The 72,089-nt window shown below is 40.6% G+C and overlaps 5 protein-coding genes and 1 long non-coding RNA gene across 6 annotated transcripts in view; 3 read left to right on the plus strand and 3 right to left on the minus strand.

Moving 5' to 3' along the window:
• Window positions 1-8,527: 8,527 nt before the first annotated feature.
• Window positions 8,528-11,627, minus strand: LOC129453788 (serine/threonine-protein phosphatase PP1-beta catalytic subunit; the record flags this gene model as incomplete). Its single annotated transcript, XM_055218188.2, has 6 exons — window positions 8,528-9,052; window positions 9,201-9,335; window positions 9,528-9,679; window positions 10,833-10,904; window positions 11,199-11,303; window positions 11,393-11,627. Coding segments are annotated over 6 exons (804 nt in total), but the record flags the coding sequence as incomplete, so codon positions are not given.
• A 15-nt stretch (window positions 11,628-11,642) lies between these two features.
• LOC141353360 (serine/threonine-protein phosphatase PP1-beta catalytic subunit-like) lies at window positions 11,643-32,206 on the minus strand. Its single transcript, XM_073859943.1, has 2 exons — window positions 32,047-32,206; window positions 11,643-11,884 (listed from the first exon to the last, which is right to left on the minus strand). The coding sequence occupies exons 1-2, from the start codon at window positions 32,096-32,098 to the stop codon at window positions 11,652-11,654; spliced, it is 285 nt and encodes a 94-aa protein (XP_073716044.1). The 5' UTR covers window positions 32,099-32,206; the 3' UTR covers window positions 11,643-11,651.
• LOC129425707 (uncharacterized) lies at window positions 17,534-22,927 on the plus strand. Its single transcript, XR_012360279.1, has 5 exons — window positions 17,534-17,711; window positions 18,121-18,172; window positions 18,731-18,892; window positions 19,021-19,113; window positions 21,613-22,927. It is a non-coding gene; the product is annotated as an uncharacterized lncRNA (long non-coding RNA).
• An 857-nt stretch (window positions 32,207-33,063) lies between the features above and the next one.
• LOC129453859 (caspase activity and apoptosis inhibitor 1) lies at window positions 33,064-35,351 on the plus strand. The gene is made up of 6 exons (XM_055218258.2): window positions 33,064-33,402; window positions 33,915-34,106; window positions 34,216-34,300; window positions 34,382-34,439; window positions 34,570-34,634; window positions 34,705-35,351. The coding sequence occupies exons 1-6, from the start codon at window positions 33,295-33,297 to the stop codon at window positions 35,094-35,096; spliced, it is 900 nt and encodes a 299-aa protein (XP_055074233.2). The 5' UTR covers window positions 33,064-33,294; the 3' UTR covers window positions 35,097-35,351.
• Window positions 35,352-39,747: 4,396 nt separating this feature from the next.
• LOC129453919 (uncharacterized) lies at window positions 39,748-57,086 on the minus strand. The gene is made up of 15 exons (XM_055218355.2): window positions 56,677-57,086; window positions 55,705-55,798; window positions 45,777-45,966; window positions 45,620-45,662; window positions 45,300-45,401; window positions 45,141-45,221; window positions 44,562-44,620; window positions 43,607-43,674; window positions 43,308-43,522; window positions 42,986-43,230; window positions 42,773-42,904; window positions 42,460-42,586; window positions 42,020-42,049; window positions 41,912-41,938; window positions 39,748-40,104 (listed from the first exon to the last, which is right to left on the minus strand). Exons 1-15 carry the CDS (start codon window positions 56,690-56,692, stop codon window positions 39,827-39,829), a joined length of 1,707 nt encoding a protein of 568 aa, XP_055074330.2. The 5' UTR covers window positions 56,693-57,086; the 3' UTR covers window positions 39,748-39,826.
• An 11,437-nt stretch (window positions 57,087-68,523) lies between these two features.
• The window catches only part of LOC129454514 (uncharacterized), a 15,067-nt gene continuing 11,501 nt past the window's right edge, over window positions 68,524-72,089 (plus strand). Inside the window, exons 1-4 of the mRNA XM_073859729.1 lie at window positions 68,524-68,743; window positions 68,953-69,129; window positions 71,813-71,863; window positions 72,031-72,066. Coding sequence (XP_073715830.1) covers window positions 68,524-68,743; window positions 68,953-69,129; window positions 71,813-71,863; window positions 72,031-72,066 — 484 coding nt within the window. The remainder of the gene's footprint in view (window positions 68,744-68,952; window positions 69,130-71,812; window positions 71,864-72,030; window positions 72,067-72,089) is intronic.

A 72,089-nucleotide genomic window follows, 5' to 3' on the forward strand; every position in this document is an offset into this window, starting at 1 on the left:
AGCAGTTAGATGCACTCTATGAGTAAATAAATTATTATTCGCATGTTCATCATCTTTACTTGCAGAGCATTTCATTTACAAACACAAAAGGTTGTGGCTTCAATTCTCAGGGAATCGAGATTAGGCTAAAAACATAAAGAATGATGCTTTAGATAAAAGTGCCTGCCAAATTTCCTTGTGTAACCTTTCCAAACTTTTATAAATTAAGATCTGTGAAGTTCATCATGAGGGTTTGAGATCTTCTGGATACTTCTGTGAAAAAGTTCTTACAGGTTACAAACGTTATCAGTTGTGATCACAAACACACACACGTACTGAAACTTGTTAAAATCATTATCTGTATGTTGTACTGAAACTTGTCTGATGTTGGTTTTGAAGTCTTATCTGTGAAAGAAAGCAAAGAGAAGATGTGAGATATCTTACAATCTGATAACACACGTGTGTGTCATTGTTATGATCCTGTTTAACATGTTTAAACAAAGAAACTCACCACTGCATGGCGACACATGGGACGTGTGTGTGTGTGTGTGTGTGTGTGTGTGTGTGTGTGTGTGTGTGTGTGTGTGTGTGTGTGTGTGTGTGTGTGTGTGTGTGTGTGTGTGTGTGTGTGTGTGTGTGTGTGTGTGTGTGTGTGTGTGTGTGTGTGTGTGTGTGTAGTTGCAGCAGCACCTGTGTCATCAGTTGATCACAGGAGGAGCACAAAGGTTTTATTGTTTGTGTAAGTGAGGTTCTTCTGAGGGCTGCTGTGTCTCCTGTGAGCAGCACACGTGTTCAGTCGTATCAAACAGATCTATAAAACTGACGCTCTTCAGCTGTCCCCAACATCAACACTGCTGTCTGATCTGTGTGCTCGTGCTTTATAACTATAACGTTAGATTTTACAGCTGGCACTAAAGTTCAACTTCTCTTTTATTCTCCCCATAGCCATCAATAAACTCTGTGACTAAAAGAAATGAACACTGAAGTTTACTTTACACAAGATTATTAAAGATAACAAGTCTATTAAGATAGACACACCCCTTCTGTCCAAAGCCCCGCCCCACAGTGACCTCCATGCATAGAGAGATGTCCAGAGAAACTTCATCTCAATTCACTTCTGATGATGAGAAATATACACAAAACACCCATAAACACCGATGATATCTCACTTACTGAAACCCTACATGAATAATTCAACACACATTACACACATCAGAGATATTAACATGCAGATTTCTCAAGACAGTAACATGTTTAAACAGGATCTGATGATGTAAGGATGAGATACTGGACACTGATCTCTACAGTCACACATCAATAATGTTACACCCAACCCTTACCAAAACCCTTTTTATACAACAATGTATTAATGTATTGTTAATGTTTCTATGTGTAGGAAAAGTTTTGTAACAATATAGCATTTAAAAGATGCCGCTAATACAGTCCTACCCAAAAGAGTATTTAAATTATGTACTGTTAAATATATAAAGCATAACAGACAGAGAAGTGTAATCACAATCATTTATTTATCGTGAAAGTTCAACAGCAGTACTAAGTGTAGTTAAAATGATGATGTGCTGCTCCTCTCTGGAGTTTATGAACAGACAAATATGAAAGTTATTAATCCACCAGAAAGTTAATCCAGCTTCTCTCTGTCAAGGCGCGCATTTCAAAAGTACATCGACTGAAAGACGACAATGTCACAAATCTGTGATGTAACACACAAGAGCCAATGAGCGTTTGATATCACTGCCGTAAAGTAATGTGTTGTAAAGGTTCATGTGATGCAATATTTACATTTTATATCAATATTTGTGTTCCTCACAATTTTATGAATTTTAAAGATGTCTATTAAAGCGAATTAATAAAATGAACTTTTGTGAATTTATGTTGTGTTTTGGTGTAATTGTTGCATAGGAGAAAACACATTTTGTGTGTCATGCAACTAAATATTACAAATATTACAGACATTTTATTTATTTAAAAGTTTTAAAGTGTATTCTTGTTTAATATTAAAGTCATGAACATTTCATTAGATAAATGAGTAACTTTAATAAATAAATACGACTGAAAACATCTCATTAATATGAGACAGAAATACCAAATAGCCAATTTTAATATTTATGAATAGGAATATGTACAAATCTGAACGTCTGTAAAGCTGTTAATACATAAATAATTAATGTATTAGTCCTGTTAACACGTCAATATTATACGGTTCAGTGTGTTTTAAACATAAGTAAATGTATGTGTGGTACAACTACACTTTAAATCAAAATACACACGAATTCTCATGAGATCATGTTGGATATTCAGTTTTACCTTTAGTTAATTAAAGATTCAGCAAGAAGAAGAAGAAGAAGTATTGAGAAGTATTCTCATCTGTCATATTTAATCATGTTTGTGTTATTATAAGCTCTTGAGTTCACATAAATCAGATAAAATGAGTTCTGTCCAAACTGTGTATCAATTTTCACATATCAAATATCATATAAGTGTAGTGTGTCATTTATCCTGTGGGTGTAAATGAAGGAATGATTTAAAGAGACAGACAGTCATTAAGTATGTAATATAGTAATGTGGTTAAACTGGTCTCAATATGACTTCATCTCTGTGTTTGTTGTAAGTGTTGAACACAAACTGATGTGTAACATGCAGTCATCTGAAATGAAAATCATAAGATAAAACTTCATAAACATTAATCCATGACATGACACTGAACAAAACAAGAAAACCACATGAAACACGTATGAGATATAATGTACATTAAACATTAAAAAATGACTTGATTTGCTCACTTTTGACCAATAGAGACCTTCTGTAAGAAGGAAAACCCGTTTACTTTCAGTTTTATGATTAGACGGTCAAATGTCATGAACACACAATCTGGTTTAATCATTTATAAATATAGTCAACATTTGAAGTGATAAAACTTGCCTTAATACCAATACTACCCATTCTTGTCTTAGGACAACTTTGATGAACTTTTTTGATCCACTTCAAATGTAGACTAGTTTATTATGATGAATATATTATTAAAAGACAGATTTTTGTGTAATAATAAACTGTACCTGTCAAAATGATTGGCAGCATCCAGGTAACCGTGTGTTATTAGTTTTGAGTGGTTGTTATCTGGGAATAACAAACCTGCAATGTCACGACTGGCCAATCAGAATCAAGCATTCCAACTAGCTGTGTAATAAAGAACAATATAACCAACAAAAGACAAACACAAGGCTATATATACACACACACTTATCACTGATAACAAGACACACCTGGACACAAATATCAGGTAAGATGGAAAGGCATGCCTGTTATTTATCATCTTACTGGAATTGACTACATGTTTGATATTACTGTATATTTAATCATTCTTCAGTTTTTTGGTTTTGTTTTTCTGTCTTTCTTGTAAAGCTGCTTTGAAGCAATGAAACATTGTATAAAACGTTATAGAAATAAATATCAATTGACTTAACAGTTAGGGCAGAGAAACACAAAATACTACAATGACCAATAAAACAGGAATACATGACATCCATTAACAAAATAAATCACAAAACTAAACCCAACACAGAAGCTTTTATATACATCATCATGTAGATTTACAGCAGATGTAAAGGAAATCAATTCAGACAGATTTCTTACAAAAACACATCCACATTTATTACTGTAGCAGATTAAAGTAATAATAATAAATCATAATGCATTACATTATTACACTTTAAACATTTGGTAATATTCATAATTCATTTTTAAATATAATGATATCTTGAGCTTATATGTTTCATGTCATAGTAATAAATTATTACATATTTATAAACATATTTATGACTTTTTATGATTCAGTGAATAGTCCAATAGGGAGACACTGTGTTAAATCAATGAAACTGAATGAGCGTCAGGGACAGAAAGAGAATCAGGTCAGAAGTTTATATTGACATGAATGACTGTGTTTATTTAGTTATCATCAATGAGCGTTGAAACGGAAGAATGTGATCATCAAACTCACCCATGAGATAACTACTGAGATCACAATCAGATTAAACAGCTAGTTATATCTGACCTTTGACCTGTGAAGATGTGATCTGATGCCCTCTGCAGGCTGATGTCTGAAACACACGCGGTGTGTCTGTAAGCATTACATCATTCAGGTGTGGACAGAAACAAACTGTACTAAAGATTGTGTCACATAAATCCTGGTCTGTTTGAATGACATCTTTAGTTACCAGCGTGTTTATGTTTAACTTTCTGAAGTCTTTCACGGTTCACTTAAAGTCCAATGCTGCCCTCCAGCATGATGTCATTCATCTGAAACGTCAATGAGTAACTTAACTTAAATTACACTCGCTGTGTTTTATTGTCTTCAAACGTGAACTAAAACCTGGAACAAAACACTATCAAAATGCATACTAACAAAAACGTTAAAAAAAAACCCTCAAAATCACTGCTTGAAGAATGAAGTAAATGAAATAAAACGCCAGCTCAAAGTGATGAAGATGTGTTGAATGTTTAACTCAGCGGTTACCTGATCATTAAACATCTAAACCTGCCTCACCGTTTGACAGCTGTACTGTTTAGATGTTGCTTCATTTCTTTAGTTTCTATTTAATTTTGCAAAGACATAAAATGTTGCATGAGGAGAATTGAGACCTGAAGTGAACCATCATGACTGTGTGTATACTGTAGATAGACTATTATTATAAAACACAAAACTGTATTTAACTTCGTTGTGGTCTTGACATCACAGACCTCAGCACATCTTTCATTATATATGTTTGTGTGAATTATACATCTGACTGAAACAAAGACAAACATTCATCATCTTTCCGTCTCAGATCTTTTTCGAATGACCTCTGAACAGATCTGTGCGACAAGTCCAAAATAACCCATACGCCAAAAATATATATATTTTTAAATATATTTCAAAATATACAAAAAAAGACCAAAAAATCCATTTACTAAATATATTTTGGAATATATTTACAATTTTTTAATGTATATTGTAAACATCAATCAACATCAACATTTATTTACAACCCTCAAGGTGAACCAAAGTGCTTTAAAACAAAACAACAAAGACAAAAGAGCCTATAAGAAGAAATATATAAAATACACAAAATGTCCTAACAAATGCTAGATATTAAAAGCCCGTCTAAATCAATAAGTTTTAAGCTTAACTTTAAAAACATTGATAGTATACATATCAGTGGGAAGCTTATTTCATAGTCTGTGCCCAGCTACAGAAAAGGCCCGATCACCCCAGTGTTTGTACCGTGATCTTGGGACTTCAAGCTAAAGTTGATTGGTTGACCTAAGAAGCCTGTTTGTCTGACGCAGAGTCAGCATCTTAGTTATATAAGGTGGGGCAAGATCATTGAGAGCTTTAAAAACAAACAATAGAATCTTAAAATCAACTCTAAAAGAAACTGGAAGCCAATGAAGCGAATAAAGTTTTGGGATTTTGTGCTCATGTTTGTGTGTGTTTGTTAGAAGTTGGGCTGCAGCTTTCTGCACCAACTAAAGGTGTCTGATGGACCACTGTGAGACACCAACATAAAGTGCATTGCAATAATCTAATCTTGAGCTGATAAAAGCATGAATCACTTTCTCAAGGTCAGAGCAATTTAAAAAGGCTAATATCAAAATGTTGCTTTGAAGTCAGTGCATCAAAGTCACAAGTTGCAGATTCTCCAAATAAAATATATTCAGTCTTTTCTTCATTTAAATGAAAAAAAAATTAGCTCTTACTATGCAATCAATTAGTGACCCAACTGCATAAGTGTTTTTTTGGACTCATATTGAAGTAAATGTGCAGATCATCATAGCAGAAAAGAGCTTTATTATGCCTTGCTATGATGGAGATGATAGGCAGCAATGACTGATTTACATGATTAAATCAGAAAGATTCAGTTAAAGAACTTTAAAAGTGCTTAAAAACATTTATTAAGAAGATGTTACATATTTTTACAGTGTAATTTTACATTATGTGTCAAATTTACTTGAACAATATTAATGCAAAATAAAAAATTAAGTAAATTCTACTTGTTTTTTTTCTAGTATACAAATTGTTAATTTAAGTGTAATGGTCTTGTGACCAATGGCAATATATAGTTTTTGACACTTAAATAAAACAATCAGATTCAAATCGAATCACCACTGCATTTATCTGATCAGTGTTTCAGTAGCGCCACCTGCTGTACAGATGATTACAACTTTAGTGAATCATTGCTGCACCCTAGCGGCACTAAACACCATTACAAATAATCCATCAACACATTATCTGTGCTATATAAACAACAGCAGCTTTCATCTTTCTTACTCTGAAACCTAACCTATCGATTATATACCAATCCTAAACTATTATACCAAAATTATTATATACCATAATCCTAAACTAATATATACCATAATCATTTGTGTGAGCTCAGCTGATGGAAATACAAATCTCTGAACTGAAAGAAGTTCATAAAAACTAGATTTTTCTAATCATATGTACATTGCTATCATCATCACTTATCTCTAGGCTGGACTGCAGTGCTGGTCTTCACGTACGGTCTATTATTAAACCATTTCAACCGGTTCAGGATGCAGCAGCTCGGCTCATCTTATAACCCAAAAGGCCTCATATACAGTTATGCATGTAGCAGATGCTTTTATTCAAAGCGACTTACAAGGTATACAGTTTTATATCAACATGTGTTATCAGGGTTTGAACTCATGAGTTTTTGTGCTGCTAATGCAATCCTCTACCAGTGACCTAAACAAGAGCATGCAACACCACTGCCCACATGGAAAGAACCTATATGTGGATATATGTGCATATATGAAACCTATATGCAGCTAATATGCTGCACATATATGCTGCACATATACAGCATATATGCCCATATATGATAATATATATGTTGCATATATGCAAAATTGAGGTGCATATATGTGCCTATACAGGCCATATAGGTCTCCTGTATTGCTTCTTTATATCCACATATGAGCCCTATACATACAAGTCTCACTTTCACTGGGACTGTACCGGCACTTCTCCCTCATGGTTCCCACACTTTAGTTATCTTCAAATTCAAGGAACTTTCAAGGACTTTCCAGGTGCAAACCCCCCTCAAACTCAAGGACTAAATGTGGGGACACATTTCAAGTGAGAGTAAGGTTACATTTTGTTACCTTTTAAGATACATTGTTACAGTTCCCTTTCGAGGTAACTCGCCCTGCGTCACTGCGGTGACACTTTGGGGACGCCTCCAGGGGTAAGTGCGTCTGAATGTGTATATCAAATTCAACCAACAGTGAGGCTTAACAACAAAGACAGGGTGACGCGGGAGCCAGGAAGTATATCACTATCTGAAATATTGCCAAAGACAGTGTTACAGGGACGCAGGAAGTATGACAAGGGAGACGCAGCGTCTCGTTCCCTTCTCAGTGAACAACAGTTACATACATAACCAGAGATGTTTTCATGTGTCAAACACAACTATGCAAAAAAGCATTTTGATATGAATCAACATTCACATACAGAAGATATAAACATTTAAAGTGAGCAGTTTAGCACGTGTGATTAAAAATGTTTATAATCCTATACTACACAGGGAATATGGATTTTTTTCCGGAAAACTTCTTGCATAAAATCAATTCAAGCACTTTCAATGACCTGTATCTATGTATGTATATTTTCACAAACTTCTCAGGGCCTTAAATATTTTTCCCCAGATTCACAAACTTTCAAGGACCCGTGGGAACACTGCTCCTGGAATGATCTTCCTATTGCAATCCAGTCTGCCACATCTCTTGCAACATTTATAAAACAATTAAAAACAATCTTTTTCAAAAATGCTTGACAGATATTGACCGCATTTCTCTCTTTTATTACAAAATAAAACTAACTCTCTTTCTCTCTCAACAGGTTTTGTGTCAGAATAGTAAAAACTTAACTTTGAATTGCCTTCCCTGTGAGAAATCACTTTATTGTTTCCTTCGCTTTGGATAAAAGCCTCGGCTGAATGCCTAAATGTAAATGTTATCCACAAGTTTGCATATCACTTTTCATATTTTACCAATGTCATCATATTAAATGTATAAATTTAACAACGTAGTATTCCTGGCTTTAAAAACATGACCTTGTCACCAACACATGCAGGGTTCCCACTCAAAACTTCTCTGACTTTCACCGACTAAAAAGTTGAATTTCCAGGACCTGTCTGTGAAGTCGCTTAAATGTGTGAAGTGAATAAACAGTGCCAATAAACAGCTGTTTAAATTATAGTCAGTGGAGGCTTGTACCTAGAAATGGTATTTCTTACATCACAAATTAACACACAGTTTACATTTTCATAAATGCAAAGTAAAATTTAAAGCAACAAACAAAAAAAATCCATGACTTGGTAAAAAATCCCAGACTTTCAATGTCCGGAAAAGACCTTTTAAAATTCCACGATATTCCAGAAATTTCATGAGGCGTGGGAACCCTGCACACTGCTACTGAAAGACTCCATCAAGTATAATCATAAAAATGTCATAAAAACACAGACAGAGCAGAAAGAGTTTGTTATAGTTTATTTACTGAAAATCCAGATGTTATTAACTTGTTTACTTCTCCTGTTTCATTCAAACAGTGCTGAAGAATGAAATGATTAACTAGAAAAGAACTAGTTAATGTACATCTTCATGTTTGTTATAAGCAGAGTGAGACCAAAACAAAACAACACAAAACATGAAACGCTCTGATATGTGACCTGATGTGTGTGTGTGTGTGTTTTCTCAAATACATGACATTACAGACACAGAGAGCAACACTTAAAGAGAGTGAAGTTAAATCAAAAGGAAAATACTTCTTTAACTACATAACTTCTTGTATTATTTTGTCAAAGGTAACTGCAGCGAGTCTTCATGCCCGATTCAACTCCTTTGTGTTTCCTCCGCCACCGCCCTTCATCATCATCATCATCCGGTTACTCATTCACCGCTTTTTAGGAGGTGTGGCCGTTCGCGGTGGAGTCACGGGACGGCCCGAGTTCATTCCTCCATATTGATACTTGGCTTTCTTCTCTGACGGCTTGAGAATCTGAGAAGTGTGATTAAATGACTTTAATGAATGTGAGTCCCGCATAAAAGATAAGATGACAGCATTTAAATCTAAAATGATTTCTGATCAGTGTCTGTATTTCACAGACACAAGAAATAAAAGTGTATAATGTGAAAGTTTGTGTGACCTGGAAGGAGCACATCAGGGTCTCATCCACGCTCATCATTCCTCCGGCGTTATCAAACTCGCCGCAGTAGTTTGGTGCTGAGAACAGAGTAACCAGCTGTCTCTTGGCAAAAAACTCATAACCGTCCTCAACCACCTGTCAAACACAACACCACACACACACACACGCTGTGACGTCACACCACTAACTGATGACAGATATGAGCAGATGTGCAGAGAGTTATGGGATTATAACAGCACTGAGAGATTTATTATTAATAACTAAACATACATGAACACAACAGATCTCATGTTATCACAATAATATTTAGTCTGATTGTGGTGTTACCTGGTGCGCCCGGCAGATGAGATCCAGGTCATGGCGGTTCAGAAACTTGCTCACCACATCAGCACCAAAAGTAAAGGAGACACCGCGATCGTTCTCACCCCATCCCTGAACGTCTTTGTCCGGATCTGACCACAGCAGATCGCATAAAAGACCTGAAAACATCAAAAACATGATGAATCCAACATCTGTCTCAACCCAGAAACACATAACATCATAATCACACCATAGGTTAGGACATTATTTAACTGTAAAATAACATTTTCATGTATAAGATAACAGCTAGAGGGCATGTATGGTATAGTACAGTACAGTATAGTTATTAATGCATGCCGTTTCACACACTATTACAGTATATGGGTGAATCTCACAAAACCATTGAAACACCACGGCACTAATGATTTTAGCTTTAAAATGTGTAATATAGTAACATTAAAAAGCATCAGAATTAACACAATACTGTGTTCTACCTTGCACAATGTGTGATTTCAACATAAGAATTTATAATTGTAAATTTTATCTCATTTTCTGCTGAAATTCTCATTACCGCAATGTGTCCGGCTGTGTTTGAACATGCGTTATGTTGTAATTTAATCAAATTAACACAAAAATATTAAGAAAAAATAAATGGATGTTTTGCTAGACTACTTTAGATGACAGAAAAAATATTTACTGAATATTCATGTATAATAATAATGAAGAAAAATTAGGAAAATGATGTGTCCATGCCTGATGTTCTCATCCTCCGCAACACTTTTTAAGAACAGTTTAAGCACACATACAGAATTTTAATAAAGTTTGATTTTGAGTGACCAAGCACATGGACCAGTTACTTCAAGATGGCTACCAGGTAAGATCATTTTTTTACAGGTAATTTGAAATATTGTCTTGTCAGAATGTTTACACGACATTTTGATTATCATTACCGCAACAGATGCTTATTAAATGTTAATTTAATTAATAGAAGCATAATACTTTGATTTTAAATGCATGTGCAGAATCTCCAAATTATGTTCTTTCAGGTTTATCATGTCATTTTGAAAATATGTCAGTGTTGATGTTTTCTGCCTGTTGCGGTAATGAGATTTTTTAAATTATGTTACAAAAAGTGTTAAATGATAAGTACAAGTTTTTAAATGAATGTTCCCATTTACTCCAGACTTTGTTTTTCAATGTCTGGTGGGGAAAAAAAGTAAATTTAAGCAATTTTTACATTTTCATGCTTGACATTTTTAAAACCAAGTTTTCGTGAGAATCACCAATATAGTGTACATAGCAAACTATTTAGTTGATTAAAAGCCAGCCCACCTGTGTCTGGGACATCTGTAGGTCTCATGATGCGTCTGATCTGCTCCATAGACTGAAGATCCGGTGAGAGACCTTTTACAAGAGAAACAGCACAAGGGAATAAAAATCATCTTTTCAATCTGAAGAGTTCACCAAAATATCAAACTTCTCTCATCATTTATTCACTATAATGGCAACATGTTGATCATTTTAATATTATTATCTTGCATGACTTGTGACTAAAACATCATTCACACAGCACTTTGGCCACAGCAAATTTTTGTGAAATTGTTAGTCAGGCTTCTGTGTGAACACAAACACGTCCCGTATATGATCTGGGATTGCTCCTGTTTAAGGACTCGGTGTAGTGATGCTGTCTAAACCTGCCTCCATGGCAACAGAAGATCTTCTCATCCACGATAGCAGCGATAGGCAGGCAGTTAAAACAGTCGGTGAAGGTCTTCCACAGTTTGATGTTGAATCTGCGTTTGCCTGATAAAGAGAAAAAACAACAGTAAAATTGACACGCTAGTTGAGAAACACGTGTGAATCTAATAAAGCTTGTGTGTTTGTTTGCTCACATTCATCGTAGAAGCCGTAGATTCGGTTGATGGAGGCACACTCGTGGTTTCCACGCAAGAGGAAGAAGTTTTCTGGGTATTTGATCTTGTAGGCCAACAGGAGGCAGATGGTCTCCAGCGACTGTTTACCTCGATCCACGTAGTCGCCCAGAAACAGATAATTCGCCTCTGGAGGAAAACCTCCGTACTCAAAGAGCCTCAGGAGATCTGTGTACTGACCGTGGATGTCACCACACACACATGAGACACAGGTAAACGCTCAGAAACTGACCTGATAAGAGTTAACAACGAGTGTTTCAGTCTGTGTGACACACAGTAAATGATGGAGTTTTTCATGAAAAGTTGAAGGTGAAAGGTCACCACAGATTTTGAGAGGAGCCTCCAGCTCCAGCAGGATGGGTTGACTGAGGAAGATCTCACGAGATTTGATGCAGAGACCCCGAACCTCCGCTTCCGTCATCTGAACGATCTTTCCTGGACGGCATCCTCGCACTGACAGACACACAAACACACAACCAGACAAACATTAGCATGTTAATAACAGATATTCATAATCTATCTGATAAAACTATTATACTCTCAATTTAAACTGCCTCATTTATTCTTTCCAAAGAGAAGGCAGTGAGTTCTATCTTTTTAGGAACTTTTTTCTTAATGCCAATGTTTGACAATTGTACCTGCTGAATAATAGCTGCGTATGAAACATGTCTGCGCAGACTGCATCTATTTAAGTGCAGATGCTGCGTTGTGTCCACGCAGTGAGTGCTCGTCTGAATGAAATGCTAACAATACAGTAAATAGCCTTTACAACAAGTTTGATATGTCATCATTGGCAAGGTGAACAGCATGATCGGAAATGTATTATTAATGAAAAATCTAAACAAATTTTAAACAAATTAAAGGAGAATGTTAAGAATAATTAAAAGAAAAATAATAGTTCAATTGTTTTGTGCCTAATTTCTGCATAAATATTTTTAAAAAGTGAATTAATTTATATTTATACCATGTTGATAACCCTCCTTTAGTGCACTTGGGATTACAACTTCAGTTTCTTTAACCAAATGTTTTTGCATCTCATAAAAATAATGTTATTGGAAAAAGAGGTTACTGCATTTAGGGCTGCACGATTCTGCACGGGTTTTTTCACCATGGGAGATCGTGATTCTCTCAAACGATTCTTATTTATTCATTAAAAAAAATTGATTGCACTGAAGTAAAAGATGTGCTACACAGGACATTCAGTTATTAAAAAAGTGGCTTAAAAGTCTCTTTACCTTATTTTAGACACCTTAAGAGGAGTCATTTAAAATGTGTTAGTTGTTAAAACATAAACTTTAAAAACAAGAAACATTCAAAACACTAAACGATAATACAGAGCCCATTTCTCAATCTGAAGGCTGCAGCTTCCAATTTCTAAGCACCATACATCATCAATACTGTGTGTGTGTGTTGACTTATTATTTCCATTTCATGACAAAGTAGCTGTTTGTAGCTTAAAAATATCATGTCTATGTCCAACCCCTCACTTATTTTAAGGTTAAAATACACATTTTGCCAGTAATTTAACTAAGGTTTACTACAATGTGATTCCAAAAAAAATTATCAAACAGCAATATACTGTAATACCGATATACCGTCTGGAGAGTGGAAAATACCTTGATATGAACTTTAGCTCATACCGCCCACCCCTACTTCTAAATGGATCAAGAAAAACACAAGTACCACATCGGTATCAACCGATACTCAGAATTCAGACCAAAATCGGATCGGTAATGGAAAAAGCGATATCGACCCAGCCCAAGTCCTTTAGCCATTAATTTTGGATTTTTTACTAAAAACATAACTCCCATAATTATTTGTTATTTACATTATATGGTTTAGTTTTGGATATTTAGAATTCACCATGCGGTTGCTTCACATAGTTATAAAACATTACAAACTTAAATGTAAAGTCTATTAAATTGTAGGGCTGTGCAAAAATATCGATAGAGCTAACTGTTGTGATAGTTAGCTGTATCGATAGTGTATCGATATTTCGATTTCTACTATTGATATTTAAAAAAAACCCATCAAATCCCTCTGTGTGCATCAAACGACCTCCTCTGCTGTAGTTGTCACTGTCCAGTTGTCTGACATATACGGCCATTCAGCCAATGTCTCAGAAGTTAGAGGGAGTGAGAAAATGGTAGAAAATTTAAAAACACCTGCAGCTTTCAAAGAGCTTTTTAAATTTTTGTATTTCAATGTATTGCAACATGCAACGCATTGCATTGTATCGTGATACGTATCATATCGGAAGACCCTTGACAATACCCAGCCCTATTAAATTGCTGAGAATAATTGCAATTACAATATAAAGGCAAATAATCGATTTTTGTCTTAACCGTGCAGCCCTTATTTAAACTGTCATTAATCCATCTGCATAACAACTAAGTAAACAAATCAGTGTAAATATGAGTTTGTGTGAGTCTACATACACACAGAAACACACACAGGCAGTGATATGTGATGTGATCAGAATCAAATGTCAGCAAAAACAGCCAAATATAGAAAGACAGATATACGGACGGTGACGGAGAAAGTCAGAGGGAAACAGAGGAAGAGATGAAGAAAAGAAAGACAGAGAAAGAGAGAAAGAAACAGAAATTGTATTCACTGTATTTTGATGAAATGGTAAATTAAACATTAAAACTGCCAAAGATCCAAAATAAAAAATATGTACCCCAACAAAATGGTAACAGGGCTTTAAACGCTTTATATTTATTAATAAGAGAAAAAATAAGCTTGAATAAAACATTTACTTTTAAAATCACCCTCCAAACTGAAGATGAGACTCTTTTCACTGAATGACCCCTAAATAGCTAGCAATCTGAGGAGCTGCTGAACTTGGCAGGAACATCAGTAAAATGCCATGAGGGGGGCACCAAATGTCAAACTTTAACAACCCCTTGATGAATATATATGTTATTTCCTCTGTTAAATGCCTAACAATTAAAGCAAGAATACATTCTATGTCAACAGCTTTATGAGACAAATATGGTTTCTTAATATGGACAACAGCATTACTGAGATTAACCCACAAACACACTGGGGTCATAAATGGAAAGTTCTGTCTGTGTGCTTATTGGAAGCACAACCAAATATGGCCCAAGAAAGCAGATAAGATATGAGACAGAGCCTAAGCAACGAACGGGGAGCCTGAGAGACTTACGGGGAGACGGAAGAGACGGACGTTGAAACGGAAGAGATGGACAGGGAGATGGAAGAGACGGACGGGGATACAGAAGGGGAGCCTGAGAGACGGAAGAGACAAACGGGGAGCCGGAAGAGACAAACAGGGAGCCGGAAGGGGAGCCTGAGAGACGAACGGGGAGCCTGAGAGACGGAAGAGACGGACGGGGAGTCTGAGAGACGGACAGGGAGCCTGAGAGACGGACGGGGAGCCTGAGAGGCGGACGGGGAGCCTGAGAGGCGGGCGGGGAGCCTGAGATGCGGGCGGGGAGCCTGAGATGCGGGCGGGGAGCCTGAGATGCGGGCGGGGAGCCTGAGATGCGGGCGGGGAGCCTGAGATGCGGGCAGGGAGCCTGAGATGCGGGCGGGGAGCCTGAGATGCGGGCAGGGAGCCTGAGATGCGGAAGAGACAAACGGGGAGATGGAAGAGACAAACAGGGAGGCGGGCGGGGAGCCTGAGAAGCGGACAGGGAGCCTGAGATGCGGAAGAGACAAACGGGGAGACTAAAGAGACCAACGGGGAGCCTGAGAGACGGAGGAGACGGACGGGGAGCCTGAGAGAGGGAAGAGACGGAAGGGGAGCCTGAGAGACGGAAGAGACAGACAGGGAGCTTGACAGACAGATAGGGAGCCTGAGAGACAGAAGAGACGGACGGGAAGCGTGAGAGAGGGAAGAAACTGATGGGAAGCCTGAGAGACAGAAGAGACAAATGGGGAGCCTAAGAGATGGATGGGGAGCCTGAGAGGCGGACTGAGAGGCAGACAGGGAGCCTGAGAGAGGACGGGGAGCCTGAGAGACGGAAGTGGAGCCTGAGAGACGGAACAGGGAGTCTGAGAGACGGACGGCGAGCCAGGGAGACGGACGGCGAGCCAGGGAGACAGACGGCGAGCCAGAGAGACGGAAGGCGAGCCAGAGAGAGGGACGGTGGTTGCTTCACATAAAGTTATAATTGTGACGGACGGCGAGCCAGAGAGACGGACGGCGGGTCAGAGAGACGGGACGGCGGGTCAGAGAGACGGACGGCGGGTCAGAGAGACGGGACGGCGGGCCAGAGAGACGGGACGGCGGGCCAGAGAGACGGGACGGCGGGCCAGAGAGACGGGACGGCGGGCCAGAGAGACGGGACGGCGGGCCAGAGAGACGGGACGGCGGGCCAGAGAGACGGGACGGCGGGCCAGAGAGACGGACGGCGGGATGGCGGGCCTAAGTCTGACAAAAAAGCTCTTGAGGCTGTAGAGAAGGCAAAGTTAACTAATCTCTGATAATCTAATTATAAGAGGATAGTGACACATCTGGTTTGTATGATGTTGTTAACTGGTTACCTGTGTGTCACAATGTTGTTTGACAGTGACAATAAGCAGTTAATCACATTACTCCGGAGAAGCAGGTCAGACCAGAGTCGCACAAATACTCAGAACCAGTTTAGGAACAACCCTGTATGTGTTTATACAGCTCACTGACGGTTCATAGACTCAAGACCTTATATGGGCACAATATAACCTCTGTAAGACACACACACACACGCAATCTAATGATGACATCACTCACTGACCCTAGAACAGATCTCACGGTCATTATAAAACACCCCTAACAATCATCTGAGTTCAGCACATGAAGCTTAATACAGTAAACAAACTATGAATGCCCACGACTATACAAATATAAACAATGACAAAACAAAGTTATCTTAAGATCTTCACTGTAGTAACCATTTTAATTATACCATTTAAATGTTCTCTTAATCAACACGCTGAATATTTAATACTGAATGAGAGGATATGGGTGAGTAAGAGAGACAGCTGTGCTCCTCATGACATTTAACTGGAGACAGAGACAGTAAAACACACAGAAAATAAGGCGATCTGATGACCTCATGTACTCGACTCAAGTGAGATCATTCACAAACCGTAAAGATCTAAACTGGTACACTGTTACTGTTGTTACACAGAATAAAGTGCATCATGTAGGTCAGTACTAGTGACACAAGAATAAGAAAATAATGTCAACTTTACTGAATAAGCAAATCCTTTACCAGACATCACCGCATTCACAAGGCCTGTAGTGTATTAAACAGATTCTAGAAGAAATGCCTTCCATCGTTCTCACTGATGTTATGTAAGGGCATAAAGTTTCAGCCATGCAGTGTCTTTTGTTTTAAGGCGGCAGTGTGTGAAGGATTTGATGAAAAGCAGTCCTGGCTATTTTCAGGCACTCAGTTTTTCGTAGGGGACACAACCAAATAAGGTCTCGGTTGGAATTTTCAGCAGTGCTCTCCAGAGGATTCCACAACACAAACATCAACTAAACACAAACACACAAAACACATGTAACGACATAAAAAACTACTGTTCTCACAGAGCTATGATGCATCATAACGCTGAATCAACTACAAGTGATGTCACTGACGTCCGGTCCAACAACGTGACGCATGCAAAACCGCACAGGTGAAGATTACCAGGCAACAGCAACCTTAAATTTACATGGATTTACATTCATACAAAAATATGACCAACTTTAAAACCCTTTTTATTTGTTCCAAATAGTTAACGATTAACATAAACTGCTAGCATTAGCCTAAAGTTACTATTTTGTTACTGTACTCAACTTCTACATAGTTGCCTGAAAACAACAGATACAACAAAACACTTCTGCATCTTACAGATTTGTAACAGATTAACTCATGTGAGATACAGCATAAAATAATGTCACAAAATACTAAATAAATGACAAAATAATGTTAAAACACATCTTGCATACACTGTAAAATGTAATAGCTAACTTTACTTAAAAATAAATAGTTAGCATAACTAGTTGCTCCATAATTTGTTGACTCTACTAGCTTACAATAAGTTGACACAGCATTTTGGTGAGGAGAGTAATTAAACTGATCATATTCAGTAACATTTACTTGAGAAGTATGAGTGTCTCCACACCCTCCCAACAGTTGGTGGCGGTAATGCACCATGCTGGATGCCAACCGCCAATACAAATCAACGAAGAAGAGATTGCACATGCGCAGTTCCTCCTGAGACGTTGGATTTGAACCATCACGCGGCAAAAGAACGTTTGTCTGGATTTGGTTTGAAGGTAAGAGCATGCAAAATGTTAATTTGGAAAGGCCATGCATGTAATACTTCAGTCTGTTTGTAGGTTAAATGTATTTCTACAATTTAGTAAAGTCAGGACTATGTTCTGTTAATGTTCTGAGCTGAGTTTTGTTTGTGAGGTAAGGTTTAAGCTAAAGCTAGCTAACCACCTTGTCATAGTCCCACCTTGTAAATCTCAAATTTCTTAAACTGTAAATATGAATTCATATCGCCAAACGCAATGTGCTTGTTAACTGTTGCGTGCATCGGCTATAACTGGCGATGGCACAGTAAAACTTTAACTTATCTGCTAGCTCAGCTGTTAAGCAGGAGGTCTGGATCAGAATATTCATATATTCATTCGATTTTTAATTTTGAGATTAAAATTTTTTTTCTGTTTTTAACATTAGCGTTAATGCAGAGACTGCCAAGCAGGAAGTGCACTTCACGCTCCCGCTCAAGGTTTGTAACTTACTGTTAATGTGCTCCAATATTAAAGGTGGGATATATTTTTCTATTGAAAGGGCATTTGGTATTTTTGTGATTTTAAAATAATTAAGGTTATTTATTTAACATTTTGGCCCAAGCAGAAAATTAAGGGCACCTCAACTCAGCCTGCAATTATTTAAAATTTTCCCAAAATAACTGCATTACTGAAAAATACTAGATACTAAACCTAAATTAATGAAACTTTCAGAATAGAAAGTTATGATATGAACCAAATAATTATAAAACCCCCTTGACGAATTCTAAGCATAAAATACATAACTTACATATACAATTTGTTATATTCAGATAGCCTGTTGTAATGGAATGAGTAGCAGGGTAATATACATACATGTATCCTTTATGCCTTACAAGCAAGCGTTAATTAGAGCTGATTGGATGCAGAAGTTGCAGTAATATATTCATTTTCGAGGCTTGTGTAATACTAGTTTTCTGGCCAGTGTGACCTAGTGATTTGTTATTAAAACGCATCCAAAATGACTTCATTAAATGCTCATTTGTCTGTTTCTTTAGGTTCTGTCAGAGTTCTTTCGCTTAACCAGCAAAAACCTCAAAATCGAGTTTTTCAAAGAACTGGACAAATACACTCCTCGCTGTCTTGACATTTTCAAGTCCAGGGGTGGATGTACCGGCCAGATACTTAAGGCGTATTTGCATCATCAAATCGCACTGGGGGTACGTTTCTCATGCACATTAATGATTTAATGGTGTCAGCAAAATAGTGCAACCACATTGTATTTTCAGAGCTGTTAATTGATGGTCCTTGACCATTTATGGGTGATATGTATGAAATTATCTTTCAGAATACAGATGTTACTGCTTAGTGAACAGCAGTCCTCCGTGGCCTTCCCATCCTCCTTGGAGATGAGAACAAAGACTTCTTCAAGACATACTTTGTAAGTAGTTTCAGGTGCTAATTTACAGTGGCCGAGTAGGCTTGTCACGATAGTCGGTGTAACGGTGATTACCAGTGTGTCAGCCTCTTACCGGTTAGATCACTTGCCCACCGCGACACCGTCTTTCATTGTCGTTTTGATATTTTTTTGTAATTAAATCATTTAGTTTCGTTAGAGAGAGCAAACATGAATGTGTCTTCTGCCTGAATTCAGCAGAGCTGAACGCGCATCATCACAGAGCAGCCGGTGTCAGATTTAATTTATTCCTTTCAGAGTGTGTGAGGCGAGCGACTGACCAGACGATGGCAGAAGCCGTATGCTTACTCATTTTTGTTATAATATAGATATATGTTGTTTAAAGGAATAGTCTACTCATTTTCAATATTAAAATATGTTATTACCTTAACTAAGAATTGTTGATACATCCCTCTATCATCTGTGTGCGTGCACGTAAGCACTGGAGCGCGCTGCGACGCTTCGATAGCATTTAGCTTAGCCCCATTCATTCAATGGTACCATTTAGAGATAAAGTTAGAAGTGACCAAACACATCAACGTTTTTCCTATTTATGACGAGTAGTTATACGAGCAAGTTTGGTGGTACAAAATAAAACGTAGCGCTTTTCTAAGCGGATTTAAAAGAGGAACTATATTTTATGGTGTAATAGCACTTTTGTGAGTACTTCGACTCGCCTGAAAAGTCCGCTCCCCTTCTCACTCTCATAATGGGAGAGGGAGGGTGTTACTGCGCCGAGTCGAGGTACTCCCAAAAGTGCTATTACGCCATGGGGTATAGTTCCTCTTTTGGATCCGCTTGGAGGGGCGCTAGGTTTTGTTTTGTACCACCAAGCTTGCTCGTATAACTACTCGTCTTAAATAGTTAAAATGTTGATGTGTTTGGTCACTTCTGGCTTTGTCTCTGGGTGGTGCCGTTGAGTGAATGGGGCTGGGCTGGGTGCTGTCGGGGCGTCGCGGCGCGCTCCAGCGCTTGCGTGCGCGCGCACGGATGGTGGAGGGATGTGTCAACGGTTCTTGGTTGAGGTGGTGACATATTTTGATGTTGAAAATGAGTAGACTATTCCTTTAAGACAGCGTACGCAAGCACTGCATTTAAACAGTTGCATCTAATTTAAATTGAAAGTAAGCCCCTCCCACCCTGTGAAACCGGTATCATCGGGGTTGTCACGCACCGATTAACCGGTGGGAAAATTCTGTCACCGCAGCAACCCTATGGCCGAGAGGGGTCACAACACATGCATTGCAAATGCCACAGCACCTCCAGATTTGGAAACAACAGTGTCATAAAAGTGGCCTATTATTTTCATATATGCCATATGCAATTTCGACATGCAATGCAAACTGCACAGTAGAGCTGGGCCATAAATTGACTGCAATTCTCATGCGTATCTCATCAGTAAAGCTGGTTTCATGATTAGTAGTAAGTCGCCATCACCTGCTTTCAAATGCAGCAGCATTTACTACACAGAGACGTATTTCACTGAGAAGCTAGGCAAAATCGTGTTCGTAATCGTGTTCGTAATCGTGGAAAATCGCCTCTGATAATGCATGAGATTTTGCCGAGCTTCTCTGTGAAATACGGCTCTGTGTAGTAAATGCTGCTCCACCTGAAAGCAGGTGATGGTGATTTACTATTAATCACGGAGCCAGCTTTACTGATGAGATGCGCATGAGAATCGCAGTCGATTTCTCGCCCAGCCCTACTGCTCAGTACAATGTGTAATGCATAGGTTATGCTTATTGGAAATTTTAGTTAAAAGGACCTCTGGCTAGTTTAACAAATTAACCTTTTTGGGTTAGCCCTAACGTTTTGCCCCACAAACGTGATAGAAGAACACCCCAATGTTTTCGTTGTAGCGATATTTAAAGACAGCATTTTTACCCATAATGCATTCTGGACTGATGTAGATGGCTCCAAGCGCTGCTACAAACATAAGGCAAATAAACAATAACGTTATCAAGATAAGCTATTACCTCAGTTAGCGAGCGAAATATACCTTCCTCCGTGTTTACGGCATGTTTAGGCTCAAATTGGAAAGTCTTGAATGGCAGACATTTCGCTCGCTAATTGAGGTAATCGCTTCACTTGATAATGTTATAGTTTATTTGCCTTTTGTTTGTAGCGGCGCTTGGACCGGTCTACGTCACGGTCCATAATGCATTATGGGTCAAACAAACAATGGTGACTTACTAGTAAAAAGGTTGTCTTAAAATATCTCGCTACAACAAAAACATTGGAGGTGGTGTTCTATCACGTTTTTGGAACAAATGGTAGGGCTAACTCAATAAGGCTAATGTGTCATCAGCCAATGCCTCTTCAGATGTAAATATGAGCAGATGTGAGATACCCTCAATTGGTCCTGATCAGAACTACCTATCAACCTTCTTTCTAAAGTGGCTGCTTTGTGTTTTCTACCTAAATGCAAGGTTGTATATCAATGTGGAATTGTGTAATAATATCTCATGTAATTTGTGTTTTTAGGACTGTGATGAACCGGAACTGGCCAACACCTCCATTGAGATCCTAACAGTAATCCCGGAAGGTACCCCACCTCAAGGAACACACCAACATTTTGGGTTTTTGGCTTGTTCACCAGAATTCCCCAGAGTTGGATGGGTCCATGCATGCCATTTTCATCTCTGTGTGTCCTGTGGCTTTGTCTGGCGCGCCCACCGCTAGCTTGGCTTGGCACAGGGATTGTAGGTGGGTGGCTTCAGCTAGCGTGCTGCTCCCTATAAGTGACAAGATAGCGCAAACATTTTCCAATTTGTATGTTGTGATTTGTGTAGTCGCAGCGTGTACAAATGGCGGGGTCGTGTGAGACACAGCCATCTTCTAGCAGTATACATACAGGGAACTATAGAAGCGCTGCTACTTGGGTGGAGTGATTTGTTCGCAGCACCTGAGAAGCCCCCTGGTGAGGAGAGAGTTGTGCTAATCACTCCGCCCAAGTATCAGTGCTTCATCTGAGAATATAGTTTCCTGTGTGTATACTGTTAAGGGATGTCTGTCTCACGTGACCTTGTTGTTTTTGCACGCTGTGACTATGCAGGTCGCAACATATAAATGGGAAGATGTTCGTGTTGATTTGTCACTTATTTGGAGCAGTGTGCTAGCTGGAGCCATTTACTTCCAGTCTTTTTGCTGAGCCGGGCTAGCGGTGGGTGCGTCAGACGGAGTTGCAGGACGCACAGAGATGGAAGGGGTATGTGTGGACTTATCTAACTCTGGGGGATATGGTGAATAAGGTAAAAACCCAGAATGTCTGCGTGTTCCTTTAAGGCCCAAAATTCAATCACTCAAAAATCTTCTGTGCAGTGAGTAGTGAAGTTCTTTGTTTTACACACACACACACACACACACACACTTACATTTATGGTGTATCTACATTATTGATGGAAATATATATTTTTTTTCTTTTTGTCATTTGGTCTTGGTTTTGTGTAATGGTGAATGTGTGATTTGTTGGGTTTTTATGTCTTTTTTCAAAATTCAAATTCTCTCTTATTGGATGTGCAGTTCACTGTATTGATCTGTTTCAATCAAATAAAGTGTTTCATTGATTCATTCAAACTGTTGTCTCTCTTTGTTTCAACAACTTAAAACTTTTGAGTAAAGTTTACTTGAATATTTTAAGGCAATCGGTTTCCTAAGATTTCCTTAGTAATGTGAACACTTAGCCTTGTAAGGATAACTTGCCTTAATGAGTACTGCTAACTGAACATAACTCAGTTGTCTGAACTGACATTTCCTTAGTGACGGGAGCTAATTATTTTTCAGTTCACTGTACTACCATGACATGAGTTGTCTTGACTAACATTTTTTTTGTCATCATAACTAATGATTTTGCGTTAACTGTACTCAAGTGTACTACCATGATATGAGTTGTCCTAACACATTTCTTCTCAGCTACAACAACTTAAACATTGATTGTCAACTTTACTTTAAAAATTTGAGGCAATCGGTTTCCTAAGTTTTTTTAAGTAAAGTCAACAAATTACATTTTACAGTGTATTTTGGAGGTAGACTCTGTCTGACAAGCTCACGCTATAGAATATGAGCGTCCAGTATGCAACACCTGCGAATTGTCCAACATTGTCCTTCTCAACCGGAATGTAACCTCCTTTACTCGTGTATGCCACAATCACTAAAACAGTCTTTATAACAGCATATGATAAATAATGTATTTAAAGACACCGTTTATTTATCCCTGCAAACAGTTTGAAAAAACTTAAGCTTAAATTTGAAATTACTAAAACTCATGATACCTCCCAGCCCTAATTCAATATACTATATATTTAATAATTTTCGATAGTTTCTTTTCTTTGTCATTTATGTAAAGCTGCTTTAAAACAATGCAACAATGTAAAAAAGTGACTCCATTTACTGAATCAATTGACGTTGGTCTTACTGATCAATGCAAAAAATGGGTGCCTGTTATGCAATAAATAAAAGAATAAAAAAAAATGCATTTGTAATTTAAAACATAACTTGCTCTAAGACACACAAACCACTAGATAATGTTAAAGGCGGAGTCCACGATGTTTGAAAAACGCGTTGGAAAGGAAGACGGGCCGACTACCAAAACACACTTATAGCCAATAAAATCAAATCAAATGCCGGGTTGCGTATGTGTGGGGCGGGTCTATCAAAAGAAGGTCCAGATTCTATTGGGGTAGGGGCGTGTTTGTTTAGGTGATTTCAAATATCAACATTGGCTTTCAAACATCATGGACTCCGCCTTTAACCAAAAGAACAACAAACTAGTTTTTTCAAGCACATAAACCGCATTATGGGATTAGGAAGCTAACTGGGTTTAAACTGAATTCTGTGCACCATTATGCAGAAGAGCAATTCCATTGGATGTTAAAGTTTTTAATATTAATACCAAACTGCACTCATGTTTTCTGTTTTAGATAAGGGAAATATACCTGCCTTATGGATCTCACAAAAAATTTGTTTTTGGGAGACAGCATAATTTGTAAGAATTCTGTAATTAAAAATTCACAAACCAGAAGCTACAATACCCAACAAATGGAGAAGGGACGACTCTTCAAAGAACATTTAATATTTAATGGATTGCCCAGCGACAACCAACTGCTTTCCTTTAACGCTAAATTAAAACTATTAAAACTTTTAATTCACATAATTTTTTTATAATATATAGTATATGAAGAGTTTGGTTCTAAGACGAGATTACTCCTTTTTTTTTTGTGTCAAAACATGTTTATTCTTATGTTTTCATGTTTTTATTGTGCTACTTAGCTTTGTAGTCATGAAGGCAACTGCAGTTTGATTGATATTAATTGGAATGCACAAAATCAAAAAACAAGATTTATTAAAAAAATTAAAAAATTTAGTTCTCTCGTTTTGGAACCAAACTCTTATAGGATCAGCTATATCTGGCTCTCTTTCAATAGTTTTTTCTCCCAAGGACTTTTTCCGAAAGTTTTTTTCAGCCCATTGGGAGTCATCTGACATTAGCTTATCTTAGAACTACGTTACATTATTACTCCACTAACTAGTACGGATTAATTTTAGCCGCTGTACTTTATCATTTTGTTGTCCTATGGTTTTTCTGTTTTCTCTTTTTTTTAATCATGTAAAGCTGACTTGAAACAATTAAACAATTGTAAAAAGCTCTATATAAATAAAATTGAATTAATTTTGTATGTGCGCATTTATGCAGAAACAACGTTATAGGTGAACTTAAACAGAAATCTTACATGGGTATTTAAGACACTAAATATGTACATCTCCGATACCAGTACTGTTAAAAACGTTATTTTTTTCAAGGTTATGTTAACATCTGCATGATATTGCTCAGAACTGGTGTTCATGGGTTTATCGCCATAGCAACACAGATAACCTGTTGCAAGGCTGTTTAACACATCCCATCATCTCAGATTACTGAAAATATTCACTTTTAAAAGTAAAAACATATTTAAAGCGAGAGTTACGTATGTAACTACGGTTCTATGAATCCCGGATGACCGCCAGAGGCGGTGCTTAAGCACTGAATGATCCATCTCGCGCATGCGCAGGTCGAGTGTTTATACCAACAAAGTCACCCGTGACCCCTGATGCCTACGGAGAGTCTATAACTTCCGGTGACATCAGAGGATCTGTTCCTACAGAATCTTCTCGCGAGTACACGGGAATTCTGAGTGACAGAACGCTCTGGCGGTCATCCGGGATTCATAGAACCGTAGTTACATACGTAACTCTCGTTCTATTTCATCCCTACTGACCGCCAGAGGCGGTGCTTAAGCACTGGATGACACATACCAGAAAAGTCACGAGGAATTTAGCACGTACCTTATTGAGAGGACAGCGCAGAGTCTGGCAACAGGACCACCTCCAGTGGATGGGGGGTGGCGACATTCACCCGGTAGAACCTGGAGAAGGTACTCGGGGATGCCCATGATGCCGCCTCACAGATGCGCTCCAGGGGCACGCCGCGCAGGGCCGCCCATGAAGTTGAGACTGCCCTGGTAGAGTGGCACCTCACCCCGGATGGCAGGGGGTGACCACCTCGTTTATATGCCTGGGTGATTACATCCACCACCCAATGAGACAACCGCTGTTTGGAGAGAGCACAGCCCCTCCTAGGACCACCATAGCAGAGGAAGAGCTGGTCTGACTGCCTTATACTTGCAGTCGCGACAACGTAGGCTCTGAGAGCCCGTACGGGACACAGCAGCCGTAATCTGTCCTCCCCTTCTGGGGGAGTAAATTGTGCCAGGTGGATAGGCTGGTTAAAGTTGGTTGATGACAAAACCTTCGGAAGAAAAGCTGAATTCGGCCACAGGGTAACCCCCGAGCCATCGGAGTTCCACCTCAAACATGAGTCACTCACAGAGAGCGCATGAAGTTCCCCAACACGTTTCGCTGATGTGATAGCAAGGAGAAAGGCAGTCTTAATAGAGACCCACTCCAGCTCTGCCTGAGCCAGGGGTTCAAAGGGAGGTGAACATAGGGAATCGAGCACCAGGTGTAGATCCCAGGCTGGAGCGCGTTGTGCTCGTGGGGGGCGTAACCGCCATGCACCCTTCAGAAAAAGGGACACCAATCTGTGACACCCCACCGTGTCGTTGTCCACCCGAGCATGTCGAGAGGAAATGGCTGCCACATATACCCTCAAGGTAGCCGGGGACCGGCCGCCATCCAAGAGTGACTGGAGAAACTCTAGAATCTTTGGAACTGAACAGTGCATAGGGTCCACATTCCTGTCTGAGCACCATGTAGTAAACAGCCGCCACCTGTTCTCATACTGCGCCCGGGTAGAAGGCGCCCTTGCATTCAATATGGTATTGCAGACGCCATCTGAACACTCAGTCAGCAGCGGGTCGGGCCCTGCAGCGACCAGACCCACAGCTGCAGGCGGTGAGGATCGGGATGCCAGATTTGGTCCCGTAACTGAGACAGGAGATCCCTCCTGTCTGGGAGGCGCCACGGTGAACCGTTGCAGAGACTGTACAACAGTGGAAACCATGTTCTTCCCGGCCAGAAGGGGGCTACCAACAGTAGCCTGTGACCGTGTTGGAGGACTCTCTGCAGTGTTGGAAGAATCAGAGGGATTGGTGGAAAAGCATAGAGGAGAACCTCTGGCCAATCGTGTGCGAGAGCATCCTGGCCCAGAGGGCTGCTCTTCTCCGTCCAGGAGAACCAAAGGGGGCAATGGGTCGATTCCTCTGAGGCAAAGAGATCCACCCCTGCCCTGCCGAAGATGTCCCAGATGCTGAGGACCACATCCGGATGAAGCCGCCACTCCCCCGGCGGAGGCCTGCAACGGGAGAGTAAGTCTGCCGCCTGATTCTGCTCCCCAGGCAAATACATCGCCCTCAGGCTGGCCAGGTGTGGCCCTGCCCACAGCAGGAGATCCTGGGATGCCTGCAGCAGTGGTGCAGACTTGGTGCCTCCTTGGTGGTTTATGTGAGACACAGTCGAGACATTGTCTGATCGCACAAACACATGCCGGCCTCCCAGGAAGGGAAGGAAAACCTGCAATGCCTTGTGCACAGCCCGCAGTTCCAGGACATTGATGTGCTGTGAGCGCTCCTGCACAGACCACAGCCCCTGAGCTGTTCGATTCTGCCACACAGCACCCCATCCCGAGAGGGAAGCATCTGTTGTGAGGATTTCCCGACGAGATGCGATGGAACCCAAAGGCATGCCCTGCAGGAGAAATGACCTTACTCTCCATGGGGCCAGAGCAAGAAGGCAACGACGTGACACCTTGAGTTTCCTGTGCCGGTGCCACTTGACATCTAGGTGAAAGCTGTGCAACCACCTCTGGAGGGGACGCAGCGACAGCAGTCCTAGAGGAATCACGGTAGCGGCAGCTGTGAGTTTCCCTAGGAGGCGCAAAAACTCCACATAGCATAACTGCCTGCCCCCCCGAAACAGGAGGAGGCGGCGGAGGATGTCGTCCACCCGCTGTGGTGATGGGCGAGCCTTCATGGTGATTGCATCGAGAGTCATCCCGAGAAAAAGCGTGCCCTGCGATGGAACCAGGCAACTCTTTGTAAAATTCACCCGGAGGCCCAGGCGGGCCACATGAGAGAGAAGACACGACGTGTCCAGAGCCACCTGAAACTGGGATGGCGCACAGATGAGCCAGTCGTCCAGATATGGGAGAATCTTCATGCCCCGCGACTGCAAGTGCGAGAGGGCTGCCGTCACACACCTGGTGAACACCCGAGGGGAAAGGGAGAGACCGAATGGGAGCACTCGGAACTGGAAATGACGCCCTTGAAAGGCAAACCGCAGAAACTGCCGATGGTGTGGAGCTATAGGGATGTGGAAGTAGGCATCCTTCAGGTCTACTGACGTAAACCACTCTCCTTTGGCAATTGTACGTAGAACCTCTGCAGTGGTCAGCATGTGGAACCTCAGAACCTTCAGGAACCTGTTGAGACCCCTTAGGTCGAGGATAGGACGGAGTCCGCCATCTTTCTTTGCTACCAGAAAGTAAGTTGAGTAGAACCCCCCGGGGTGCAATAGGGGATCTACTGGCTCGATGGCGCCCTTGTCCAGGAGGGCGGACAACTCCTGGGTGAGGGCTTGGGCTTTTGCCGGGTCGCTTATGATGGTCATCTTGACCCGGCCATGGGCTGGGGGCCGGCGTCGGAACTGAAGTTTGTACCCGTGGGTTAAGGTTGAGAGCACCCATGGGTCCCTGATGGAAGCAGCCCAATAGCTGAGCTGCTGCTGGGAAAAACAGCCGACGGCCGACCCCCGGGCTTCAGCGCCGGGGTCCCCGGCCTCTAAAGGTTCCAGAGGCACGACGGGTTGGAAAGGACTGAGGTTGTCCTGAGGGCAGCCGGTCAGGCACCCGAAAGGTCGGGGCCTGCTGCTGAGCAGGCTGTGGACGTGGGCGCAGAGACCTTAGGTAGCCCCTAGGGTGAGCCTGTGGACGAGAGCTGCGCTGTGGGGCAGCTGGAGGACCTCTAGGCCTGCTAGGAGGCGGAACGCTTCTTTGAAGCCCGGACAGCTGCTGTCGAGTCCGTCCGGCTTGGACCGTGCGCTCAAGCGCTTCCAGAGCTGCGGACCAAACAGCTCCCCTGGTTCCACCGGAACACTGCGGAGGGTTCTCCTACAGGCCTCAGTGAGAGGAGATTGTGCCAACCATACCTGGCGGCGAGCCTGCACAAGAGTAGACATCAACCGCCCCAATTCCCTAGACATTAATGCGAATGCCTGTAGTGAAGCATCGCTAAAATTGTGGACAGAGGCATCCAACTCAGTCTCCTGCAGGGAAGTTGACAAAGCGAGCATCAGGTGGGACATGGAGTTACCTATGCGTCCCATGCGGGCCGCTGCATCATAGGCCTTACAGAGCAGGTCATCTGTAACCCGGCACTGGGGACGAGGGCACCTAGCATCCGGCCTCAAAGCCTCATCAGGTGAGATGATAAGAGCCGCTATTGTCGGCTCAACTGCTGGCATGCGGTCCAATCCGAACTTCTGGGCGTCCTGCATGGCTGCCAGGGTCCGGCCATCGGACGTTGCATGAGAGAGGGCCCTAGAATCCCTCCAACATGCCTGCAACTCCCTCAAATACTCCTCCGATGGGGGCGCAGTAAAGCTGACGGAGGCTGGGACACGCCTGAAAAAAGCACTGGCCGGAGCCGGCTGAGTTTGCGGGACGTCCAACTGGAGACGAGCAAGAGCCATACGAATGATGGCTCCCATAGAGCAGTCCTCAACACCACCAGTAGAGCTATGGGTTGAAGAACGGGAGCAGGCCCCAGAAGGTTGGGAGGCTTCCATCTGTGGAAGTACCTCTGGCTCATATTCATTAAACTGGCCAGCTGACGCTGCCATGGAAAGCACATCGTCCTCCGACTCCAAGGAGGCTGCCGAGGGGACAAAATCATCTGGCGGCTCTGCTCCAGTACCGGACTGGAAAGCCAGGAAGAGGCACTTCATAGTATTGAGCTCCGCTGTTAGTTGGTCCACTTTAGAGGCAAGCCGGGGTCCCTTAGTCTTTTTTGCAGGAGTGGGGCCTGCAGCCTCAGCAGCCCGACGTTTAGACTGCCCAGACTGATCTGGAACCAGTCGCTGGGCTGGGGTCAAATGTCCAATCGACAAAGTAGAGCCCAACAGTTGCTCCACCTCAGCCAGTCTAGCTGCCCTCACTGCCCGAGGCATGATACCGCAGTTCATGCAGGGGTCGTCAGAAAGACCCTCCTTTAAATGTTCGAAGCCAAGACATGAGGGACATAAATCATGGCCATCCTCAAGCTGCAGAGGAGCCATACAGGCCGAGCAGGAGTGGTTGCCAACCATGCTGGCAACTGAGAAAAAAGGTAGCCTCGGCGGAAACGCTGCCACCAATTAGTCACAGGGGCACACCTATGCTGGGAGCGGGAGCGAAAACACTACCTTCACCAGCTAAGGGTAAACTATCCCAACGAAAAAATAGACACAGAATGCAGTACAGATGCCGGGAGAGGGAGCGAAAGCACAACCTTCACCAACAAATGTAGCAAAAAAAGAAAAAAGATTAGCTTCAGCGGGAACACTGCCACCAATCTAGTCACTGAGGTACAAATATGCTGGTAACGGGAGTGAAAGCACTGCCTTCACCAGCTTAGGGTAACGAGAAAATAAGACACTAAACGCAGTACCGGTGCCGGGAGCGAAAGCACAACCGTTACCGCAAACGTTGTGAAGCCAGTTAAGGGTAAGCGCTATTAACAAAAACCGGCACAACCGAGTTGGCACGAATACACAAAGCGCCGTTAAGCGCCGAAACGATTAACAAAAAACTGGCACAACCGAGTTGTTGCAAAATACACAAAGCGCAGTTAAGCGCCGAACGATTAACAAAAAGCTGGCACAACCGAGTTGGCACGAATACACAAGCGCAGTTAAGCGCCGAACTTTTAACAAAAACCGACACAACCGAGTTGGTACTAAATACAAAAAGCGCAGTTAAAGCGCAAAAAGACGTTTAACAAAATAAACCGGCACAACCGAGTTGGCACAAAGTAACTACACGAGCGCAGTTGAACAATCAACCAAAAAACTCGTCCGTGTTACAACAATAAATCGCAGATGAATCAATAATATAAAGGTAACTGTTAACGTTAGATTACAAATGTCGGGAGAGGGAGCGAAAACACAGCCGTCACCAACAAATGCACCAAACGAGCAGTTATATAAAAAGTTTGTAACTCACCTGTCGGTAGATTTCGTTGCGGCCTTTGGAGGGCGAGCAACTCGCTGCTCCGACAATAAAATGTCACAAGGCCACCAGCAACGAATGAAACACAATATCCTGTAGTCTTTTGCTAGCGCGGAAAAAACAACCTGCGAAGCGAGAAGATGAAAAGGAACAGATCCTCTGATGCCACCGGAAGCCACAGACTCTCCGCAGGCACCAGGGGCCACGGGTGACTTTGTTGGTATAAACACTCGACCTGCGCATGCGCGAGATGGATCATTCAGTGCTTAAGCACCGCCTCTGGCGGTCAGTAGGGATGAAATAGAACACGTATTACTTTGGATATAATAATATTTTACTTTGCCTCTCTCTGCTGCCGTGATTTGTACTCTAATTTATATGGATTATGAAGAATTTAGCAGTAATATATGAGAAGTGATTCGTTGCACTGCCTGATACGATTAATCCTGATTAACTACTTTAAAACTAATCCTGAATTTGCTCAACGTTTTCTGGTTTGCTTACACTGTGTACTAAACACAGGCGCTTTATTTTACCATACAAGCAATTGCTGATATATAAACACAAGCTCAATGCAATGTACAATGTAAACATTTAGTTTAAATCGGAAATACGTCACTTAACAGATTATATATTACGATTAAGGCTTCAAATTAGCTTTAAATATGTGAGAGTTTAGGTTAGGTTCAATATTTTAATACTTTATCAGATTATGTAAATGATATAACGGGTCAATGACTAACTGATTAAAAATAAAACACAACTGACGCATTTATAAATAACGTAACTAACACAGATAATAAACACAGCGTTACTGCAGTCAATACTACTGAATTACTAAAGAAATACTATAACAAAACAACACAAATACACTTAGATAATAAACAACAAACACAACCATATAACAACACATTGACTATTCAATAACAAACAACACACGCGCACGCTTCAATAACAACACGTCAACAAAAACACAAATAAACGTTAACAACATGTAGCACTTATAAGATGATCGAAGTGATCGTGTGTGTCGTCTTAAATATTGAAATATCGCGATGAATCGTCTTATATTGACGGTGTTTGCAGCTAAAGGCCGAGCAGACGTCTGAACGCAAACACACACAGAGGCTTTGTGTCAAATAATCGCACAAACCCGCGACAGACGACAACATAAACTCATATCTCTGTGTCTAAACTCATGAGAGATTCATGAAACTCACCCTCGAGCAGTCTGGAGATCAGAGAATCGACGTCCAACTCCCCCTCCGCCATGACTGACCCAAGATCCGCCGAGAACCGCCCGCGAGCGCGCGCATTCCCGACGATCGTGCCTCAGCTGCGCGCGCGCCCGCCCGAATCCGCCTTAAGGGAATAGTTCACAACAAATATATAAAAATATATCGTAATGTACTCACCGTTAGATGTACATGAATTAATTTATACAGTTTGACCAAAAATATAATTTTCTATTATAATCCCGTCATGTTGTGTTGTGTTTCTCAGGCAAAGGGGCGTGGCCATCAGGGGGCCTCAACAAACTTCCAAGTCTCAAGATGTTTAAAAATAAATCATTAAGAATGAGACAAAACAAGCATTGAAATAAGATAAAACAACTTCAAAATATTCAAGATATTTCTTTTTTGTAACAAATATTTTAAATGTCTTTAATTCTTGCATGTATCATGATGAAACATGCATTAGATATTTATTTACCAGACAAAAAACTATGACATTTGATATTGATTTGCCACCTTGTTTGAATGGGCTCACCTTATATAGCCCTCATCTCCTCTTTACTCAGGGCTCACCTCCTCTTTTCACAAATCTCACCTCCTCTTTACTAAGCCATCACCTCCTCTTTACTCAGGGCTCACCTCCTCTTTCACAACTCTTCCCTCCTCTTTACTAAGCCATCACCTCCTCTTTTCACAAATCTCACCTCCTCTTTACTCAGCCATCACATCTTCTTTACTCAGCCATCTTTACTCAGTTATCACCTCCTTTTTACTCAGGCTCACCTCCTCTTTCCACAAATCTCACGGCCTCTTTACTCAGCCATCACCTCCTCTTTACTTAGCTCATCACTTCCTTTTACTCAAGCCTTAACATTTCTTAAAATCTGAATGATCTTTCCTATTGACTCTAATATGTGACTCTATAAGTGGGGAGCCCAGAGAGGCACAAGAAAGGGTTTAAGAATTGAGAAGCTCCTCGTGGTAAAGTAAATTTGCTTTGTTTATACAACAACATTTAAGTCAGGAAAATATGAGAAAAACACACGTTTGACTCGGTCGTGTATTAGGAGAAATATTGCATGTTTTTTACCGTTTTATTCAGTGCAGTACTTTTGTAAAAAATAAAGATAAGAGTTCTAGCTGCAGTTTCGGCTCCCATGATCAGAGCGCTAGCGTGTGACGTCATCGACGCGCGACGTCTGCAATCCATTCCTGCAGCACTGGAGAGGAAAGATGCAGGAGGAGGGAAAGAAACGAGAGAAAGAAAAGAAACGAAGACAATTTGATCGAGAGTCTGGTGATGGAGAGAAGAAGAGGAGAAGTACAGAGTCCAGCGCGGAGGTAAGAGAGATGTCTTAAATTAACATTATCAACTTAACTAACAACGACTGCTGTCAAGCAATCTGTGTGTTAAACTGACCAGCAGACAGTAATGTTGTAATTAACTTACATCTCGCTGTGCTTATATTTCGTTTTAATGTTTATATAGTCTGTGTACATGTCATTCAAAAATGAAACAACAGTCTGATTGTTTTAATGATGGAGAGATTGAAGCATTTCTAGATTTTCAATCAGATTTTATTGTGCATCTATGATGTGTTTGAATCTGTAAGCAAACTATTTAATTGATCATGAATTACCTGAAATACATAATCTTACATGTTACATGTAGTACAGCATTTCTAAAAGATAAAGGAGGAAATGATTGATTCATTGATTCATCATTCATTTATTATTTCCTCTCAGTAAATGACCCCAACATGAATGAATCACTGATCAGAATTGATACGTTTTCTTTCGTTCAGTTGTATTTGATTTGATTCGTTCACATCAGTATTATGTGTCCATTAAAGAACCCCAGAGAGAAGCAGGACCTGCATGATGTTCCTCAGGAGCCCAGTGATCTGGAGGAAGGTGGACTGGACCTGAACAAGTTATTCAAACCCATCAGCGCCTACATGCAGGACCGCCAAGAGATGCTGGAGCAGTGTTTTCATGTGCTGGGGGAGAATAAACTCAAAAAGATGCTTCCTGATGAACTCAAGGTTTATCTCTAAAATACTTATGAGTTATATATCACATGATTACATCACTTCCTGTTTATAAAGTACAACACAGTGTACTAACCAGACATTACATTACTATTATCTGCAGGACTGTTCTTTAAATGAGATAAAGACACTGTGCTGGGATCAGTTACAGCAGCTTTCTGACATTCATCTGCTGGAGATTTTGGAAGGTAAGACTGTGTTTAGTCCTCAGACTCACTGTCATTATTCTTGTGTAGTGATGAATGATTGATATGTTGTTGTTTGTGAAGGTAAAGAGTTAACGGTTACGTCAGCTCCTGAAGGGAAGAACAAACCGACAGACACCCAGTAAGTAATAACACGTTTAACATCATCAATAAAGAATCTCCATTACATTAATGTTTTGTCTAATCTGTAATACTTTACAGCAACTCTTCAGTGTCATGTTTTGATGATAACAGTGTTTTATAACATGCAGACAGGACAGTATCGTGGATTCCACATCTTGTCTGAAAGAAAACCCTGAAGCTGATGAAAAGCAAGGTAAATCATTAATGATGGGTTATTTTAGATGCATTACTGAATAAGAATCACACAAGTGTCTCATGTGCAGGATCTGAAGAGGACAGTGACGTTCTGAGCATCAACGCAGATGTTGACGACAGCGACATTGAGGGCCATAAAGATGTCAAACCTCAAGAAACGTCGATCAGACAAGAAGCTCCACCCCCCACTACGACCGTCCAATCGGCTGAGCCGAAGGTGCAGCTTCAGCAGGACATTGACAAAAGCGTCAGTGAGATTCTGGCTCTGACGTCCTCCGACGCTAACAAAGATCTAACGTCAGCATCAGGTGAGACATCGGCCGCTCCGGACAGATCTGCTCCGGGACAAACGGGGACGCCGTCGGCTCAGCAGCTGGAGTTACTGGAACTGGAAATGAGAGCGAGAGCCATTAAAGCCCTCATGAAAGCCGGTGAGATGAAGAAACGCGTGAACTGCTAACGGCATTGAATGTTTGGTGTGCTGCAGGAAACAGCGGCTCAAAACTGTTGCTATATAAAAGTTTCTCAGTTGGTCTTTAATTTCCAAGCATCCTGGTTTGGCACTGGAACCAGAGGACATGTTGCTTGAGAATTTGCTTTTATTTGGATTAAATTATTTGCAAATTTTCTAATCAGTTTGAAAAACTTATTTTGACTTGGAAACACATTGTGTTATGTTCTGAAACATTGAGAGTATTAAAAAAGGTTTTTTTTAGCATCTGGGTATTTGTTATGTAGTGGTGAGCTGTGACTTTTTAACCGGGTATTTTGGGTTGCACCACGTCATGTCAAAACACAGTTAGAAGTAGTTGTAATATGTTGGACCTTTCATTAAAAGTAGACTATATTTACCTGGTGAGATTTGCGAGTGTGAAAACTCGTGCAATACATACAGCAAATTTTAATTTTGCGTGCATATGATATGGCAGTCCTTACCGTTCACTTAATATGTTGCATCTTTTCATGTCGTTTTATTTATTTCAACCCGAATTCTAACCCCAAATCCAAGCATGGAGAAACCTATATATTAAATTAAAATCCCAAAATCTAACCTAAAATTGGAATTTGGTGTATGTATTGCATGACTTTAACACTGTGTGCTATTTATACGCATTTTATGAGAATGGGTTGTACTGTGGAGTTTGGGTTGAGTCAGGTAAGGCACACAAAAGGGTCACAGGTTGCACTATAGTGTCACAGTAACTGCATACTTCACATTTGCATTTGCTTAAAAGACAGGTAGACAGGTGTCAGTTTAAATGTATGACTGAAGTATTTTTAATAAAGAATTTAAAATAAAGCATAACATTAGTGGGCTTTGATAAACAATTATTAAAGTATAATTACACCTGTTAAAAATAAATACAAATGTAAGCATTCATTTAAAAATACACTGAAGCTATGCAAATCGGCATTGACCATCGATTACAAACTTGAATAGTTCTAGAACTGATTTTTTTAGACTCTATAAACATTTATTTTTCCTATGGAGAAAATAAAATACTATAAAAATAGTTTCAGTTATGATTTTTTTCTAGGGATGCCACTTTTTTGTTATACGAGTACGAGTACTTGCATTTCAGTACTTGCCGATACCGAGTACTTAAAAAAAACATGATTTAAATTTACATATAACAGCTTTAGTCTTATAATTTAACTAAAAAACAAGGGACTAGTTTGGAATTAAGAACATTTATTTAAAATGAAAAGCATGCTGTATGCAACATATTACAGAATAAATAATTATATTAAAAAAAAAAAAAGTGATAGTGCAACTCAAGTATTTTTTCCATTTTGTTGTAAACACTGCCTGTTTGGACAACACAAGAGGCATTAATCCCTTACACACCGCTCAAACATAGACATTTCTCAGACCGTGGTATCAACGGTTTTCATTTAATTTTCAATACAATATGATTATCAGTGATTTAGATCTCATTTTACAGCTGGGGCGAGCAATTCACGGACAGCTTTCTCTGCATATAAAATCTGTGCATATGTCAGAAAGTGCGACAATGATGAAGATTTAACAACGGAGCGTAGACGCCAAAGCTACTGTGGATCCACTTACCTGAAACCCTTCTTCATTGTCAGAAAGAAAATTTTAAGAAAATTCCCTTTGTTTAGAAAATAAGTATATAGCAGTCAGTTTCGTATGGTATAAATATGTAAGCTTTATGGTATACTGTATCTTAAACAAAGGAATTTAGAGTCATTTATATTGTTGATATGAATTAGTGAGTCCACAAATTGCGTGCGGGCGCGCGCGTGTGTGTGTTTACAGCAATTTTTGTTTCATTCTGCCAACTTACGACAACATTTCTGCCAAGTTTTATTTGCATTTATTTACTGACGAATTGAAACGAGGAAACAATTGTTAAAATAACAAAAACAAAGAAGTGTTTTCAGTTCACATAAGATATCTCTTTAATAATGTCTTGGCCACCAATCCCCTTACAGCTTCTTATACAGTGTAATCATTCATCTATCATATCATCTTCAGGTGTTCCGGGAGGTTGTGAGTCTACACAAATAATATGACCTTAATAACCACGTTAACAGTGGATGTTTATATTACTTGTATGTATTTTACACTTAGCTCCTTTACTTAACACTTGTTGGATAACTGAAGACACTGTTTTTGAAGGGATCAAATTAAAATAGCATGCGTTTGAGGAAAAACATAGTTTTCATAAGCACCTGTTCCTTTGTGTTTATTATTTTTGATGAACTCAAATACCATTTATCTAAACTAAAAGGAAGCACAATTTAATAGTCATTTATTGACAGTACAGTAACACACTTAATTATTTCGTCAATGTCTTCTTCCTCTAGCTGACTGTTTAGGCAATCTAAAATATAAAACAGATTAAAGCAGCAGGTTACATTATAATGACATTTAAACAGAGTTCATGATTTCCCTGAATACAGACGTCCCATCGTTCGTTCGTTCATTCATTCATTCATTCATCAGTAAACCAGCAGACTGTGACTGTGCTGCTATCTTTCTGTCATCAAACCCCGTCTTTCTGTTATTAAACCCGGTCACACACTGAAGGATTAACATCTGCTAACATTAGTTTAAAACAACTACTTTAGTGAACTTTAGTATTAACTATAGTAAACTGTAGTAGACTTCATAGTAGACTCATCATGAATACAGTTATAAATTGGCATTAAAAGGTTTAGGAACATGACAACACATTTGACGAAATATGTCTTTGTTTTGTTTTTTAGTTTTTTTTATTGTCAGATAACTTTTGCATTTTAGATTGCATTTGTCGCTATGTTTAAAACAAAGTACTGTACAAATATACAAAGCCAGATAGAAATGAAAGATGTGGGCATTGTTTTTTTAGAAAAATAAAGTGTTTGATGACTATAAAACCTGAGGAAAGTGTTTATTTCATGTGACTATACAAGCATAAAAAGCAGACTAAAACACACAGCAGCCAAACAATAATAATCTTTAGTTAATCATTTAATCCTGACCCTATCAAAACCACACCATACACACTAAAAAGCTCACTAGCTGATCCAACCTCAAACCAGCAACAACACTCTGAACCAGCACCCGGTTCTTTCTGGTGAAAAGGGGTATAAGAGTGCACCCTGACGAAGGCTTCTTCTCTGAAACATTGGTAATAAAAAAGGGAGTGCACAGTTCTATCATTTCGTCTGTCCATACTAAGACTTCCGTTTATCTCGTGGCACAATGATGGGCCAGATTTCTTTTCACTGTATTTTTAATGATCTTGCAATTTAATTATAAGAATGAAAAAAAATACTTGCTGGTAGAAAAAACAGCATGAAAGCATTTTAAAGATAATACTTCATCCCAGTTATAATCTGATTTGCATTTGCACTTTCATTCAATGTTGAACCACAAAATAAAATTTCAAAATAGATTTTATTGTTTACATCATTAAATTAACTGAATCACAATGTCACTGTAGGTTAATGTAACTTCCATAAAATTAGAAATTCTAAAAAAAACCAGATAAAAACAAGCTTATTTTAGCTGGTCATCCTGCTGGTTTAGCAAGCCGGTTTTAAAAGAATTTTGGCCAACCAGCAAAACTAGCTGAACAATAGCTTGGCTTGGTTTAAGCTGGTTTTATAAGCAGGGATAGCAAAATGTCAGTCAAATTTAATAGCGAACATAAAAGTCATACTAAATTAAATATAAAAACACACATTTGAAAGAGGTCTCAGATATTCTTATTTGACATTAACCAATACACAAGAAAAATCTTTACATTTTTACAAGATAATTATTTTGTATGTTTACATCCAGTTAGAATACATACAGTAGCTGAATCTCCCTGTTTTTTCCCATGTGTTTCTCATTATTGTCACCCATGTTTATTTATCTTGATTAGTGTTTTATCTTTTCTTCATATTTGCTGAGCTCTTGTCTGTTTTATGTGCTGCAGCTAGGGATGCATATCAATTAATCGCGATTAATCTATAGCAGAATAAAAGTTTTTGTTTACATCATATATGTGTGTGAACTGTGTATAATAATTATGTATATATAAATATGCACACATGCATGTATAATTTTAAGAAAAAAATATATTTATATATTAAGTATTTATATTTATATATAATATAAATTATACATAAATATACAAATGTATATACACATGTAAACATTGCTTAAATATATACACGCATGTGTGTGCATTTAACTATACAAAGTTATTATACACAGTACACACACATATATGATGTAAACAAAAACTTTTATTCTGCTATAGATTAATCGCGATTAATTGATATGCATCCCTAGCTGCAGTTCTGTTTTCTCTGTGATTTGAAATAAATTGAAACCTGTAGGCTGCTTGTGTTCGTGCCTTTGCTGAAAGTCGTCAGTCGTGCTCATCGTCATGTTATTCAAATTCAGCTTTACACTTTATAGACGGTTTCATTGGACGCATGTGCAGTGACATGATACGTGTCTGGCCCCAACTTTACTTCCGGTTTCTGTTTGTTTAATGGTCCGACTAGTTGCTAAACTGAACTCTTGAACAAATACCTCATCGAAAATAACAAATGTTTTGGTTTTCTAGGTAATCTACGTGTTGTTTATTTAGCTTATTATACAAAAGTACTTTGTTGTTATTTATTCGTAGCGGAGTTAACCGGAAGTTACGTGTCTACCATGAACGCCGCTTGTTTATGTTGTTACTGCTGAAACTGTCTATACTTCTCCTGCAATTGTTCTGCAAGATGGTTTTGTTTCATCATTTTTAAAACCTTCAGAGTAACTTTAACAGCACCAGTGTCTTGATAATGTTCAATCATACATGTCACAATTTCCCATATTTCTTTGTCCTCCAGTTTGCTTCTGGGAATTTTGTCTTTCCCCCTCAAATGAGTCAAATACCATATAAATTTTTTCAGTTCTTCAGATTTCAGATCTTCAAGACACTCCAGGAGGATATCAGACACAGATCCTGTACCTGCAGCAGACAACACAACTTACAGATTTACTGAAGGTTTTTACTCAGAGAAAGATCTGGGGTCTGTAAAATGACTAGTCAGGTAAGATTAGTTGGTGCCTGAGTTTTGTTCACCATGAAAGTTGCTCAGCTTTAGGCGTAGTTTGTTCTGAATCAGGTATTCGAAATTGGGAAAGTGAGCATGAATGGTCAGGCACAGCAGTTTTTTTTCTGCGAGTTTATTTGCATGACCTCAAAGGTAAAAGCATGTAAATAATTCAAGATCACACTGTTTTGTGCTGAATGTACACATAATTCCCAGGTGAAAAGTACACTTTTATAATGTAGAGTACCTAAATTGCTCTATTTTCACCCACTAATTTTGTACTTAAAGGTGCATTGAGTATCTTTTAGGATCTCTTGACAAAATGCAATATAATCTACACAACTATATTATCAGTGGTGTATAAAGACCTTACATAATGAACTGTATTGTTTTAGAATGAGCCGCTTTTATCTCCATACGCCACGGGTCCACATACATTGACGTCAACGTCATGTTTCTACAGTAGTCCTAAATGGACAAACTGCTCTACATAGCGTGTTTTGTCACCACGTACTTGTCTCAGTCAGACAATGACATGTTTGTCCTGTGGCAGCTACCATAGCTTTTCTTTCTGTTTCGAAATTGATGTTGGTTGCAATTGCCAATCTCACCTCTAGATGCAGCTTTTACATTACATTTTACACATTACACCTTTAATACACTAAAAATACTTCTTTAGTACTTCCTGAGACAATCCCAAGGACATACCTATCTGCGCTACCCCGAGACACCACGAAGATGAACCAAAATGCGCTTTCAACATACTATCTTTACATGTATTAAACTTGAACCTACACTGTAAAAAATAATGTGTCCATCCCCCACACATTGTGTGTCACGCCATCCAACGTGCCACTTCATGCCAAAACAAATCAAAGGGCCAACACAAGTTGTGTCAAAACAGTGATGGGAGCAACGCGTTACAATTAATTCCGTTACTGTAATTCCACTACTTTTAGCGGTAATAAACATGTAACAAAGTATTTTTTTTAATCAAGTAACGCAGTTACAATTAGTGAAATTTAAATGAGTTTGTTACTTGTTACTCTATTTTGTGATAAATGAACACTTGCAGACAAGACATTTAATGTTTTGTCCGTATACTAACACACCCTTTGTGTTATTATTCATTGTGCCGCCCACTATGGTCCTGCGACATTAGATCCGAAATGTCTTGTCTGCAAGTGTTCATCCATCACAACACGAGTAACAAACTCACTTAAATTTCACCAATTGTACCTGCGCTACTTGATCAAAAAAAAAATACTTCGCTACATGCTCATTAACCCCAAAAGTAGTGGAAGCAACAGAATTTCTTTGCAACGCATTACTCCCATCACTGTTCTCAACACAACCCGCGATTTATTTTCATTCATTTTAACATGAAATAACACCCCAAATGGCATGACACACACACAATGTGCAAGAAACTAACACATCAATTTTTTACAATGTATCTTTTTAAAATACGTTTTTAGCACATTTTAGTTCATCTTCATGGTGTCTCAAACCAGCACAGACAAGTAGATGCTCCCAAGATTATCTCAAGAAGCACTAAAGAAGAATTTTTAGAGCACTTTAAGTAAATTATGGAAGTGTACTTTTTCATCTGGGAAAGAATGCAGGTGTCCTACACAAAATAAATATTTCAATGCAATCAGAAATCATAATTAATCATCACAATTATAATATCATGTAAAATGATCAAGATTTTTTTCTCACCAGTTAAACGAGCTGATGTGTGTCCATCTGCAAAATAACCAAATTAATTCAGTACCATTTTATTTAAATGCACTCTACAGGCGCTCTATCTGAATCATTGTTTCTTACCAACTGTAGAAATGATCTGCTTGTAATCACCTAAGAGAGATAAACAAGAGATTATTCAAACAGCATAAACACATTTATGTTCAAACACCTCGTAAAAGTGGATTTTGCATGATATGGGCCCTTTAATGTTAACTAGGCTAACCAGAGGCATATCAGTTTGGCACGACATAAGTAAAAGGTGTGAAGCAAATGGCCAATAAATTCAAATGATCCATACAGGGGATATCCAATCGGGTCGTAAGATCTCCAGCAGAAGGTTCTAATATACGATAGGGTCTGTCTGTTGATAATACTTTAGGTTATTTATGAGACCATTTGTTGCTCCATAGAGATCTATTGCAAGCTTTAATCCAGTAAGCATTAATGTTGATTATATTCGGTTGGTGTACAAGGGTCTGAACAACAGGGGCTCAGGCACATTTGGTGGAAAAAAATCGTACCCTTACGTATACTGACATCCCATACAACTTCATCCTTTTTCTGTGGCTTTAGCTGGAGAGAGAAGTCCTTTGTTGGAGATTCAACAAATACTTCAAAGTAATTTTCACTGTATGTGAGCTGTAAACGCTAATGAAGAGAAAGTAATATGAGTTGAAAGCTTTATGGATGGACATGATGCAGGTTTAGATTCAAATAAAAGTGTTAATAAAATAGATACAATAATAGTTAAAGTCATGAAACATTACTCATTCTTACATCACTCCCTGTATTCAGTACTTTAGTTTATGAAAAGTCTTTTGGACAGCAAGTTACCTCAGGTGTGATTTGAGAACGAAACTCAGATTTCTTCAGTGGTGTAAATGTAAACCAGGTGTTCATCGGAAGTGGCTTTACAGGTTTCGGCTTTTTGATCAACATATTTGTACTCTCTTCTTTATTAATGGCCTACAGAACAAAAATGTCAACATTATAAAAAACATGAGATATTTAATCATCTTAAACATGTTCCTTTAAATGATGATGTACCTCTTTCAATTTATTATCATTTGGAATCAGGTAGACATGAAGTGTCAGATGAGTTTTTTCAGTCTGATAGATCAGTGTTTGACAGTGAATATTCACAGGTAAGCCCATCCGCACCAGAAGACCTTTTACAGAAAACGTGTTATCCAGAAGCTTGGCATGAAATCGAGTTAACTCACATTTCTCCAGTGAAACTCCACTGTCTTCAACATGAAGAACTTTCACTTTATCCTCATCAATAGATCCACCTGAAAATTATTACATTTATATGTTACGTCTTATTTTACATAAAACATTTACAATCTCAGATTTAATATAAACATACCTAAACAAAGAAAATGAGGTAGATAGACTGCCTTCAGTTCTCCTGAGATGACTTTAACATCCATCAATGAACCACAGGGTGAATAATCCTTCATTACTGGTTCACGATGAACACGATCCCAGTCACATGTTTGATACTCCAGCTGAACGTCACCAGAACATTCAACACGAAGACCGGTTCTCATGCACTCATAACGGCCTGATACCAGAGTGATCCTGGCGGAGAAATGACCTGACGATGATTACTATATCATTAATTAATAAGTTGATGAATCTGTATAAAATAATAATATTAAGTACCTGTACATCATCTCATGTGCATCATCTGAGATCTCCGAGGGTTCAAACAGTTCCCATTTAGATGAATCCTGCAAAAGTATTACCTCATATATCATTTCATACAGTAGGTTTTGTAAACAAATTCAATATTTTTTTAAAAATTAGTTCAAATGTTCAAAATTAAACTGCTTAAAAGCCTTTAAGCACAACAGCAGGACTTTTAGGTTGCTTCAAACAATGTTAAGCTAAACTGCTGGTATGTTACTCGAGTCTGGTGCAGGTTCATAAACTACCTGTGTACTGTGTCCAAAATGAATCCAAATCATTCTGAAAACAATATTCCATCTATTTTTTGGCATTTTTTATATATAATAATAACCCCAACTGACAATAGTAAGAAAATATGAAAAAACAAAGAGAAACAATACATAAAATGAAACAAAAAAGAAAGTCGTGCCACAGACATTAAAAAGACATTCATGCTCAAGGCACGAAAAAAGCTGAATTCCGTGCCATGGACACAAATAAATGAATCAAATTTTGTGTGACTATAACACAACTTTCTGTGAGATCAGTCTGGGCTATTTTCTTTCATTATGTACAATATCTGTCCATTTTACCTAAGTTCTCAGTTTTCTGAAGTATTGTAGTGTTGTGTAATGTCACATGACACGCAGATTAAACTTTTGTGCAAGTATTTTATTTAGAAATTTAAATGATTTATTTGTAATTAATTAAAATAAACTCATAAACCCTTTACAATTCCCTTGTGAACCCCAGGTTTGGAAACCCCAAATTAACTTAGAGGATAGGTTGGATTTGGGGAAGCACTTTAAAATGAAACCTACAGCAAATATGAAATATGCACAAACACTAGTAGACAATAATGAAAACAGACACAGAAATGCTTTGTAAAATGTTGTGGAAACTGTAATGGTGCGAGTATGGAAAAATATATGTGATTTATGTCACTCACCTTGAACTCAGAACAGCTCTTACAATCGAAGGGGAATTCAACACTTTGAGTATTTGAAGCTGATAAAAGAAAATCAAACCATTGAACACGTAAGTGACAGGAGATTCATTTGTTTTTCATTTATTGTTATCAATTTTAGCAACTTCCAAGCCAACATGCAATCATACACATAGAGGTTCATTAAAAACTTATCCAGAGTAAATTTCTCAAATGAAAACATGTTGAAACATTAAGTTAGCAAACAGTCTTTAAGTATCACCTTGTACCTGGTTGGCCTGCTTTAGCAACCATCTAGTAATGATATGTTGTCATCAGAACATCATAGAGACACAGGATTGGGCTTGGTTTATTTATCCATTGTAATGATGACTTTTACGTTCCCATCAGTGCTTTTAGAGTTTTATCCTTACTGCATAACACTTGCCTACTAACCAATCTAACAATGCACTAGCAATCTTTTTAATCTGGACCTAAAATTAAGCCCTTAGTTAGATGAGTTTTGCCACTGCAATCACCCTTTAAATTTTCTTTATCTAGTAAATATCGAGTTAAATGAAATATTTTAAAGATTAAATTCACCTGTAACAGACTGGTTGTCTATGAAGGGTGCGTCATGTCTACAGTCTGACATGCTGGGACAGACATCAGTCCTCTCTGACCCTGTATGAAAATACACCGTCAATAATAATACTCATTAATCTCATTGAATTCTAACACAATTGTGTACATTTATGTTACCTTTATCAATGATTTCTTTAAGTAGTTCCAAAATGTAATCTTTTTCTGATGCTTCTGGGAAAACTGATGCAAGTTCTTCGTAGTGCCTGGTAAATTTTGGAACTGTAAGATGTTTTTATTAGTTCACACTTCATGTTCTTAACATTTATTCAATTTAGGACAACCAAAGCAAGCTGATGTGCAACACTGAAATTATTTTTTCAATACACAAGAAAGTAAGTAAGAAAGAAAGAAAGAAAGAAAAATGCCCTATTGTTTGTTGCATTAAATTTTTTAAAATTCTGCTTTTTTCCAGTTTATTGAAACACCAAGCTCAGTACCTTGGCTCTGGAAAACATGAATATTTATGACCGGTTCATGCACTGAAAAACAAGAACAAACACTAGTTTAAATTTGATCACAGAATGGGGCACAGTTTTGCCAAAAATCATTAAAATGTTTATTACAGAAGATTTTCACTGGAGAAGCACGACTCTTACTCATGGCACACTCTTGAACCGGATCTAAATCCTCTTCCAACTTCTCGATTGTGTTTTCAATCAGTGTTGTTCCTGATTTTATGATGTTGTGTATTGTTGAGACATCAGAGGAATCACTTTTCTCCTGATGGACTTCAATCATTGATTCTGCTATTCTTTTCATTGCTTTATTACTTTTGGGGAAGCCACTGAAAATGAAATGACAAAAGACATTGTAAGACAGCTGGTAAAACAATAAAGTTGTTTATAAAGAGACACTGTAAAACAATCAATACAACCTCAGGTGGTGCTGTTACCCGCCATATATGACCCTCAGGTGGAGGTGTTTACAGACATTTAACCCATTGATCTCTTTATCACAAAGGTTTTCACCCTAACATAGCCTTCATGCTCACATCATTGGGTAACTGCTGAAAATATGCTCTTATATATTTTATAAATATGTGGTTTTAAATAAGAAATTTTATATTCATGTGAGGTATCATTTTAAAGGTCATGGTGCAATGGGAAAATGGTCTAATTTCTAAAGTCAAAGGGTCTGTTTACACTTGGTATTAAGATGTGTTTTTGTCGATCGGATCACAAGTGGACGAGAGAGACACATCACGTTTACACCTGGTATTTAAATCCGTCTCTTTTGTCCACTTTCAACCGCTTCTGTGCTGATTACTGTAAAAGGATGGTCTGTCGAAACGGTGGGCGAGTCTCTCCGCTGTCATTTAAACGTGAGCGGTTAAATGACAGATGAGTAACTTAAATGATGAGTTTATATGGACATGCACTAATAGTATGTCAGAGTCTGCTGCTTGTGTTGTAAGTAAACATGCTGCACAGTGTTTTGTACATAAATATTTTAGAGATTTCTCTGATATTTTAGTGTTCACACGCTTGCAAAATAAACTACGCAGAAATCAGCCACTTTAGTTCTATCAATGAAAGGTGAAAAATAGTGCTGTACAATGTGTGTTTGCACCAGACGTCAGAAAAGACGTAAAACATTGTGTTCAGTACCTCAGATCAGATAAATGGGCGGAGCGAAGGCGGTCGTGTGTGGCTGTTCAAACACATTCAACCACATGTGCGTTTACAATAAAAAAGCAATCTGATCGAAAGGGTTTTCGACTACCTCTGAATGTGGTTGAAAGTGGTCGAAAGTGGATGAGCTCAAAACTTTTTGAACACCGTTTACACCTGGCATTAACGTCATCCACTTGTGATCCAATCGACAAAAACGCATGTTAATGCCAGGTGTAAACAGTGTCTAAGATGAGGTGGACCAAAGTTTTATAATAAGAATACTTCTGGCAATTTTACCCGCTGTCCTTTAAGGTGACTTGGAGTTGGTCAAACTAAATTTCTTTGTTCTGGTTAGTGGTTAAGTGTAACCTCACTTCAAAATAAATAATTAATGTTTATTCATTTAATAACTTGTCAAGTCCTGTTATTATGTTTTCAGTGTTAATATACAGAAGGGGGTGTAGAGTAATGCCACGCGTAGTAGGTTAAATAACTCAATCTTAACATAGACGGATCCTCAGTTTTCAGTGTGTTTGGAGAAGTGCCACGAACATAAAGGACATTTTATGACAACTGTTATTAAGTGTCTTTTGTCCGATTATGTCATTTTTAATGCAAATATGATTTGTTTGAGATGTCTCCATTATGACACCTTGACATAAACCAATACATCATAACTTGTCATAAATCTGCCATAAACATGACATAGCAGAATAATTATCAAACTTAAGAAACTACCTGGCTTTATGGGTTACCATATCATTAAACTGTCATTTAAATGTCATTAAGTGTTAATACTTTGTCAAGTACACTGTAAAACATTTCAAGCCGGTTAAACGTAGAAACAAAAGTTCATCTGCTGCCTTAAAAATGTGAGTTAAAGGCGGAGTCCATGATGTTTGAAAGCCAATGTTGATATTTAAAATCACCTAAACAAACACGCCCCTACCCCAATAGAACCTGGACCTTCTGTTGATAGACCCGCCCCACACATACGCAACACGGCATTTGATTTGATTTGATTGGCTATAAGTGTGTTTTGGTAGTCGGCCCGTCTCCTTTCCAAACCGTTGTTCAAACATCGTGGACTCCGCCTTTAAATGTACTTGAAGATAAGCTTTGTTTCAACTCACAAGTGTCATGACACGGAAGGAGAGACAGGACGCAAACGCAAAGTTCGAAAATAAATAACATTTAATAATAAAACACGAGGGATAACATGGTGAACACAGGAACATCCAAGACAGGGAACAGACAGGGTAGCAATGACAATGATCCAGCAGTTAGCAAACAGAAGACAGAGGTATATATACACACACAGACTAAATGACAAACAGGTGTGATGAGGCAGGTAATTAATCAATGAATGTCCAGGTGATAACAATCGGAACAGAGACAAGACATGACACGGATTAACCGTGACATTACCCTCCCCTCTACGAGTGGCTACCAGACACTCACATAAAACAACAAAAACAAAGTCTGGTAGCGAGAGTCCAAGGGAGGGGTGGAGGGCTTGGGGACCCTGGCGAAGCCGGCAGCCGCCGGGATGAGACCAACAGGACGGTTGGCTGGACTGCGCCAGGAGAACCGGAGCGATCGCTCCGAGAACCGAGGCAGACGAATTACCCCCTCCTGGGAATCGTCGGCGATCAGATGCCCCCGGAAATCATCTCCCATCCCCTCGCGGAACCGGAGACCCTCGGTAGCCACCCCGGGGAAATGATCGGGCGTGGTCCGTTCCGGATCTCCCTGCGAGCAGGATGGTGGTCCTCCGAGGGACCGTCGACGACGACTCAACCGTTGGGGGACCGCCTGGGCCGATCCTCCTCCCGCAGGAGCGAGCGATCGCTCACGGTGGTCCCCAAGAGACATCGGGGCTGATGGGGAATGAACCCCGATGTCACTACTCCCCCTCGACGAAACTCCTGGGGGAGCCGCCCTCCGTGAACCTGCTGCGTCCAGTTTGGCTGGATCATTCTGTCATGACACGGAAGGAGAGACAGGACGCAAACGCAAAGTTCGAAAATAAATAACATTTAATAATAAAACACGAGGGATAACATAGTGAACACAGGAACATCCAAGACAGGGAACAGACAGGGTAGCAATGACAATGATCCAGCAGTGAGCAAACAGAAGACAGAGGTATATATACACAGACTAAATGACAAACAGGTGTGATGAGGCAGGTAATTAATCAATGAATGTCCAGGTGATAACAATCGGAACAGAGACAAGACATGACACGGATTAACCGTGACAACAAGTAGTTGAGACAATGTGTAACTTTACGTTTAACTTTTTGCAAACGTACAAACTTAACTCTTTCACCGCCAGCATTTTTCATGATTTTCACAAAAGTTTAATGCCTTCCAGAAAATGCTCACAAAGAATTCACAAAGAATTTTATCTTACCACTAAGAGTACTCCTAAGTCACACTAAAAGATTTTAGCTAGGAGTTTTCTCATAAAAGTTATTCACAACGCCTTTCAAACCTACTTTTAGTAAGGAAAAATGATTACTCCTAAACTAAAAGTGAGTCTTCGTTGCTACGGATGACGTCTATTCTCATCAGGGCCATGCAGAGACAATTGGAGGGGCAGGTGCTCAAAGAATAAAAAGGGCACTTTGCTCGCTGATACGCAAGCACACAACTGAAACAAATAATAAAGTATTACAGAATAGAAAGATGATTTTAAGTCTAACATTTTTCTTTATTTTCCTTGCAAATAGAGTGAGACAGAAAATCTATATAGACTGAGTTTTATATCTATATATTTATGCATTTGGCAGCCACTTTTATCCAAAACGACTTACAGTGCATTTCATTTTGTGTTTGTGTGTGTCAACAGTATGCAGTTTTAAAATTATATGATATTATTGCATTGTGACATTAAGATATTATTACGTTTACAGGCTTGTGTTTTTGTTGTCATATTTAAAATATAATTCTATTCTATTCTAATCCTGTTCGAAATTTGTATACAAAGAGAGTAGCCTACATATTTTAGTTTTGAATCGTGATTGTGTTGTGTTTTTGCACACTTTGATGCCTTGATGACAGGGCAATAATAATGACATTCATCTCTCCTTTCATTCATTTCATGAAGCCTCTAGTACTTTCTTTATTTTCAGGTAAACTAAAACTGGTTGCAAAACTGGAGAGTTTTTGACTGAGTTAATAATTTAGCACGAGTATGGCTATATTAACCAACATCAGCTCACATTGTCTTTTATCAAAGGCGAGTCCAGGAATCGTAAATTCAATATGATACAAAAATTAAACGAGTTTTTTTACCGTATTCATCGGATCTTGCTCTTCCAACAACCTCCGCGCGACAGGTGGATGACATTAGAACAGCTCGAGAGCAATTTGAAATCAAACTCCTCCGTATGATTTCCCGAATATTTCTCGCGGTACTTTGATGTCATGTGCGTTTCGGTTCTTGCATTGCTGCGTGAAGTTGAGCACACCTAAAAACTCGAGACAGCTACCTGTATGAACTCCCGGCAGAGAACGTCCCTGCATTTGCTTCATCCATTGTTTTTATATGGGAAGAATGTTTTCTTTTCAGCGTGAGAAATGCAAGGTGTGGCGAGTAAACTGGCTGAAATGCGTGTCTCCCGCCGAATGCGTGAGACTTGAGAGCCCTGTTTGCATCTAACGTTCTAGAGATGTTAATACACACAGACAGCAATAAACAAAAGCTGTGCATGCTCTCCTCACGTTGTTCTTGTAAAATAATAACAATATAACAAACATCGCTTCGGTTCAATGCCGGCTCGAGGGGGATCCTCCCTCTACTGCGCACCGTGTCGTGCACGTGTGGGCGCTGCTAGCGCTGTGAGCTAGCTAGTGATCGTCCCTAAAGAGATTGGCTGTTTCTCAATTCCAAGAACGCAAAGAATGGACTTGCGTCCTCGTGGAGATCGGTCTTGCCAGGCGACCTTGGAAGAACGAACTCGGAAGTTTTGCCGCAATGACTTCTGGGGCGTAAAGCGATTTCAGCAAGTCTGCACTCGATGCATCCTCGATATCAAGAACACATCCGAGTATTTTCATGCGTCCTCTGTCCTTGCGTTCTTGAGAATTGGAATGAACTTCGACCGTTAATGATGACGTAGAGCGAGGACACGAGGACGCAAGATCGCTGAAGAACGCATATTGAGAAAAAGCCATTGTCCAATGAAAGGTCAATACGTCATCATGTGACTAATTTTATTTGCGTCTAAATAATTTTTTATTAATTTTACTAATAGTTAGATTGGGCAGGCCTTCACAAAAGGGCATTTAATTACAAAAAAAATGCCTTGACAAAAAGGGCACTTTGGTCATCCAGGGGTAAAGGGGCAGATGCTTGGGCACCCACCGCCCCCCCCCCCCTCTGCACGTGCCTGATTCTCATGCACGAGCTGACTCGCAATGACCACGGTGATTGGTTGTTAGATGACAGGGCTGTCATGCGGAACATAACACAGACGCACCAAATCAATTACAACATCAAAATATATCTGTGTCCTACACAAAATAATAATAGTAATGCCATCGAAATGCATATATAAAAGAAAAGTCGTGAATGAAATTAAATTATATCAGGGTAGCCTAATACCCAAATGAAAACCGACAATTGCCTAATAATAAAAAACGACATTGCATTAACACTTGCTTAATTAATTTACATCCTATTAGCCTAAATAGACTACTTAAAGCAAGGAAATGTTGCCCATATTGAAGAAGCCTAATGTAATAAATAAATGACGGTGGATTATGAACTCGCCAAAACTGAAAAGAAAGCAACTGGATGCAGGATCAGTTACTGCTGCTGTCCCAGTTGGTGCTGGAAAAAAGAAACATAATAAAAGGGAAATTCGGCACTGAGATATCAAGCAAAACTAAGCGTGAGACGTGATGCGCGGGTCAATGTACAAAACAACCGGCACCCGACCAACGTTTTCAAATAACCCGCCCGCAACTCGGACCGCAAAAAATAAAAAATAAATATACCCGACCCGCTCCCTGGCCTGCATATTTTTAAAAGTAGTAATTGTTTAAAATAGTTAACTGGCATTTTTATTTCAAACGACCCGACCGACCGCGACCCGCATATCATAAAAAACATTTTTGGATGACTCGTAACTGCAGCCACCCAAATGTCATAAAAATATGTTTACATTAAAGTGTAAGTAACATTAAAGTCTAGGCAATGCTTTTGAGTTGGTGAAACTGTCCATGCATGTGTTAATCAGCACCTAAGCCATTTTACGTTCCTTTGTGAATAGGTCTTTGTGAGTTAGGAGTCCTCTCAACTTATTTTAAGCTGTCCCAGACTTAGGTGCTACTTTTAGGGCTAAAATGCTCCGTGAATTACTCTTAGTGAAAAAAATTAGGAGTCTTAAAGTTAGGAGTGACACGCCCATCATTTTTAGGAGTTGCTCCTAAATTCGCCAGTTAGGAGCTACTTTTAGCCTTAAAATTCTTTGTGAATACGGCCCCAGATGCAGATCGATCTTTAAAACTTACACGGACATACAGCTGTTTGCCCTAGGGCAATACTTCCGGTTTTTATAAGTTGCGGAAGAGCGCCTGGTGGATAATAGCGGTATTGCAGATTGACGAGATAACTCGTCTATGGCGGGGAAAGAATTAATATCTAAAACTTGCCATGATTATTTGAATTAAATAGAAAGTGTAAGTGCACATAACTTAATGAGACTTTCATGTTTTACAGTGTAGTTTTATAACAGCATCATAAATATTTTTCTTGACCTCAACTACAGTGGTACAATTTAAACTTTTCGTTAGCATGTCATTAAGTGTAATATCATGTCAAATAATTTTAAATACTTAAAAAAAAATGCAACAGACGCATCAAAATATTATACTTAAAGGATAATTCCGGTATTTAACACTTTGAGTCTCATTTCTGGTTTGTTTTGGATGAACTACAGTGATGGACACAGAAATTTTGACAATGGGTCGTGTCTTGAGTTTTTGACTCGTTTAGAAGCATCTCTTGACTGCTTCAGAATGGAAGTCAATGGCCATGCACAAACATGTCATTAAAACAACACTTGACGTTCATTTTCGGAACTGTGCTGCTCACCGAGTGGTTCGTGGTGTTCGTTGATGATTAAAAACAAGTTGTGTAGCGAAATACAGTTTCTGTCGTGTTTTATTTGGCATTTTGTAAAATTCCATTGACTTCCCTTGGAAGACGCATTGCTCGCTGATATATCACTCCGCCGCCGGGAAACAGAAAAGGGTCTGTTTACTTTCAGAAGAAATGTATCCCATATTTGTAGGGCTGACATTCGATTCGTGGGTTGACATTCGATTTTCAGTTTTGAGATTCGAATATATATATATATATTACAGCGTTAATGCAGAGCTTTTGCCAAGCAGGAAGTGCGCTTCACGCTCCCGCTCTATAGGTGGCGCAGAGAGACCAACATCCATAGCCAACAGCACTAGTGGAAGAGATCACCTCAAACGGAAAGCACGCTTCCTGCTTTGGCATTCACGCTAATAGTGTTGTAAATAACGTTCAGTTTCTTGCAAAAACTGATTGATTTGCTTCATAAGACGTCAATATGTCACACGGAGTTATGGGGGATTACTGTTGTATTGGATATATATGCTTTAGCTCTTAAAGTGTGCGGATCTGTTGACTTGCATGACGGAGCACTGGGGTTTCTGCAAAATATCTTCTTTATTGTTTTGCTGATGAAAAAACATATTGGATGGTGTAAGTGTTTTAAATAAACTTGATTTTGAAAGTATGCTACCGTTTTATTACAGTTTGTTGGACTACGTTCATTCATGCTTCAGACTCAAATATAGAGCGGAAGTATATACGCGGTTGTGAGGTATCTGAAAAAATAGTTCCACTATAGCAAATAACACGGATTGAAATCATACATTGCGCCAATATATTTGCTTTTAATCATCAACGAACACCACGAACCACTCGGTGAGTAGTACAGTTTTGAAAATGAACGTTAAGTGTTGTTTTAATGACATGTTTGTGCATGGCCATTGACTTCCATTCTGAAGCAGTCAAGAGACGCTTCTAAATGAGTCGAAAAGTCAAGACTCGACCCATTGTCAAAATTTCTGTGTCCATCACTGTAGTTCATCCAAAACAAACCAGAAATGAGACTCAAAGTGTTAAATACCGGAATTATCCTTTAAAGGAACAGTATGTAGGATTGTGGCCAAAACTGGTATTGCAATCACAAAACTTGTGTCTAAAACTGGTACTGGAATCACACAACTGGTGGCCAATACCCAAAATGACAACATAAACATCAGTTGAGGGCTGCAACTCACTTTTTAAATGACAATATCCTGGCCAGACCACTGTTGTCAGTGATATAAGTATTTGAAATGAAAATGATTTCTTAATGTCTAGTGATATATCAGGGCCATTTTATGATTAATTTATATAAATTTCTTACATACTGTTCCTTTAATTTTTTGTATGTGAACAATACATAAAAACACTGAAAACTAACAGAACTTGTTCTTCTTCACACAGAGGGTTCTGACATTTCTGACATAGTAGAAAAAACAAACAAAACATTTAATGAATTTAATGTATTTAACTGTTTTTCCAGAGATATGGACCCAGTGCTGCATGTCTAAACCCATTAATGTACATTTTCATTTAATTTTAGGTCTCCAAATGCAATAAAATATAATTTTATCAATTATTATTATTATTATTATTATTATTATTACTGAATGATTCATTTTATTTGTTAAACACATGGAAACTTAAAAAAATATTATGATCTGAAGAATATTCATGACGTTGTTATAAAACTGTTTGACAGAGTATTAACACTTAATGACATTTTAATGACAAATTATATGTGTATCATTGGTAAATAGTGGTCAGTTATGTTATCTTGGTAATGTCAAGTTGTCATGACAAGCTATGATGTATTGGTTATGGTCAAGTTGTCATAAATGTGCATAAAATCTCCTTCATGTTCATGGATCGTGTAATGTCATGATTATGAAGGTGTCATGTCATTCTTATGAACACCACTTTAAGTAAAGTCTTACAGAATGCTTTCATTGCCAGCTATTATTTATTATAATTAGAATAATTAAGAGAATGAAAATATAATAATGGTAAATATAAATGTTGATCAACATCAGAATAATATTAATAATTTATAAATTAGAGTCTGATTTAAATATAACCAAAGAGGTCAAAGAAATAAATGGAATTATTCTTCTAAAAGCGCTAAGGAAAAAGAACTTGCTTTTTCATGTGCTTTCACTTCATGTGCTTTCTTCAGAGTTCGAACTTTTAAGCTCAGGAAAGAGGTATAGGGTCCCCCTGTGTAAATATAACAGGTTTAAGTGCTCACTGGTTCCTCTTTCAATTAATCTTATAAATAAGCAGCAATGTAGGTGAGACTAGTCATACTTTCTTATTATTTTAAACATTTTGATATTTGTGATTGAATGCTATTTAGGATCATGATACAATATTACTTTGATACTTGTGATTGAATGTTACTTATGATCATGATACGATATTATTTTGCACTAATTGTTTTTTAAGGTACTGTGGATTGCAAATTTGCACAGCTACTTGTGTAGCCCTAACGTTTTATGTATTTTTCTGATTTTTTTATATGGTTTTATCTTTATATTTGTGCTGTGTCTTTGTCTTAATTTGTCCTGTAGCAATTCCCTTATCTCCAAACCAAATTTCTCCCTAGGGAGACAAATAAAGATACTTTGACTTTGAACACAAGATCCCTTCACCACTCCATTGGTGTCTGTCGTTGGGCCGGTGGGTGGCTCCTTCAACATCAATCAAACTTCACATCTGGTCAGACAAAATATGTATATACATAGCAAAATGAATAACATAAATAAAGATACCGTTTTGGGTTGATGTTGCAAAGATGACACAGCTCCTCTAATTTCTCTACATATCTTTTCAAAAGACGTGCCAGTTCTTTAGAATCCTTGGTACCTTCAAATAAATATGAACAAAAGAAAAGATGGTAATTCAGATCAATGCTACTTTAACCAGAAGATATTTTTAAGTTAAAAGGCATTGTTCACTTTTTTAATGTCATGCTTAAAGAATTAATTATAGAATCAACCTGTTGAATGACACTATTTACAAGACAGTTGTTCATTCAGACAACATTATGAAAAAACAGCCCGATGTCATAAACAATCAAAAAACATTTGTCTGAACACTTTTAGTTTCATTTCTGACAAGACTTTACATTTTATTATTCAAGATTTGTGTTTTGTTTTGTTTTATGTTGAAGAAATGAGTTTATAATGAGATTAAAGGACAACTGAATCTTCATTTTGGGGTGAACTATTTCTTTAAATAAAGCAATGAGATTGTGGAGGAGGGTAATGTATACAAAAACACTTAGCAGTAACACTTTACAATAAGAGTCCATGAATCACAATAAACTTCTAACTAAATTAATTCTTAGTTGTATGTAGATTTATATACAGATTCATACAACCACACAGATTCATCGATGCACATTCATACACAGATTCAGAATTCAAATCTTCAGATTTAATATTAAATATAAAGATAATTAAATATGAAGTAATGCTAAGTTAAGGCTTGTACTAAAAGTCATCATTAACTCCAACATAACTCGTTGACTCAACAAATTCATTCATTTTTTATTAATACATTAACTAACAACTAAAACACATCATGTTGTACTTAATGATGATGTTTTATTAGTTTATTATGATTAGTACATGCCTTAACTGAGCATTAGTTCAAATACAAAATAATACATTTATGTCATAGTTCATTATGATTCATGATATTTTAAGGTTAAGGTTCAGTAGCACAAGACTCACACTCACCTGCAGACTTTGCCATCTCTGATGATCACAAGATTTCTGATAATTCAGCTCGATTGAATAAATAATCATAAAAATCTACAGATCATTTGAAGAATATAATTGACACGAATAATCTCTTTAACAGACACCTAACTAATGTCACAGCAACACCGCTCCGGCACTCATGATCCTATCAGTCCAGTGTGGTTTTTTTGGTTTCACTCTCAGGAAACAGGAAAAACATGTTTACGTGGTAGACATGTATGCATTTCAATAGTTTCATTTCAATTTTCCTTTGTTGCTCTGTCCTTTATGATGATTTAGGAGATTTGCACATTTTGCTCCTCCCAAAATCTGAATGAGATTTCCCTCTTTGATGTGCACGTGTGTGTTTTATTCAGTTTCTGTTTAAGCAGTCACAAGTCCTCAAAAAAAGGTTGTGGCATCTGCTTATGTCATCTGAGTCAAATATTTACTAAATGCCAGAGTCGGACAAAGTACATAATGCCATTACTTCAGTAAAAGTACACATACTACAGCTCAAATATTACTCAAATACAATTAAAAGATTTTTACCTGAGTTAAAGTACAGAAGTACTTGCTTTTTGAACTTCTTTTCTATCAAAAGTAAATTTAGTTTGTAACATTAGTTAATGCATAACTTGATGTACAGTTTAGTTTTTTTTAGCATTCATTAATCATTCAAATGAATCGTTTTATTACTGTTGCATTGTTGTATGTAATACTAATGTGAAGCAACCCACAGAAAAAAATGTGTGGTCATGACAGGAGGAACATTTTTTTAATGTTTTAACAAGTTGAATTTGGAATGAAAATTACACCAGCGGATGTGAGATCCTGCAGAAATAACACTAACAACGGTAACATACATGATACACAAGCAATAATGACCTTGTCATGACTGCTGGGTGATCGATGGTTGTGTGTGGGGTATGTGTTTGTTTATTTACCTGTGGTGACGGTTCCTCATGTGTTTACTAACCCCGCCCGCTCATTTCGGTAATTGTTCACCGGTGGTGTCTTGTTTACTTTTCCTTTTATATTGCACGTCGTCCTGTCTCTCGTTGCGCGTTCATTGTTTGGTCACAGTCTAGCTGCCTTGCCTTGTCTTGTCGGACGTGTCTTTGTTTTCTCTCCAGTTAACCCAGGTTTGGGTTACGGCATCCAGAGGCTCGTCTTCGCCCGGATATAACTCGCATGTGGATTATATTAACTGGAACTCTATTGACTCTGTTTGTTTCTCGGAACAGCTGGTTTGCTTCGTATTCAAGCGGTACTAGAGTTCTCAACGGGCCTGAAAATTACAACCCGACCCGACCCGGCCTGTGGCTTTTAAAGCCCGAACCCGATGTAACCCGACACATCAACGTGAATTATCTGTCTGAACCCGACCCGCCGCCCGACGCCGCCGACCCCCCCTTCCCCTGCTTTTTTTCTCATACACATAGGCTATTATCATGACCAGCAGACGGGAATTCAAATCAAGCTTTAATGTTCACGCCTTTTTAACAATAAAAACAACTGAAACAATAAACTTTAAATATCGGCTATATAAATATGCCTTAAATAAAAATGACACAATAATAAATAAAAAGAACTCAAACATGTACCCAGCCAGCGGCTTTTCCTCCTGTAGTAGCAAGCAACGGTGAATTACCTGCGGCAAGTTTACTTTTCTCCATCTCTTCTTCTCCAGACAACAGGCGTGCACGCAGTGATAGCAATAAGCTCTGGGGCGGATCCGCAACGGATCCGCTCTGAAGCCGGCAGCTCCGGTCTGGATGCGTTGTGGATACGCGCCGGAGCTTATTGCTATCCTCGCCCCTCTCTGTGATGCATGCAGCAGCCAGACCAGACTTTCTTTACGGTGAACAGCGGTAATGATTAATAATTTTTTTCACGAAGCGTAAAAGATTAAGCCCGAGGTCCGACCCGACTCATTTGCTTATATTTTTGACCTGACCCGTTGAGAACTCTAAGCGGTACACCAGTTGCTTCCGGTTTTCATCGGCCATCACCGTGAGTGGATATATACAGGTTTCACCATTGTGGATTATATGAACTCTATTGACTCTGATTGTTTCTCGGAACAGCTGGTTCGCTTCGTATTCAGGCGGTACACCAGTTACTTCTGGGTTGCGTCAGCTACATCTGCATCCGCAGTGGATTACATCCAGTCTGAGAACTTTGGATTTAACATCTTCCATCTCCGCCTTTCACCCACCTTCAGTTGTGCGTGCGTCATACCCTCTGTCGCGTGAGGTGTCTGTACTGGCATTATCGACTGTGAGCGTGGGTGGCTCTCCCTCTTCAAGATCTGAACTGGACTATATTCTGTAGTGCCGACTCACTCTCTCCTACTGCCGTGTGTGCTTCACACCGGTAGTAGTGATCACATCCAGAGTGAATCGAGGGTGACTGCCGTGTGTGGTTCTGGGAATTTATTGACTTTGCTCTGCACCTCCTTCTTTTCTAAATAAACATTGTTAACTTGCTATTGACTCTGAACCCCTTGTTGTGACAGAATGAGCGCGCCACCTATGGAGTCAGCGAGTTCGGAGAGTCTGGAGGTGCAGACCGCCCTTCACCAGCAGGGGGCGGTCATTGAACAACACTCATTATTATTGAACGCAGCGGCCAGAGATTTCAGCCTACTGTCTGAACAACTCCACTCAGTGAACTTCCATCTACATCTGGAGGAGCCGCTTCGACCGAGCGGGAGCCACACACGGCGACACCTCCTACCTACGACGGCGATCCCAACACCTGCCGGTCCTTATTGCAACAGTGCTCTCTCGTCTTTGCGCTCCAACCCCGTCGCTTCTCATCATCCACTTCCAAGGTGGCATATGTTCTGACGTTACTCACGGGAAGAGCGAGAGACTGGGGTATGGCTGCCTGGGGGGCTAAGGCTCCATTTACGTTTTCGTTTGAGGCTCTAGAGGAGGAGATGTTGAGCCTATTTGACCGTTCACTCAAGGGAGACATGGCTGCGGCTGAACTGGTGAGATTACGGCAGCGTAATGCCTCTGTTACTGACTTTGCTATCAAATTTAAGACGCTTGCCATTAGTTGCAACTGGAACGATGCTGCTTTAAGAGCTCAATTTCTCGAGGGTCTCACACCGGCTATTCCAGACGAGATTGCACTCAGGGAGCCACCCACGTCATTGGAGGCTGCCATCGACCTGGCCTTGAGGGTTGAGACTCGTCATCGTCAGAGAGATGTCACGGCCGGGGGCGGACCCGACTATACTAAGGGTCACACCCCTCTCAACTCTTCCACCTCGAGGAGTTTCCCAAGACCACCCCAATGACCAGACAGACGAGTATACTACAATTAAAATAAACTTTATTAAATATTTAAAAAGGAAAAGGGGAAAGGGGAAAGGGGAGAGGGCAATTTAAAACTAATGTGTCTCCTCTTTGCCTCCAGGGCCACTTGGAATGAGGACTGGGGACAGGGGCTCCTTTGGGGCTCTGACCCAACAATCCGTGGCGCGCTCCGCTTCTCCTGGAGGCAGAATCAAACAAAAGTCAGACAGAGGTAAAGGACTTCGTTGCCAAACGCTGTTCGTTCACCCAGGACCTTCGGCAGAACAGGTAAGTGATGGTTGTACACAGGTCAAGTTCACTCCACAGGTTACGCTACTCACGGTGCTGAGGGCTCTTCGTTCACACAGAACTTCACTTGTACAGGTAGGTAATTGCTATAAGCACAGAACAGTTTTACTTCACAGGTTATGTTACTCACAGCACTGGGGATCTTCGCTCACACAGAGCTTCACTTGCACAGGTAGGTAATTGCTATAAGCACGGAACAGTTTTACTTCACAGGTTATGTTACTCACAGCACTGGGGATCTTCGCTCGCACAGAGCTTCACTTGTACAGGTAGGTAATTGCTATAAGCACAGAACAGGTTTACTTCACAGGTTACGTTACTCACAGCACTGGGGATCTTCATGCACACAGAGCTTCACTTGTACAGGTAGATAATTGCTATAAGCACAGAACGGTTTACTTCACAGGTTACGTTACTCACAGCACTGGGGATCTTCATGCACACAGAGCTTCACTTGTACCGGTAGGTAATTGCTATAAGCACAGAACAGTTTTACTTCACAGGTTATGTTACTCACAGCACTGGGGATCTTCATGCACACAGAGCTTCACTTGCACAGGTAGGTAATTGCTATGAGCACAGAACAGTTTTACTTCACAGGTTATATTACTCACGGTGCTGAGGGCTCTTCATGCACACAGAGCTTTACTTGCAAACAGTGGATTTTCGCTACAGTGTTGGTGCACCGTGTTCCTACGCCCATCCACTCCGGCTGTCCGGGCGTCGTAGGGACTAGTGGGTCCGATGACACGGAGCCGAACGCTTCCCAAACTCCCCCTCCTTCTTCCACGACCGGGGTCCGAGTTGGGGCGAACTTTCGTCGGGGCTCCGCTCACCACGAGCTTCTGTTGGAAAGGTCAGTACACACACCGCTACAACCCACAGTCCGCACGGTACACTCTTGGTAATACTCCCTGGGTTTCACCACTGTCTGCTCTATGGACGAACGAAGCTCTCGTGGACACACCCCGGGCACAGGGCTCAATTTTCTCGCTCTCCTTAGGACCCAGGCCACAACGGATGTCGCCGTCTCGTGACTCGTCAGGGCTAGGCGGTTTGAGCGCTACAAGCATAGCATACACACAGCAAGGAAAGCGTAAACACCATCAATCAGTGAAACTCACCCACAGCACTCTTATACAACTTCACGTGGTTTTTAGATGCTCTTGCCACCTGGCTACGACGACCTCGAGAGGATGGTTGGGCGATCGCTGGACCACCGATGAGAGTGAGATGTGTGTTATTCACAGGCCCGGCGTGTTGATTATCACTCCTCTGGCTCACCTGCGCTTCCTTTTTCCCACAGGGCCACTGTTTTACTGGTGAACGATGCTTCCTACCAAGTGCTTCGTCCGTGCTTCCGGTCAAACCACGGCTCGCCCACGCTTCCCTCTCCAGTGGGGCCAGGGACCTCAAAAACACAAAGGAACACACCAAACAACTCTTCGTACAAGTATTGCACAGATAAGTACCACAGCTGTTACTCACACTTAGTTGTCAACAGCAGCTATTAACTGCACTCTTGATGGCTCTGTGTCCGCTCTTTCTCAAATGAAACTCCACAATACTCCTTCGTCAGCTAACTGCCCCTTTCTCTCTTCCCCAGGAGAGTGATCCAGCCAGCGTAGTCCGTCTGCAAAGCAGCAACACAGCGAATACAAAGTACACCACAAGCACCCCGTTTGATGTCTACAAAGGTGTTTTTATACACTGACTCTTCTCCTTGTCAGCCTATTAGCAACCGCTGTGTTAATTTGCCCCACCTGAGCGTGATCAGGCTTAATTTTGACTTCGGGGAAGCCCCGGAAATGAATTGTGGAAGACGGGTTCCGCCCGTCGTCGGTTCGGCCAAGGATGTGGAAGACGGGTTCCGCCCGTCGTTGGTTCAAAACATCACCTGTGACAGAGATCTGCGCCGCTCTTTTCGCCATCTGTTGTCTGAACTAGGGGAGCCTACTTCGGATATGCTCACAGAGGAACCCATGCAACTGGGAAAGTTTCGCATCACTAGTGAGAGAAATCGTCATCTGTCTAATGGACTTTGTCTGTATTGTGGAAAGCCGGGGCACTTGGCGGCTACATGTCCGGTAAAAGGCTCCGCCTGCCGATGAACTTGGGAGTCTCCGTCGGCGCATCGTCATTTAAATCTCCCGTAAGCAGTACCACACTTCCTGTCATAATTAATTCTTTTCATTCACAGGCGTTGTTGGACTCCGGTGCGGAGGCCTGTCTCTTGGATGCTGGGTTGGCCAAGTCCTGGGGTATTCCATTCATTTCTCTTTCCTCTCCACTCTCTGCCTGGACATTGAAGGGTCAGCATATGGCTTTGATCACGCATCGCACACCCCCTGTGAGTTTGTATGTTTCTGGCAATCATCGTGAGGAGATTGAATTCTATTTATTAGAAGATTCACAATCACCGGTCATTTTAGACCATGACTGGCTATCCAAACATAATCCTCACGTTGATTGGCAGAACAATGTTGTGTTGTCATGGAAGTCTTCATGTTATGTTTCTTGTCTTGGTCTTGCTCCTTCTCCTGTCATTTGTTCTGTCTCTCAGGTTCCTGCTGCCGATCTCTCGGGGGTCCCGGCGGACTACTCTGATCTGCACCAGGTATTCAGTAAAGCCCTGGCCACTTCTCTGCCTCCTCACTGGTCGTATGATTGTGAGATCAAACTCCTTCCAAACACTTCTCCGCCTAAGGGTCATATTTTTCCCTATCTAAACCAGAAAGAGAGGCAATGGATAAGTACATTAGTGAAGCTTTAAAAGCCGTTCTCATTCGCCACTCCTCGTCTCCAGCCGGTGCTGGATTTTTCTTTGTTAAAAAGAAAGACGGGTCTCTTCGTCCGTGCATTGATTATCGAGGGCTGAATGACATTACTGTTAAGAATAAGTACCCCTTGCCATTAATGTCATCGGCATTCCAGTTGTTACAGGGAGCGCGCGTATTTACCAAGCTAGATCTGTGTAACGCTTATCACTTGGTACGTATTAGAGAGGGCGATGAGTGGAAGACAGCCTTTAAGACCCCTTCGGGACACTGGGAATATTCCGTTTTGCCGTTCGGGCTTTGTAACGCTCCGGCTGTCTTTCAGACCATGGTTAATGAAGTGCTGGGTGACATGATTAACAGATTTGTCTTTGTGTATCTCGATGACATTCTCATCTTTTCTCCCTCCATGCAGATACACACTCAGCATGTTCGCATGGTTTTGCAACGGCTATTAGAGAATCAACTTTTTGTTAAGGCAGAGAAGTGCGTGTTCCACAAGGAGTCGGTTTCGTTTCTGGGTTTCGTTATTGCCGAGGGAGAGATTCGTCCCGATCCCCCTAAAGTTAAGCATTTGCCGATTGGCCAGTACCCCACACTCGGAAGGAGCTTCAGTGATTTCTGGGATTCGCCAATTTTTTATGGGCGTTTCATCAGAAATTTTGGTCAGATCGCTAAACCTCTTACCGCTCTCACTTCACCTAATGTGTGTTTCCGCTGGAATAGGAAGGCTCAGGAGGCCTTTGATGATTTAAAATCCCGGTTCATCTCTGCGCCTGTCCTCTCTATTCCCGATCCGGGTAAACAGTTTATAGTGGAAGTGGATGCATCTGATGTCGGGGTAGGCACCGTTTTATATAAGCAATCGTCTATTGATGGGAAAGTGCATCCGTGTGCTTTTTTCTCTCACCGGTTAAACCCAGCGGAACGAAATTACCACAGGTAATCGGGAGCTGTTGGCAGTTAGACTCGCTTTGGGTGAGTGGCGTCATTGGTTGGAGGGAATCTCTGAGCCCTTTCCAGTCTGGACGGATCACAAGAATCTTGAATATATCCGTTCGGCCAGAAGACTAACATCTAGGCAGGCTCGTTGGGCACTTTTCTTTGATCGTTTTAATTTCACCCTCTCGTACCGGCCAGGCTCAAAGAATACGAAACCTGACGCTCTCTCTCGTCTGTTCAAGAAGTCTTATTCGGAGCGGACTGAGACCATTCTCCCAGAGGGGAGAGTGGTCGGTGCCCTCGTGTGGGGAATCGAACAGCGGGTGAGAGAGGCCGGCTGGGAGGGGGAAGTTCCGGAGGGGTGTCCAGCGGGTCACCTTTGGGTTCCTGAGCGTTTACGTTCCGATGTCATACGGTGGGGTCACGAGTCCAAATTTGTCGGCCATCCAGGAATTCGGAGAACGTTGGCTTCTGTCCGTCAGCGTTTTTGGTGGTCTTCTATGACCACGGACGTCAGACAGTTTGTATTAGCCTGTTCGGTTTGTGCTCGTAGTAAATAATCTAATTTACCTCCCGCTGGTCTGCTTAAATCTTTGCCCGTGCCCTCCCGCCCCTGGTCTCATATAGCCCTTAATTTTGTCACCGGCTTACCGGCATCTAATGGTAACACGGTTATTCGTACTGTGGTGGATCGCTTTTCTAAGGCGGTTCATTTTATTCCCTTACCCAAGCTTCCTTCTGCCAAAGAGATGGCTCAGGTTTTGATCAATCACTTCTTTCGGTTACACGGTATTCCGACTGACTTAGTGTCAGATAGGGGTCCTCAGTTCATCTCTCGTTTTTGGCAGGAGTTTTGTAGACAGATTGGTGCTACGGCCAGCTTGTCTTCTAGTTATCACCCGCAGACCAATGGGCAATGCGAACAGGCTAACAGAGCTAAAACTCTTTTACTATCTAATTCCAGACAAACCAAAGCTGCGGCTGACTGTCATCGGCGACCTCCACCCCGTTACGTTTGTGGTCGAAAGGTATGGCTTTCTACCAAGGATCTGTCTCTCCGTGAGCCTTCTCGTAAGCTGGCTCCGCGATTCATTGGGCCATACAGCATTTCTAAGGTCATTAATCCGGTGACGGTAAAGCTTAAGTTACCTCTTTCTCTTGGTTGGGTTCACCCGGTTTTTCATGTTGTTGGCACCCTTCTGTCTCTAGAGACAATGGATTCTGCACCTGACTATTTATTTAGCTGTGGGGCAGCAGCGCCGGCTATGGCTGAATAAGCCAATACGGGAGCTGCAGCTCCTGCCGCACTTGCTGCAAATGTGGGCCATGGTGGGTACTATAGGGGGAGCAGTGGTAGGCTGGGTTCTCTGCTGCTTACGGCTCTTCCTTTCCTCATGCTGTATTCCTCTCTTCTCCTCAGCCTGCTTGATGCCAGTTATGACACTTGCACTCCAGCTATTGCGGTCAGAAATTGCTGTTTCAAGATCTGCTGGGTTAATGTTGCATGACTTCAGATCCCTCTTGCAGACATCCTTGTAGCGTAGGGCAGGTCGACCGGTTGGCCGTGTTCCAGTGGCAAGCTCGCCATAGAGGATGTCCTTTGGGATGCGGCCATCGTCCATCCTGCATACGTGTCCGAGCCAGCGAAGGCGCCTCTGGGAGAGGGTGGCGAACATGCTTAACATGCCTGCCTGAGCCAAAACATCTGCGTTGGAGATGCGATCCTGCCAGGTGATGCCAAGGAGTCGTCTGAGATTGCGCATGTGAAAGGCGTTCAGTCTTTGCTCTTGGTGCGTGTATAAGGTCCAGGCCTCACTGCCATACAGAAGGGTGCTGAGCACGCACGCTTGGTACACTTTCATCTTTGTATTAAGGGTCAACATGGGGTTGTCCCACACACGCTTCGTAAGGCGAGCCATGGTGGTTGCTGATTTGCCTATCCTCAGGTTAAGCTCAGCATCCAGGGATAGATTGCTGGAGATTGTAGAGCCGAGGTATGTGAACTTGTCCACCACCTCCAGGGTGTGTTCGCCAATGGTGATTTTGGAAGCGGTGCTGACATCCTGCCCCATGATGTTGGTCTTCTTAAGGCTGATGGTGAGGCCAAACTCTGTGCATGCCTCCGCGAAGAGAGTGATGAGTCGCTGAAGGGCAGCTTCCGTGTGAGCAGTGAGGGCGGCGTCATCGGCATAGAGCATCTCCCGGATGAGGACTTTGCGCACCTTGGTCTTTGCTCTGAGCCGGGCAAGGTTGAATAAGTTCCCGTCGCTCCGTGTGTGAAGGAAGATGCCATTTTCGGACTCGTTGAATGCATAGCGCAGGAGCAGGGAGAAGAATATGCCAAAAAGTGTCGGGGCCAGGACACACCCCTGTTTCACGCCGCTCTTGATTGGGAAGGGGTCAGATGACGCTCCGTCGTACTGAACAGTACCAGACATATTGTCGTGGAATGACTCGACCATCTTCAGAAGCTTGGAGGGGCATCCAATCTTGTGGAGGAGGGCGAAGAGGCCAGAGCGACTGACTAAATCAAACGCCTTGGTCAAGTCGATGAAGGCAAGGTACAGGGGACGTCGCTGTTCGCGGCACTTTTCCTGCAGCTGCCTGAGGGAGAACACCATGTCGATGGTTGATCGCTTAGCCCGGAAACCACACTGTGACTCGGGATACACGCGGGCAGCAAGTACCTGCAGGCGGTTGAGGACAACCCTGGCGAAGGCTTTTCCCACAACGCTGAGGAGAGAAATCCCACGATAGTTGTTACAATCCCTGCGGTCGCCCTTGTTCTTGTAGAGCGTGATGATATTCGCGTCCCGCATGTCTTGGGGAATCGTTCCCTCTTCCCAGCACTGTAGCAAAAGCTCATGGAGATGCCTGAGGAGGGAGCTCTCTTTTGCGGTCTTCACAACCTCTGGTGGGATTCCATCACTGCCTGGTGCTTTCTTGCAAGACAGCAAGTCAATGGCCTTACTGAGCTCCTCGATGGTGGGTGGTGAGTCAAGCTCTTCCATGCTGGGCAGTGAGGTGATGTTCTCCATGGCTGTGTCAGTGACTATATTCTCTCTAGAGTACAGCTCCCCATAGTACTCCACCCATCTCTCCATCTGCTCGCCGCGGTCCTTGATGATGTCGCCAGATGTAGACTTGAGGGGTGCGATCTTGATGACGCTTGGTCCAAGTGCTTTCTTTATCCCCTGGTACATAGCATGGGTGTTTCCACAGTCTGCAGAGATCTGGATGTCACTGCAAAGCTTCAGCCAGTAGTCGTTAGCACACCTACGGGCCACCCTCTTGGCATTGTTGCGGGCTTCTCTATAGGCAACCAGTGTTTTCTTGCAGGGTTTCCTCTTGTACTTGAGAAGCGCAACACCCTTGGCAGCTAAGGCAGGCTCCATCTCTTCTATCCCAACCTCGAACCAGTCCTCGTTCTTCCTGACCCTTTTTCCAAAGGTGTCTGAGGCTGCCTGGTATATGGCATCACGGATAAAGTCCCAGCGTGCTGTGGCACTGTCTGTGGGGCAGTCTTCCAAGGTCTTGTCAATGACTTCGGCGAAGTGTTCACGCAGCTCAGGCTTTGAGTTTCTGGCTGTGTCGATGCGAGGCCGGCCCTTCTGCTTGGAGCGGTGGGTCTTTCTGAGTTGGAGACGCACCATGCTGCCGACAAGGGAGTGGTCTGTGTCGCAGTCGGCACTATGGTAACTGCGCGTGAGGAGCACGTGGTTCAGCATGGGTCTTCTGGTAATAACAAGGTCCAGCTGGTGCCAGTGCTTCGACCTAGGATGTCTCCAAGACACTCTGTGGTGGGACTTGGTGGAATAGAAGGTGTTGGTGATGGCAAGGTCATGATAGGAGCAGAGCTCAAGTAGTCGTTGTCCGTTCTCGTTGATCTTTCCGACGCCAAAGTGTCCGATACAACGTGGCCAGGAGGTGTGGGCTGCGCCTACCCGGGCATTGAAGTCTCCGAGCAGGTACAGATTTTCCTTCACTGGGATCTCTCTTATCTTTGTCTCAAGCTCCTCATAGAATGCATCTTTGGCCTCGGCTGTAGAGCAAAGTGTGGGGGCGTAGACGCTAAAGATGTGTGTAGGTCTTGAGGAGGTACTAAGGCGGAGTGAGAGGATACGCTCAGTTCCCTGTGAAGGTGGTTCGACTGATAGCAGGAGGGAGTTGCGAACTGCAAAGCCAACCCCGTAGAGTCGGCGCTCGTCTGACTCCAGACCTTGCCAGAAGAACGTGTAGTCCTTCTCCTTGAGACTGCCACTGGAAGCGAGGCGTGTCTCCTGGAGGGCGGCGATGTCGATGTTCCACTTGGCTAGCTCACGGTCGATGATGGCGGTTTTCCTGGCGTCATCTACTTGTTGGAGATCGTCAGAGAGGCCAGGACACATTGTTCTGACGTTCCAGGTTGCCAGTCGCAGGGCTGGCAGTTTCTTTTTCTTCCGGTGTTTGCCTGGTGCTCAATTTTACAACAAGCCTGTCGATTTTGTCTAAGCTTCACGCACCCGATGAAGCAAGCAAGTTGTGGCGAGGTAGTACCTTATTGCCCGGGGGCTGCCCGGGTTGAGGCGGGCGGTAACTTCCCAATGGAGTCAGAAGACTCCTCCCACCGTCGAGAGCAACCCCTAGCGCCCGGCTCTACGGCAAACGAGCCTGGGCTTATCACTGGTGCCAATCTTGGGGGGGGCTACTGTCATGACTGCTGGGTGATCGATGGTTTTGTGTGGGGTATGTGTTTGTTTATTTACCTGTGGTGACAGTTCCTCATGTGTTCACTAACCCCGCCCGCTCATTTCGGTAATTGTTCACCGGTGGTGTTTTGTTTACTTTTCCTTTTATATTGCACGTCGTCCTGTCTCTCATTGCACGCTCAGTGTTTGGTCACAGTCGTGCTGCCTTGCCTTGTCTTGTCGGACGTGTCTTTGCTTTCTCTCCAGATACCCCAGGTTTGGGTTACGCATCCAGAGGCTCGTCTTCGCCCGGATATAACTCGCATGTGGATTATATTAACTGGAACTCTATTGACTCTGTTTGTTTCTCGGAACAGCTGGTTCGCTTCGTATTCAAGCGGTACACCAGTTGCTTCCGGTTTTCATCGGCTATCACCATCACCCGTGAGTGGATATATACAGGTTTCACCATTGTGGATTATATGAACTCTATTGACTCTGATTGTTTCTTGGAACAGCTTGTTCGCTTCGTATTCAGGCGGTACACCAGTTACTTCCGGGTTGCGTCAGCTACATCTGCATCCCCAGTGGATTACATCCAGTCTGAGAACTTTGGATTTAACATCTTCCATCTCCGCCTTTCACCCACCTTCAGTTGTGCGTGCGTCATACCCTCTGTCGCGTGAGGTGTCTGTACTGGCATTATCGACTGTGAGCGTGGGTGGCTCTCCCTCTTCAAGATCTGAACTGGACTATATTCTGTAGTGCCGACTCACTCTCTCCTTCTGTCGTGTATGCTTCATGCCGGCAGTAGTGATCACATCCAGAGTGAGTCGAGGGCGATTGCCGAGTGTGGTTCTGGGAATTATTTGACTTTGCTCTGCACCTCCTTCTTTTCTAAATAAACATTGTTAACTTGCTATTGACTCCGAACCCTTCATTGTGACAGACCTATTTTGGAACCAAAAGGGCAAAGTTTGCAGAAAGGTGATAATTTCGCATCCCTGTGATCAACGCCCATAAAAAGTTTCACCAGAAAAGTAAACTTTACTAGGCAGTTTCCCGGACAGGGATAAGACTAGTCCTAGACTAAAATGAATATAAGACTTGTTCAAACTGAAAACAACTTGCACTGACATATTATTAAATACATCAGTGTTCTTTGTTTTGCCTCAAAATGCACACAAGTAATGTTTTAGTAATGAATGTTTGTTAAAACTAGTTATATTTCCTAATTAAACTAAGGCCTAGTCCTGGCTTAAGCAATTGTTTCTTGTTTTCTCATGTGTCCCTGGTTGGTACAAGACTGGTGGATGATGTTACAATTAGCATGAAACTGTAAACACTATTTGTTCACATATCTGTCTGTGTAATCCAGTCTAAAGTCTCATAATCTAATGATGAGATTTGGAGCATAAAAGTTTGATTACACTCACTAAACTATAACTAAACTCTCTCTTACCAAAAACAAAGTACGATAATGCTCGTCATTGTCTAATCCAGAAGGTAAAATACTACTGGTGTGTTGCACAATGTCCTTATCTGTCCACAACTACAGACATATCAAAAACTATGTTAAAGGGACATTTTTAGATGGGGTTAATATAAGGGGAAACAGGAACCAAACACCGACATATGATGAATACAATAACAAAGAGTTCAATAAAATAGCAGAATAACAGGATGATCAAGCTAAATCTGCTGCAGGTGATCTGGTGTCACAGTAAATCGAGTGTTGGCATGATGTGATTATTGAAGCGGTGGTGGGGATGTCAGCTAGTGAATGACTAATGGTAGATCTTTGAAAACTCTCTTAGAAAGTTTGGTTAGATTATTAACTATGGAGTAGTTTAGCTTTATGCATAATTTGTGATTTTATTTGTGTGCATGAGTGCAGTCTTAAAATTAAGCTTTTGTAGTTTTGTGGCATCATTGTCAGATAGAAACCGTTGTAGATTTGAACAATGAATGATTTTTCATGGGAACCAAAAATCAAAAAATAATTCTTCTTAGGCAATGGACCTTTCATAGCATCTTTATTAAGGATTTAGGTTGTGATTTAAGAGAAGATTCAGTGTGGATGAGTAAGCAGGTCATTACCGACTATCTTTCCATCCAACTTGCAAATAAAATTAATGCAAAACATTGAAATAGTTATATTCAGTTTTCTGGTGGTCAGAGACAGAGATGTCAGAGATGTCCCATCTGCAGCTGCTAAGACTCAACACATCTGTCAACCAGAGTCACTGCAAATATACAGCAGCTGTGCAAAATTATACTTGTTTTATATGCATTCATATGCTTTTCTGAATTCACTGTCATTCACATTTTGTTTGACAAATGAGCATCATTACTTCTGCTTTACATGAAATTATAATGGGATAGACAAGAGTAGAGAGATATTTACCTCTGGTCACAGATGAAGAACACAGAACAGTTTAGAAAGAAGAAGAAGAAAACAGCTAATATATCAAGGTATGTTTCATTCACTTCAACTTTCCAGCAGAAATTAAATTCAGGAAAATGTCATAATGTGATTTATTCAAATAATTTATTTCAGTTTCACATCATTAATGAGTTCTTCCTCTGTTTTAACACAGCAATGTCTTTTATAAAATTATCATCAATAACTTCAGCAACCCAAGAATTAGCATTATTATTATAAACTTTAGGCTTATTCATATTTTCCCCACAGTACACTCGTCAAAACTATTATGTTACAAAATATCTCAAATAAATCAAAACTATATTATATTTTATGCTTTTCAGTGTTGTCAGTCTTTGTCTGGAATTTACAGAAATCATCTTTTGTCTTTTTACCAAAAAGTTTCTTGAAATCGCACGCTAAGAATAAACACTATTAAAGGAGTTCACATCAATTCTGGCTGACTTTATTCATTACTTAGTCCAAGTCTTTAAAAAAATGATAAAAAAACAGTTATTAAAACTTTGTTATTGAAATTTTTGTAAAACAAATGTTTTCACAATTATAGTTTCATTCAAGAGAAATATCGCAGTATTTCTGTTAGATTTACATTTTATGAAGTAATAAAATCAAACAGATAAATGTTTCAGTCTAATTGTGAAATTGTCTATGTTTTGTTCATTTATATCTTATGTGTATTAGGACATCATCTGTTTAACATGTGGATGTCAGGACTTCTCTTTGTACTTTTAGGTGAGTCAAAATCTGATCTGTGTTCATTTTGTCATTTCAGGCCAAATCTGTGTATTTATTAATGTAGTGATGTATTTAATTTAACATGATGTGCTGTATGTAAAAGCACCTAAAGTCTAATAATGTCTTAAATGGTGAAAATATCAGTTATTGTTTCTGTATTTTAGGAATGGATGTTTGCTATTCTGATTCAGGCCCCCCAGGTAAAAAAAGTAGTATACTTTAG

Source organism: Misgurnus anguillicaudatus, chromosome 21 (genome assembly GCF_027580225.2).
Source record: "Misgurnus anguillicaudatus chromosome 21, ASM2758022v2, whole genome shotgun sequence".
In the NCBI taxonomy this organism is placed as follows: Eukaryota; Metazoa; Chordata; class Actinopteri; order Cypriniformes; family Cobitidae; genus Misgurnus; species Misgurnus anguillicaudatus.

Excerpts from the sequence above, each read along its gene's own strand:
- LOC141353360 (XM_073859943.1), bottom strand. The coding sequence starts at position 32,098 with ATGGCGGAGGGGGAGTTGGACGTCGATTCTCTGATCTCCAGACTGCTC. Across the intron at positions 11,885-32,046 it reads GATCTCCAGACTGCTCGAGG|TGCGAGGATGCCGTCCAGGA; the intron begins GTGAGTTTCATG and ends TGTGTCTGTCAG.
- LOC129453859 (XM_055218258.2), top strand. The coding sequence starts at position 33,295 with ATGCAGGAGGAGGGAAAGAAACGAGAGAAAGAAAAGAAACGAAGACAA. Across the intron at positions 33,403-33,914 it reads GTACAGAGTCCAGCGCGGAG|AACCCCAGAGAGAAGCAGGA; the intron begins GTAAGAGAGATG and ends TGTCCATTAAAG. Across the intron at positions 34,440-34,569 it reads AACAAACCGACAGACACCCA|ACAGGACAGTATCGTGGATT; the intron begins GTAAGTAATAAC and ends TATAACATGCAG.
- LOC129453919 (XM_055218355.2), bottom strand. Across the intron at positions 45,967-55,704 it reads TGCAACATCAACCCAAAACG|TGGCTTCCCCAAAAGTAATA; the intron begins GTATCTTTATTT and ends TTTCATTTTCAG. Across the intron at positions 43,231-43,307 it reads ACCTCATTTTCTTTGTTTAG|GTGGATCTATTGATGAGGAT; the intron begins GTATGTTTATAT and ends AATAATTTTCAG.